Genomic DNA, 72,089 nt, shown 5'->3' with positions numbered 1-72,089 from the left:
GCTGCTTTACTACGAATAACTGCATCCATGTGGCACTGAGGCGACGGACCTGCGGCTCTGCTCTGTTCCCGAAGCCCACGTTGCTTTGATAGCGACCTTCAGCTCGTCTGTATTTTTGGGTCGAGTGTTTCAAATATTTCCATTTTATTTATTACGTATTTCCACAATTGTCTGAAACAGAAAAATGCTGAAACATTTTAGTTCACAAAATTATTCAGTTTTCACTTTCCTAAATGACTGATGGAAAATACTGAACTTTTTCACAATATTCTGAGTTTTTGAGATGCGGAGGGACGACCCGACCAGGGCTACCGCCGGTGCAGTGGCACAAAAACGTCTGCATCTGGAGGGAATCTTTCACATATTTACATCAGTCTGAGCCCGACGGTGACAAAGACAAACTCTTTGAGTGGACGGACACTGACGGTGAATACATCGCGGCCTGTTTCGTCTCTCAAAATACTGAACCGAATTCTGTTGTTCCCATCACTCGCTCAGACACAAAAACAGGGAAAACTGCGTCCACGTTGAAAAATACTGAAGTTTAAGTTCAGGAAAACAGCGCGACTTTGAGCTCACCTGGCAGACGTGACTCACGCAGGCGGAGTCTCTCTCGCCGACCGCTCCTGTCCATCACAGCTGTCCTGTCAATGAAGGAAAAAAAGGCCTTAAAAAATAATGCAACACGTCAGATTTAACCCTGTGAGACCTGAGCAAATTCAGTTGAATTCTGGAGCAGAACTTCATGAGAAACTTGCACAATATTACAAGAAAATTACTTGAAAATGAGCGCAAAATAAAGAAATGTTAAAAAAAACTGAATTTTAATAAAAACCCCCCCCCACTGATTTTCAGATCATTTTCCTTTTCCCCCCCCCCTCTTTTTTCTTTGGTTTGTGGGACATTTCTTGCCAAACAGACCGTCAGTTTCTCAGGTTTCAGAGGTTTAAATGTGTGACTGAAAACTGATGTTGATCCAGGTGTTGAAGGGTTAAAACAACCATAGAAACCAGGGCAATATTCATAATAAAAACATGTTTCAATGGAGACTAAACTCTTTGATTTCACTGTTTTCAGTTTTCACACGATTTCTAGTGTTTATCTGGTGTCAACTTTAAAGGTTTACAAAAACCGCCTGAATGTTTCTGCTTTCACATTCACTCTCTTCTGTTTTCAGCTCAAAATCAGTTTTGGAACGAGCCGAACGTCTCAGACTGATAATATTTATTAAGCCGAGTTTAATCTGAAGGTTAAGAGTCAAACTTCCTGCTGCAGGGACCTGAAATCTTCTGTTTTCACAGAGTTTTATTTGACAAAAACCAAATGAAACACAACTTTTTTTTTTTTTTTAAAAAAACGCAACAATATTTTATATTTTTTCATTGTCAACAAACCCCAGGTCCGTCTCTTAATACTGTCAGACTTCCTGTCTGTGGTTCCAAACTCAGTGGTTCCTATTAATGATGTAAACCTGTAAAAACACAAATCTTTACTTTGATAAGTGATTTCCTCACACAGCGGCTCACTATAGTTCTAAAAAATCCTAGAAAAATTCAAAAAGAATTCTAATTCTAAAAACGTCCTAAAATCCCAGAAATGTGCTAAAATCCTAGAAACATCCAAAATCCTAGAAAAGTCCTAAAATCCGACAAACTTTCTAAAATCCGACAAACTTTCTAAAGTCAGACAAACTTTCTAAAATCCTAGAAAATTCTATAAACGTCCTAAAATCCGAGGAAGGAGTGACTTTGTTTGGGGACTATTTTCAGTGGCGGATTAATCCACACCTGGGCCTTTTTAGTGGGGATTGTTGACAAGAATAAAAATATAAACTCATAAAAATCATTCGTCCTGCAGGACGATCACGGGTGTCTGTCACTGACGGGTTGATGGTTTGCGTCGTGCTCGGCGGCACTGCGGCAGAGCAGCCGTCAGAAACCAGCCGATCACTTTTCATCCTGCTGGTAGTTTTTCGTCTTTTTGGATACAAAAAAAAAATGTAGGTATTTATGTAAAAACTGGATTGAGAAAAGTATTCTATGCATCTGATGTGTATATAATGATAATAATATTAATAATAATTATAATGTGTGGACTGTTTGTTTCTCTCACTGCATCCGTTCATCTGTTGGTTTCTTCTTCCTGGACAGATTTACCTCATCATCTCCTTATGTAGCACTTCTTCTTCTTCTTCTTCTTCTTCTTCTTCTTCTTCTTCTTAGTCAGATCTATTTTTTCATCGTTTTAGGATCGAATGCACTAACTGTACGACTCTCCGAAAGGGACAAAATAAAAAAAAATGACAGAAGCTTTGTACTTCCTGTGTTCAGATTTGAAAAAATATAAATAAAAAGAGATGAAATCACATGTTTTGTTGACGTTGTTGGCTTCAGAAGTAAAACTGATTTGATGTTACAAAAATCTGAAGATTATTCATGTGGAGGTTTTGTTATGGAAAAAGAGAAAATTACAGTTAAACTTTAACTGAATTAAGATAATTTCAAATTTGGATCTTGATTTTTAGAAGACAATATCAGTGTTGAATATTACAATAATATTTTTGTTCATTTGTATTTTTAATTTCCATTTCTCTCTCTGCAGGATCTGAACGGGCACAACGTTTAGGGATCATTAATGGAAACATGATATGATCGGGCGTTTCTCAGATTTCAGGCTTTTTTAAGGATTTTCACATTTTTAGGATTATAGGACGTTTCTAGGATTTTAGGACATCAGTGTCTCAGCTGTGTCCTCTGTCGGGGGTGTGGGGGATCCTCCTCTGGCTCTTTTTTTGATCAACAAGCTCTATTTTGATGCTGTTTTATGTCTCTGACCTTACGGAGACGAAAAGGACAAAAACTATTCACAGAGTCCATCACTTTATTTTTTTATTAGAATTAGAAAATGGTTGGGGGGACCAGATTTGGCCCGCGGGCCGTAAGCTGAGTATCACCACAGTACAGTAAAGTGAGTCTCAGACTGATTATGATGATGGAGTAATCATAAAGCTGCTACCTGGTTGGTGGCGTTGCCATGGAGATGTTTCAGTATTCACAATGGGAGACTGAAGTGCAGTAACAGATGGCGGCAGGCATGTAGGTGCACGACTGACGGAAACAAATTATCACTTCTCTTTATCTGCTCAGCGCGGAGCGACTGTTTAAAAACCGACAGGTGAGTCCAGGTGAACCTCGACGGCTGCTGACGGTTATTAGATTCAATTATCAAACTGCAGAACGCCGCGGAAACAAAAGACTCGTGCTCATATTTATCTGCACGTCCTCTGACCTGATGTGAAGTCGGCTCTCCGGCTGACGGAGGTTCGGCTGCTGATCAGATGCAGAGAGAACGGAGAGAGCATCGACACAACAAGGTACACACACACACACACACACACACACACACACACACACACACACACACACACACACAGAGTAGACCTAAACCAGGGATACTCAACTGTCTTTGCTTGGGAGCCACTTTTGAAAAACGTCAGAACGCCAGGGGCCAGTCACAGCGGCCCCATACATGTTTCCAAGATTTTAGAACGCTTCTGGGATTTTCGGATGTTTTTAGGATTCGGGGCGTTTCTTCAATTTTAGGACGTGTCTAGGATTTTAAGACATTTCTTGGAATTTAGGCCATTTTAAGAATTGAAGGGCGTTTCTTGGATTTTGGGGCATTTTTAAATTTTTAGAACTTCTCTTGAATTTTTTTCTGGATTTAAGGACATTTTAAGGATTTTAGGACTTTCTAGGACTTTAGGGCATCTTTAAGATTTAAGGATGTTTTAAGGATTTTAGGACATTTCTAGGATTATAGAAGCAACATATTGAATATACTTTGAAGGCATTAGATGGCTTATCAATTAATAGTTTAAATTTTAAATGTTTGATTAGATTCTTAACAACTTGGGTTAGGGTTAGGGTTAGGGTTGTTTAATTTTCATCATCCATTGTTTCAGCTAAACAAAAAAAAAGGATTTAAAGGCAAAAAGACTACAAAAAAAAAACAAAAACCAAACATTGTGAGTTTCCACTTGAAGAACAGGAAAAGACGATGGCCCGACGAATCGGCCCTTTAAACCGACATCTCTCGGTGACTGACACGACAAACATTCAGTGAAAGTGTTGAAATCCTCAGCAGAAAGATTCAGGAAAACTCCAGACTAACGGAGCGCCGCCACCGAAAAAAAGCCTAAATGCTCAAACAAACACAAACACGAAGGCAATAAAACGGCACAGTTATGAGGTTAGATAAGAGTCGGTTTTCTTCAACAATCCTTGAATTCAAAGATCCGTCTGATTAAAAACTGAAGATTTCTACTGTGTTTGTGTTTCCGTAAAGTTTGTTTCCCTCTCGCTGACGCTTTAACCCTCCAATCAGCCGAGTGCTTCAATCAGCGTCAATCATCCATCAGCTCCGTGTGTTTTTATCCAAACGAGGCTAATTAAAAGCAGCCACTCGTCATCAAACCTCTAATCAACTTAATCACTGCACATAAAAACAAATTAACCCCCGAGCCGCCCTGCTGCTCGCCGGAGGGCCGAGAAGGTCTTACAGACTGTTAATGGTTTGAAATAAACGGTTAATGAGGTGAAACAGATGCAGCTGCACCAAAACTACGTGGTTAGGCTTATTTAAAACAGATCACGGCATGGCGTAAAATGAATGTTTGAGGTTTCTCATGTGAACTGACTGTGAATTAACTGTATTAACTACTCTTCCAGTACTGGAGAGGGACTTAATTACTTTTGTAATTTCTTTATTTTTTTATTTTTTATCTTAAAAAATATTTTTGTGTTTTTTTCTTTTTAAATTGCTGGTATTTTATAGAGAATATGTTCTTTTTACAAAAAATCACCAAAATGGCACCATTTATCAGCCAGAAACTTCAAAAATTAACATTGGCCTTTCAAATTTGAACACACGAATTCATGTGTTATACAGGTTTGTGAAGCGAAATTCCATGACTTTTCCAAAACTTTCAGGGTATATTTTGTTTTCCAAAACAAACTTGAAAAATTGCTAATTGCAAATTATATGACTTTTCCAAGTTTTTCCAGGACCTTAAAAACTGCATTAAGTTTAAATTTGATTTTATGGATTTTACATATTTCATTTATGTTCCTAAAATTTAAATCTTTTCCTTCTTCTTTTAAATCTGTTTCCTTCTGTAGACAAACAACTTGTTTACTGCGAGAACAAGAAATTTTCGCTTTTCTTGGTAAAAGTGCTTTGGACCAGATGTAAGATTTTCTCTTAAAAAGAACAAAAATAAGACGACATTGGCGAATCCAAGAAGACAACGTGGACAGATAAAATAATAATAAATCATGGATATGAAAAAAAACAGACAAAATCTGCTTGTAAAATGTTTTTTGCATGAGGACCAATATTTAAATAAAGTTAACTTTTGGTTCCCTGTTGCTCTCTGTTGACCAGTCTAACAGAAACACACACACACACACACACACACACACACACAGATTTCTGTGGCAGCAGATCACTAACGTTTCAACAGCTGTGTGTGTGTGTGTGTGTGTTTCTGTAGGTATTTACATGTGGTCCAGTATTTGCATGCTGGTGTGTGTGTGTGTGTGTGTGTGTGTGTGTGTGAGACAGTGCATAACATGAACTCGTCAAAGACAATGGAGGCAAAGTTTGGTGTGTGTGTGTGTGTGTTTGTGTGTGTGTGTGTTAAGGAAAAACAGAGAGGAGAGAAAAGTTGACATTGTCGAGGCTTGACGGAGGGGATTTCCAGTCATCCAGTGTTCCTCCACTCTCTTCACCTTTACACACACACACACACACACACACACACACACACACACACACTACCAAACTGTGTCTTTGTACGATGTAAAAATGAGCCCTCTGAGATCAACAACGAGCCTTCACTCGTGTTTACAGGTGTTCCCGCGACGACGTCTCACCTGTGAAGCTGCTCAGTAACACCTGCTTCTGTTCAGGTGTTTCCTCCAGGAGTTTTTTTTTTTAACAACATGTATCTGTAACTTTTTCACTGACATTTAGTTTTAATAAGGAGACGTCTTTTTCTCCTGCAAATCACTTTGACTCCCACCGCCAACGTTCGTGCACAAATTTGTGTGTCTGGATCCGAGTTAACATCCTGTCACACACCTGCGGTTAATGTAAATGTTCGCTTCACATGACGTTAAACGTAATGTTCAACCCTTTAAAAACAGACTTCCAGTGCAGTGGCGGGAGGTTAATTTTTTCATGATTCTGTTTAAATCTTAAATTTGTAACGCGTGATCAGTGTTTGTACTTCCGTGTATACGTATTGATCTAAAATAAAAACCGGAACAGCTGGAGTGTTCATTCTTTTTGACAGCTGAAGGCTAAGGCTAAGTTTTTTTTAACCCTTAGGGCCCTCTTTAATATTACATAAACATTATTATTTTCTACTTCCATTATTTTTTTAACCAGCATCACTCCTAATCATAAATCAAATCAAATTCATCAAGTTGTTGTTTGTTTTTAGCTGCTGACAGTCTGGGATATGTCAGTGTGTGAGTGTAGCTGCTGACAGTCTGGGATATGTCAGTGTGTGAGTGTAGCTGCTGACAGTCTGGGATATGTCAGTGTGTGAGTGTAGCTGCTGACAGTCTGGGATATGTCAGTGATCAGCAGCTACATTGACTGTGACAGGTCACCTAGTGGAAATAGCATGTATTTCCTCCAGATGCCAAATATGGTCAAAATGACCTCATCAGGTGGAAAATAGTCAAAATGACAAATTCAGAGTCAAAAGCCCAGAATGACACCCAGAAATAATACAAGTCCTGTTTTTCTGCTCTGATGGCTGTGGGATCTCAGAACAGTAGCTACTCTTCTGGGGTTTCCGTTATTTTCATTAACAATATTTCATGAGCTAGATTACATACATACAAGTAAACAGTAGTACAAGTAAGAAGTACAAGTAAATAAATGTTTGGGAAACACTGACACACTGTAAAAATACTTTGTCACAGGAAAAGTCCTGCATTAAAAATATCAGTAAAAGTTTGTCAGTATAATCTGTAAAATGTAGTTTAGGTATCAAAAGTCTAAAAATGTCCGCTGTGACTGTTACACTCAAACCTGGTCTGTCAAAAAATGAAGAATGAAAAGCCAACAAAACGCTTTAAAAGCAACAACAATTAATTAAAGAAAGGAAAATACCCAAAGTCCCAAAAGGTGCTAATATTTTTTTGTGTGAACATAATGTCGCACCAGTGGACCGTTTCCACTGCAGACTTCAAAGGGTTAAACAGCCATGTCGGTGTTGGACATGCAGTCATTAAAGAAGCGAGGGGTTCGTCTAACATCAACAGATAATGCTGCGATTCTTTTACTCTGAACGCCCGCTGAGTATCTGCACCTTCCTCCGTCTCCCCGCACGTGTAGCAGCAGCTGCCAGATGGTAACCGTGTCAGAGAGGAACGTCTGTAAAAATCGGTGATTCACGTCCATAGATCATCAGACGGTGTTTGTGTGGCACGGCTCCACCTCTGTAACTGCCGGGTAAACTCCTGCGTTCATTAACAGGCGGGTGATTGATGAGCTAATGTTCCTCCCTAATGTGCTGCACTTCACGTGAAGACTGCACGCCAAACGAACACTAACGCGACGAACGAAGGCCGTCCTGCAGCGGGTCACCGGCAGCGCTACGTGTGTCCTGAGCGTCGGGTCATTTGCATCAGACGCCTCATGTGACCTCAAAACTTTCTCTGAAAACTCGTTGCCAGAGGCCTGTCGGCTCAAACGTCCCAACTTGATTTGTAGCTCCAGTAAAAAAAAAGCACAGAGCCTCTGCTGTTGCCATGACAACAGAGCCGATGGGTTTGATTTACGGGCGGGTGATGACGGGTTAATGACGGGTTTCTGCGCTGAGCTGCATTAACAGACCGGAAGAGCTGGTTTGAGCTGCTCCCTGATCAGCCTCAGACCTGCTCAGGTGATGCAGAGCTGATCCTGAATCAACGCCCCGCAGGCCGAGCGCGCTGACACCTGGACGGGCCGCTGTGATTGGCCGGGAGGAGCTCGATGTTTTCTCTGAATCACTGAGAGAGCTCTAATTAAGAGTAATGAGAGCTTCTGGGAGGCTGATGAGATAATTACACTTAATCACGGAGAAAAAAACGTTTCAGTTTGACGTTAATGCGGTCGTCCACACGCTCACTGGTATTTACATAAAGGCTGCGTTTCCGTGTTGTTGAGTCGGCGGCTCTCTGAGGTGACCGAGAAAAACCCTATCAAACTTTAACGACCAACGAAAAAGAAAATCAGAAATAACAAAAAAGGCAAAGGTAAAAATCTGAACCTGATACAGTAAGACAAAACTTAAACCTAACCTTAAACACTCTTAAAATCAAATAAACCTCCAAAAATCCTACAAACATCCCAAAATTCAGAAACCTCTCAAGATTCTTCAATTATTCTAAAATCCTAGAAACGTCCTAAATTCCTAAAAATGTCCTAGAAGTGTCCTAAAATCCCGTATTAACGTCATGAAACGCAACTTTACACCTTACCTCCTGTGTAACGTTACGTCTGAAAACGCTGTCCAGGAGTTTGGGAAGAACCTGCACAGTTCTCGCTGCTCAGGACAAACTTCAGCTTTACAGAAAGGTGAATGTGAAATACTCCCGTCTGTCCGAGACCGTACAGTCTGCAGATTCTCTGTGCGTGCAGAGGACCAACATGTTCCCCTGAAGTGGTTTAAAAAATATTAACAGAAAGGACTACTTTAAAACAACATGAATCCGTATATTAATTTTTTACCGATCTAACTGCGCCGCAAGATGGCAGAACACACAAACTGGCTGTGGGATTCGTCTGTAGAGATCTCAAACAAAGCAAAGATCATACACGTACCCTGAACGCAGATAATGAAAATGAAATGTTAGAGTAAGTTACAGAAGGACCTGAAGTTGTTTGAGCTGATCACTGTCGGGATATTTAAGTCCATTTTTAAGGATCGGGACAATAGCACTCTTGGTCAAAATGATTGCTACTCAAATTGTCACTGAAATCATTTCAGAAAATTGTACATTATATTTTTGCAAAAAAGTTTAGAAAAAAAAGTCACATTAATAGGAAAAAAAATGTTTGATTAAGAATTGGGTGTAATTTTATTAGGAAAAGTCATAACATTTTTAGAATGTCATTTATTTTGAGAAAAAAGTCAGTAACTCGATATATAAATATATATATATAGTCCTATATCACTTTAGTTGTTGCAGTTGGTAAAGATGAAGCTCATTAATATAACCTATATCTATAAAAAATACATCCTAATTGTACTTTCTGTTAGTTTGTCGGTGAACGTTTAAATAAACTTTATTAGTGAATAAACAGTGTTAACTCCTCAGAGGAGCTAAAAAAGGTGTTAATATTCATACATTTTGATTACTGTGATCACAGAAAGACGATTTAATGATTCACGCACATAACGAGATCACAGGAATAATTATTTTTGAGATCTCGGGAGACGCATCATTTTCTGGTGATTATGACATAACAAGCTTTTGATTCTCGATCATTAGTTTCATTATTTCTAGTCAAACAATCAGTGGGAGGCGTTTTTTTAAGGTTATTTCCAGCTCAGGAAATAATCATGGAGGAAGGAGAAACGTGTTATGTCGAGATCACAAAATAATTGTTCTGCAATCACGAAAAAAAACACACAAAATCATGACACCTTTTACGGCTTCTGGAGGAAAGGTGAGAGTGAGATAAGTGAAGTGTCGCAGTGGGTTTAAACACACAATCTCACCTTAATATAAACATTGTGTCTTTACATCACACACACACACACACACAGAGGACAATGTGACCCAACCTGTCGCACAGGTGAGCCGCCGCCACAGCCAGAAAACACACAAAAACACCAATTATCATCCGAATGTTTGGAATACAAACAGCCGCCCATCACGCCGCTCAGACAAGACGTCAGTTTCCAGCCGGCAACGGCGACCATCAAATGTCCCGACTCATCCGCCACCAACCAGCACCTGCTCACGAAACTGCTGAGACGCTCACTTTCAGACAGACGTGCAGGACGTACTCACAGCTTTACCTCAGTAAAAGCAGAAATACTGCAGAGCAAGAATACTACATAAAAGGAAAAGTACAAAGTATTTGTGTCGAAATATACTAAAAGATACAAAGTGTGGAGGCTGTTAAGTGAACCACAATCAACTCCCAGACATTTTGCACTCTGTGGCCACAAGTGAGCATCACGATACTGTCAGCCTGCTCTTACTCCAGACTTGTCAAATACCGCCACGTTTTAGTGGACGCCGCCATCAGACTCCAAGCCACGCTTTGCGGCCAACACGTTCTCATCCCAACTCGTCACATGGTGCCGCTCTGTCAGTGACCTTCTGTGTCTGCTTATAACTTTTAGGTTTCCTTCTGCATCAGCTGTTTACGCTCCGGGACGCCGTTACCGTGATGTCAACAAATGCACGTGGTGGCGTGAAGCCGCATGTTTACACTACAGCACATGGCGACCAACGCTGACCTCCACGATGGTTAGGATTAGGCAAAAGAGGCACATGTGGGAAGCGTACTCCGACTCCCTGACAAAACACCGGTTCTGTCCGGCCGCGTTCTCAGGTGATGCGCATTGCATGTGGACGCGCTCGGTGCCCTCAGCCAGCATATCGTAACAAGCTACGGTTTCTGTCCGAGCGCGTTCTGGTTGGCCGCAGACAGCGGGTTTTGTTGTCACACTTGTACGGCGAGCGCACTGACAGACAGTAGCGCCTGTTTTTGACGAGATAGGACGAGAACGTGTTGTAACGTTCCTATATTTCATTTGTACCATAGAGCGGCCGGGGATGAGGCGTTTCTGTAGAACGATCAGGAAACTAACGTCACCCTCAGTCAGGCCAAAGGCTGTCAGAGACAAACAAGAAAGTCGTTTTTTTTTTTTTATGTTACTTTGCGGCCACCACTGGCAATAAAAACCGAATGCCTACATGTAAAAAATTACATCCCGTACGTTAAAGTACAGCACTTGAGTATATGGGTTACTCTCCACCACCACTTTAAAACCTTTAAGCTCTCATCGTGTCTGAACGCGTCAGCCGAATGATTTCTAGTTGAACTGATGAACTGTATGCTATTAACATGCATTCATAATGAGATTTAATCGTGATAATTGCACTAAATAACAGACTCTCACAGTGCCGATGGTAAATTAATGAGCAGAGCAACACTGACAGAAAGAGCTCAGACCAACAGCAGCCTGCAGGAGCTCGAGCGATGCTGCAGGACACAAAGCGTCTCCGTCACAGCTCATTTACTGCGGTGAAACTGTGGACCAGATTAATTCAGTTAGCTGCAAGTCAACGACAACATTAACGTCTCTCACAACACAGATCACTTATCAGCAGAAGGCAGGTGTCCATCAACCCTCAAATAAGGCAAATTAAAATTGCAAATATAAAATACACCTATTGGAAACACGATGCATTTTTTAAAAAATCCCCAAAATCCCAGACAAGTTTTTACGCTCTGCTACAGTTTTTTTCCTGCTACACGCTGGATTTAAGAACAAAATGTGATAAAGAATTAAAAAAGGTAAAAGTTGCACAAAGTTAGAAACGTTAGAAAAAGTTAGAAATGTGTTAGAACGATCAGTGATTAATTAAGAATGTTGTTGATTTAGATTCATTTTTTCAAAATGAGATTTTTTTTTTTCAGTTTTCGGTAATTCTTTATGTAAAAATGTGTTAAAACTACGAGCATTAAATGATCCACAGAGGAGTCTTTCATGTGGAGCGGGAGGAATTCCTGACGTGTCTCACAGGAAGCCACAAGTTCCCGTTTAGCCGCAGATTCCTGGAATCACTCTGAAACCCTCATCTGCTTTATTTCCCATCAGCCCCTGTGTGGCGGCGCCGGTGTTTGGTGCGGTAACAGGCGGCTCGACCCGAGGCGGTGACTGACTGACAGCTGATGGGCCGCTGCTTTGTCGTCTTTGTTTACAGCATCGACAGTTTTGCGTGTTTGATGGAGGATTAGAGCTCATTAAGAGAGCGTGGCTGGTCGCCAGGAGCTCCGCACGAAACCACACAGACATCACAGCGCTCGCGCACTCGCTCGCTCTCTGCAGGCCCGTGCATCGATCCATCAGACTCACTCAGACTTGATCAGATTTTCGCTTGTTCATCGAGAGTTTTACTAACGCTGAAGCCACAGTCCAGGATCTGTAACAGGGACACTTAACTTGCTTTAGGGCCGCTTGTGCAAAATGACTATTTACTGTTTGCACTGAAAACACAGAAAATCTGTTGTCAGTAAATATATTGCTGATACCATCGGTATCAATATTTTTTGTGACTTGTAAGAAACGTTAATTTGCAACATTTCCTCATGATGTTGGTGGAAAACATATTTCACTCAGCATTACAGCTACCTCAAAAACATGATTGCTGAGGGGAAGGGGTTTCGATCAAGGCGGTCAGCGTATGAAGTGGCTGCCGCTCGTGTACACGTGCACGATTTTTGCTCGGACACGCTGAGTTCACTCAGTATTTCACTTTGCAGAAATACTCATTTACGTGGCTGCGTTTACATGCACCGCCTTTTCTCAACCTGACTGAGGATTTGGGCTCGACGGTTTACACGGGATGATCCGGTGAAAAAGCACGTATTTTCTCCAAATGCCAAACATGGTAAATATGACGTCATCGAGTGAGAAAAAGTTCAGTTTGAATGAACAGTCTGAATGTGACTGTTAAGTTTCACTGATTACACTCAAATACACAATCTGGACAAAATGTATGTTTATCAGAAACTGAAGAATGAAAAGTGCAAATAATAGTCCCTAAGGGTTAAATATTTATGGTGCATAGTCTAGTGGGCAGACTGTTTTTACTCCTGTCAAATCAGTTGTATATTAGCGTAATTTCTAGGAGACCGGGGGGCACGATGACCTCATACAGACTGTTTGTATTGTTCGGAGTGGGAGTAAATCAGTAAGTATTCATTATGTGTTTCAGGTGTGTCTGTAGTTAAACTAACAGAGATCATCAGAAAAAGAGTGTTAAATATCCGTCTGTACACAGAGATCAGTGAGGCTGACTCACTTCAACACGCAGCCGGAGAGAAAAATAAAAGAGAGTGAAAGCTGCCTGCAGCTCCTGAGGGCGGCGAGGAAACGACATGATTTGACAGCTTTCTTACTGGCTCTGCTTCCTGGCGAAGCCCTGTGGCGATGCGAGGGTGACGTGGTGGTAAAAAGCTGCCGATCGGACATTAATTCAGCTCTGATACAAGTCGGCACAGGTGATCCCACGCAGGTACGCAGCTGCAGGCGGAGCTGCTCAGGGTCTCCTGCTGAGACTCTCTCATCTCTGGGTCTTTAATAAACGGAGGGGGCGGCGAGCGGCTGGATTCCCAGAAATGGAAAGATATTAAGTTTTAGATAAAAAAAACAAGTGCCGTCTTCACCTGATACAATCCCAGCCGGGTGGAGCCCAAAAACTACTTCCATCATCAACATCTTCCACAAGGAACAATAAAATGACCAGCGAGGCCCTCACAGGAAGTCAGATTCAATGATCTGTAAAACCGTGTTTCTGAGCTGAAGTGTTGTGTTTTTGCTGCATCAGAGGGTTACGGTATGATTATTTTTCCAGATTCTATTTCAGCGTCGACTATCGGCGTGTCGGCTGAGAAGTTCGTTCAATACTAAAGATAAAAAATGCTTGCTCTTGTTGCTCTGCTTCCACCATCCCCTCCACCTCCTGATGACAAACTTTACAAACACTGGGCAGGTTTCCATTAACCCTGAAACCGCGCACATTTCGATTGCAAAAATTCCCATTTACTGCAAAAACGTTTTTTTTTACGCTGGCATGAGGTGGTGCTTCAGGTGTGACGGTCCGGTTGGTCGCCATGAGCTGTTGTGTAAACATAACGTGCTGCTTCATCCCGCCGTGTGTATTTGTTCACATCACGGTAACGGCGTCCTGGAGAGTAAACAGCTGACGCAGAAGGAAACCTAAAACGTCATCAGCAGATGCGGAAGGTCGCTGACAGAGCGGCACCGCGAGACGAGTCGGGATGAGAACGTGTCGCATTTCTCAATATTCTGATGCAGCAGTTTTTTAAAAGTCTTTAGTGTCACTGTGAAAAGTGAATATCGTCTCATCTAAGGACGTTCAGATGGTCTTCTTGTGTCGTGTTGTCTCTGACACACTGCTGATGTCGTGCATCATGATTCCTCTTCTTCTCTTCTCTTCGTTGGCAGTGTTTGCCTTCTGCGACACCTCCTATTGCTGCCTAATTGCAATTCATCAGACACTGTTTTAGTCATTTATTAGAGTTAAATGTAAGCTCTGCAGATCAGCTGTGTGACTGTCGCCATCAAACTTGCTAATTGTTGCAATATTCAATTTTCTTTTTTCTTGAGTGTGATTATCACCCAGCTGGCATCAGAGGAATCCGACATTATTTACGTGTTCGTTTAAAAAAATCTCAATAATCACCTTGAAAACCTGCAGGATCCTTTTTTTCTCCCGCCCCAATCTGACACTTTGTTTCCGCGATCAAAATAGAATAAAAAATGTAATGAGAGACTGAGACTGCCTCCTGCTGAACCTAGCAACAGAGAAGAAGAAGAAGAAAAATGTGAGGAAGAAGAGGGGAAGAAGCAGAGGAGCCTCCTCCTGGTGTTAAAACGGCTTGAGGGCCTGCAGCAACACAACAGCGCCCGCCCGCCTGCTGCAGCTCGCCAGCTGGAGGTCCTGTTGTTTTGCTCTCTGTTTCTGCTCAGGTTTATGGAAATGAGCCGGCGTCCCCCCCCCTAACATTAATTAGCACAGTGCTACCTTGCTCAATATTTGGTAACAGAGCCACCGTCGGCGGATGCAGAAATTTGCAGGATTCAGCTTTTAATTAGGTGCAGGGGAACACAGGTGTGCTAACGAACAAAAAAGAGCTAATTTGAATAAAAATCAGCTTTTGACGAGGGGGTGGTGGAGGGGGGGTTAACTGGCAGCAGGGAAGTGAACGGTGACAACGTTTGTAGCTTCCGCTGCCATAATTTGTTCTCTGATTGAACCTTTTACTCCAGTTTGCCAAACTTTCATCAGCGAGCGACGAGAGAAAGGATTTATTTATCCTTCGTATTGAACAAATTTCTCAGTCGACACGGCAACAGTCGAGGCTGAAGTGTGCCGTGAAAAGGAGAATATGGAAAAAAACTGAAGAGACGAAGCTGTTCAACATCAACTAACAACAAAACGGGTTGTTAGACATTACTGCATTTCCAGCGTTTTGGGCTTTTTGTGCCACCAGATGTTTTTAAGAGACTCGTCAGCAGAGTTTATGAGGTTATCACTTTGGTTTTCTGTCTAAACCAACACGTTCTCATCCCAGCTTGTCACATGGTGCCGCTCTGTGACCTTCTGCGTCTAGTTATGAGATTTTCGGTGTCCTTATGCGTCAGCTGTTCACGCTCCGGGATGCCGAACTCGTCACATGGTGATGTTCGGTCAGGCGACCTTCCACGTCAACCTCTGATGTTTTAGGTATTCTTCCCGCATCAAGCCATGACGTGCCGGGTACTGGTACAGAAATGCACGTGGTTGGATGTCTCACCCCGTTACCGTCATGTCAACAAAAGCACGTGGTGGGATTCAGCGGCACGGTCCTTACTTTCACACCGGACTGTCATGATGGTTAGGGTTAGGCAAGAAGAGCGCATGGTAAGGTTTAAAAAACACACATAGATACACATACACAAAGCGAACTCCACAAACGCAACACAAACGCACATACAAACACACACATCCAGACAAGACGTGGACTCTAGACTCCCGTGTGAAAGTTGGTTGTTTGGTGAGCATTTACCTCTTCGCCCGCCTGCCCTATAAGCGCACTCTGGCTTTTTAATATTACGTGGTTACGCAACCCGTTCTCAGTCGTACCTCGGCAGACAGGGATACCTTACACGTTATACACGGAAGACAAGGACGGTCACTGCCCGACCGTCAACGTGTGACGACTTCAGAGTAAAACTGGTTGGCACATTTGAGCTCCTTATATTACATCATAACCAGCAGCGTTATCACGTGGCATTATTACTTTCCAGATCCAGAGCTGGGACACAGACAAGGTAAACCTTTCCAGCCAGCGCTACACATCGACTCTAATTCTGTGGTAAAAACTGGTGTGTATAACTACTTTTACTGCAGTGAAGGATCTGAATACTTCATTGCTGCTAAAAACTAATCTCAAACAGGTGAACTCGAGGTTTCCCGTTTGCAAAAAATGGTTTCTGCAGAACAAACCGAATCAAAGATATGTGCAACAGCTTTTTACTATCAGCTCAATAATATTCATAATGAGTCATAAAAGCTGCGATCCTCCATCATCGGTGAGAGCAGCCAAACATCTGCCGCTGTCGGTGTCTGACTCTCTGACACTGAGACTAAAGAGTCTAATCGCTGATGTTATGACTCAGTAAAGGTGTAACTGTTGTGATCGGCAGATCAGCATCTGAAAACCATCAATCAAGTCCTTCCATAGCCGAGCTGTCAGCACGAATCCTAATGTCGCTTTCTGCCGCTCGTTACAGAAATAAACTTCAGGAAGCTGATCGGCAGCTGTATACTTTTATTAAACTCACTTATGAGAGTTTAACAGGAGTTGGCTTCGTTAGAGAAGATTCATCACGAGAAGAGTCACGTTGGATCAAATGTGACCAGTTTTAAGGAGATTTCTTAATCTTATTAAACTTTGGGTTTAACATCCCGCCAAATAAAAGATGCTGAGAAGAGAGCTGATAAAATAAGCTTGATAAGATTGTTGTGAGAACTGAACTAATAAATCCCGTCAGTGCAGACTGAGAGCTCGAGTTCTTGATCGTAAAATTGTATCACTTGTATTTATTCAAATTTCTGCAAAAGCGCTCAAAAAGCAGATAACACACATGACTGACGGATGTGATGAATTTTTGTACATGATGAGTTCATATCACAATCTGGCTGTTAGTACATTTCAGTTTTATGCTCTTGACAATTTATGCTTCACCTGCACCGTTTATATCTGACGTTTTTGTAACCAGTTTCAATTCTGATTTATTCAGCATTTTTTTATCCAAAGACGTCACATGTTACTACCTCCCAGTGACCCTTCCTGGGTCCCAAACTTTTTGATGAAAACATGCCTTCCAAACTCGCAGGCCCACTGGTTTGTTTTCCTAAAGAAAAGTTTTGGCTTTTTTTATTTATTAATGGAGATTTTTTTCTCGAAATTTTTTTTTTTTTTTAAAGCCCCACCCGCTTTTTTGGACATTTTCTTGGTCATTTTTAATGAATTTGGCAATTTCTTGTTCTTTAAATTTTTTTTTGTTTTGTTTTGTTTTTTTTAGTCTTTCAAAAGTTTTGGGTTATTTTTAAAGAAAACTTGCCTTCCAAACCTGCGGGCCTGCCGAAATTAATAATCACCAGAATGACCATTTATCACTGCCAAAACCATAAAAATAGAAATTATTTTCAGATGGCCAAGGAAAATTATTTGTAGCTTTGGGGAATCAAAGCAGAACATTCATGCACATAATACCAAAAACAGGGCAATGAAATAGTTACTGTCTCGAAAAAACCCAAAACAACCTCTCACTCTACAACAGAAAATCGAGCACAAGCTCTGTGCAGCAAATTCACTGTACTTCAAAATGAAGTGCATTTTTCAGTTAGTCCGAATGGACCTGCATGTCTCCGTCCCCGGGTGTCCCAGCCTCAGCGAGGACGTCAGTTAGTGATCCGGGCTCATTTGTTTAAGAGGCAGCCGCAGGTTAAGAGGAGGCCTCGTTATCGGCTCCGTCTTTTCAAACAGTGCGAGCGGGGCCCCTCCTCCGTGCTGCTTGTTTAGCTGCAGCCATGCATGCTTAAAGCCCGGGGACGAGGACGCCACATCCTGCAAATTAGCAGGCTGATTTCCCTCGCGGGGTTTGGACAGAGAGGACCCCGCGGCTCATCGCCAGCCCCTAAACGCCGCCGAGGCTGAGCGAACATGGCCGCCTCCGATTCAAAACGCTCCAGCCGCTGTTTTTACAGGAGCGGATTACCCAAATGTCCACTGCACGGTCTGTTTGTCCCCCGCCAGCAGAGAGAGGACTCACTGACTCAGGTTTAGGACCTGAAGCCTAAAAATGTTCACACAGAGTCGTGTTTGTAGGGAGACGACAGACTCACAAGAATAAACCAGAGATACGAACTTTCGTCTGTCCGGGGGCCACTTTTACAAACTGACCGGAGGCCAGGGGCCAATCACAGCAGCTCCAGCTGTTCTTAGGATCTTAGGACATGCTTAGGGTTTCAGGACAATTTCAGGGTTTCAGGACAATTTCAGGGTTTCAGGAAAATTTTAGGATTTAAGGACATTTTTAGGATTTTAGGACATTTCCTGTGGTGGAACTGACAAACCTGACACCTACAACTAAACACTTTTCTGTAAGAGGTCAAAGGTCACCTTGTTCTTTTATGAGTTGAGATGACGTGAGAGAACGAACCACTAATGGAGGCATTAACAGTGTTTAACATGAAGACCGACAGAGGAAGACCTCCTCCTCCTCCTCCCCCTCCTCCTCCTCTCTGTATGTAAATGTGAGGAGCTGATTGGAACACGCGTGGTAATAATGGCACACGTGTTTTACATGAAGCTCAATGAGCCAGTAAACTGCTTTGTGTTTCTGTTTCTGTGTGCGGAGACAAACACAGAGGATCATTTCAAATAATCGCTCTGTGTTTTCTCCCCTCGCTGCCAGAACAAATGCTTTCACACGCACATTATCAGATACTTAAACGTGCCGAAGCTCAAACAAGATTCTTCTTCTCTGTTTTTTTTTGTCAGCCATATAATAATGAGCACATCCTGCTTCTGACAGTCAAGCTGCTCTCCTGCTGCTCTCCTCCGGCTGCTCCTGAAGGATCATTTCTCACATATATTCTCTTAAAAATGCCATCGGTGCTCCTTCGCAAAATAAAAACTTGAGCTCTGTGGAGGGACTTATGTTTTTTATGGCTTTAGTGGATGGACATACAACTTTAATTTGCTGTATTTTGTTTTGGTTTTTTTTTCATTTTTTGCAGACTTTTAAAGAAAAAATTATGATAATTTATTTTTTAAACATTTTTTTTTCAGGATTTTTAAAGAAAGAAACTTTGGCAACTTTTTTTCTGGTTTTTTTTTTCATTTAAAATGGTTTGCATTTTTTGGAGAAAAAAAGTTTCTTAGTTGTTTTGTTTTTTTCTCTTTAAATATTTTTGCCGATTTTTAAAGAAAAGTACCGGTGACATATTTTTTCTTTAAAAAATCTGGTTATTTTTAAGGACAACACGCCTTCCAAACCTCAGGCCTGCTGACATGTTATGTTAAAAAAAATGCCAAAAATGCCACCATTTATCACAGCCAGAAACTTTTCAAATTTCTGATGGTTCTTGAGCACATCGTGTGTTATCATACAGGCTTGCAAAACATGATTCCATGATTTTACGACACATTCATAATATATGTAAATTTGCGGAACTTTTCCAGGCCTGAATGTTGCTGTTTGCAAATGCTATGACTTTTCTGGGTCTAATTCTCCAGCCTGTCATTTGATTCATGTTTGATATCAATTGTGAATAAGTGCGTGTTTCCGAGGAGCGGGAGCTAAAATCTTCCTCCTAAACACCCTTTGATAGTGCAGCAGTGAAGCTGAGATCAGTGTTCGGATCACACGTTATAATAATAGTTCACATTTGGTGAGAATAGCACAGAGAGCCTCTGAAGGAAACACAAAACTGACTGGGCTGTTAGTACAGAAACCTCTTGCCAGCAGAAGACAGTCGGTGTGAGTTTAAAGCGTTGGTTTAAAAGTTGTAATCATAAGCATATGCACCGCAATCTGTTCTGTTATTTACTGGTGCGCTAATCACCGAGCACACCAACATTTCTCTCTCTGCCTGCACGAGCAGCTCTGGAAGGATTTCACAAGTAATACTTCATAGGCTAATCTCACTCCATGACTCTAATTAACGCATCATTAAAAGCATAATTCAGATAATTATAATTTCTCACTTTTTAAATGAGGAGACGGGGAAGGAGAGGAAGGGTGTCTGAGGAGCCAATTTAGTGAGTGAAACAGATTCTGAGGCGAGCGGGTGGGTGGAGAGAGAGGCAGGAAACAAACGGCAGCCACACAAAACGCCGCAGCCGCTAAAGTGTGTGAGAAGTCACATCACAACAAGTCTCCCGCGATCTGGATCTCTGCCCAAACACACCAACGCGCTCCGTCCTGCAGAGGGACGCTCACACGGAGGCGCTCTGCAGACCATATTTAGTTCAGTCTGATGGATTCACAGGTTTGATTCCTGCTGATGTGAAGGAGGTCGGGAGGGCGGACGCTCTGCATCAGCGTTGCCAGATTGGAAATGTTAAACTATAGAACCAGTGGCTTAAAACGATTGTATAATAAGAAAAATGACCGTACGCCGGTCACAATCACGAGAACCAACTCGTAAAATTCATAACTCTAGTATTTAAACGCCTGGGGACTGTTTACGAAAACAAACGACGTTCGTGCGTGCTCGACGAACGTGACCCGTCACGTTTATGTCATCATGGCCTGAACCACAGCGACTGGCTGTAAGGAGATCATGTGACAAAGAGGAGTTCAAATGAGACGTGTAAACTAAACGAAGTTTAGTAATTAAATGTGACAGAGCTCAAATTATCGCACATTAAGGCAATTTTAGAATTGCTGATCAAACGTCGTACAGAGGGCAGAATTACTGTTGTTTGTTTGTTGTTATTGTTGTTTGTGATCTGCGTAAGCCATATTGGTGTTTGTTGTTGGGTATTTGGCACGTTGGCCTTTGCTGTCTTTGCTGTTTATGTTGTGCGTATGACACTTTAGTTTGCTGTTGTTGCTGTTTGCTTCTTGCGTCAGCCATATTGCTGTTATTGCTGAGTAAGCCTTATTGGCGAGCCATATTTGTTGTTCCTGTTTGCTAAATGCGTATGGCATGTTGTTTGTAATTGTTGTTTGTGTTTTATGTCAGCCATATTGTTGTTATTGTTGTTTGTATTATGTGAGACATTTATGTGTTTAATTTGGCGTTTTTTTGTTGGGGTTGTTTGCGTCTTTTTGTAAACCATATTGACGATTGTCATTGTTTGCGTTATGATTATGGCATTTTGATGTTTATTGTTATTGTTGTTTGTGTAAAATGTAAGTCATAATAGTGTTTGTTGCTGTTTGCGTTATGTGTCAGCATGCAGGCGTTTGTTTGTATTGTTGTTGGTTTTTGCGTGAGCCTTATTGGCGAGCAGCATTTGTTGTTCCTGTTGTTTGCCTAACGCGTATGGCGTGTTGATGTTTGTTGTTATTTTTGTTTGTGTTATGTGTCGGCCATACTGGCTGTTGTGTGTTACTCGTGGTGTGGTTCTTTAGAAATCGAGTGGCAGCGTAATTGTTTTTAGCCTAGAACGGCAAAAGTGAATGTGCAACATGTGCCGAAAGAAAGCAGCTCGTCAAATCGGTTTCTGCGTTCATAAAGGCGTTTTTTTTCCAGCAACAATTACAGAGAAACATCAGCAGCTTTTCTGACCTCTGACCTCTGAGCCCACTGCAGTGATGTGGAGGTGCACATAGAGTGTTGAAGCAGTGAGTCCTAAAATTCGGAAGTCTGTTGGCCTTTTAGCACTTCCGGTTTCCTCGTCTCAAAGTCTCAAAAATGGGTTTTTAGTAAAATTCCATAAATACGGTCTGTAGTTTCATAGGCTTAAGATATATGGACGTTTTTTTCCCTGCAACATAAAATACGTCCGTACAAACAAAATGTTTGAACTTTAAAAGTTTTACGCATCTTAAAAAAGGCGTTTGCTAACAAGTGGCTAAATGGGACAACAGTGTTAATCGTTAGACGTGTTCACAGCGACACCGAAACTCAGTAAACTCACTCGCCGCCTTCACAGCTTTACAACAGTCACGCACCAACTTGTAGAAATTATCTGTTTATAATGTTTTTCTATTGTGTTTTAATCTGTTTTTACAGTAAAGTTGAACGATTCGGGCTGGTGACGTTTACGTCGTGTGACCACGATGTAGTTGGTTTATAGTCTTACAACAGTTTTTTCACTTCTGGTGATTTAATTTAGGCTTCGAAACACACAAAAGTGGAGTTCATCTGTGAAGATTATCACACTGAACAAAGCCTGCAAGTATCATAAACTTGTGTTCGTCAGAGATTATTTTTGGCGATAATCAAAAATCCCATTCAAAAAGTGAACCAGTGCGATGCTAACTTCCTGGTTGGCCACTCTGTAAGGGTGTGTCAGCACTCTGTGACGTCACACACACCAGCAGCGTACGGAGATCCCCGAATACTACGAGACCAACAGCAACGATGCAGCGATCAGTTTGTCACAGTGAGTTTGTTAAAGACGTCTTACTCTGAAATAATGTTCTTTCTACTTCCTGTGTGTAGGAGTTTCCTGGAATCTGTCCAAGTCAATTATCTCACCTTTACACACTCACTCTCACACACACACACACACACACACACACACACACACTTCAGCTCTCATCAGAGGTGTAAACCAGGTAAGCGTCTCTCTCCTCCATATTTCACGCTGTTTGTAAACTTGAATCTGTGAGCTGCACTTTAAAAAAGGAATCCACTAAAAACATGAACCGGATATCAAGTCAAACACTCACCGACTGCAGGCAGCGACCGACCGACCGACCGACGGACGGACGGACGGAGACTCTGAGGGTCCTGACCTGAAAGTCAGAGGAGGAAAATATTAATGACTTTTATGCAACACTTACTGTAGTTTTTACTTCACCACATTTATCTGACGGCTTTAGTTACTTTACAGATTCAGAATATTGATACAAAAAATGATCAGTAATAAAGAGCAGCTCTTCCTCCCCCGTATGGTAACACGGTGAAACGACTGGTTATTATGATCTCAAACAGCATGAGACAGAGAGCTGAGGAGGAGACAGAAACGCTGCAGGTGAACCGATTCTCCTCTCAATGACTCTGAAATATGAACTCACGGACATGAAACACGTGTTGATCTGATTCAGTCTGACTTACACTTCCTGAAGAGCTAAACAGCGTCCGAACAGTCAAATGTTCAGCGGGTGAAAGTGACTCTCCAGACTGCGACTTCCTCTGATGTCCGTCAGAGGCGAAACATCCATAAACCTGCAGAGAATCGCAGAAACAAAGACGCTTTCAACTGCTGTATCAGCTGTATTATCATCAAGTTATTTAACCTCCCACTTAACCCTTTAGGGCCTGCTTTAACATCACACACACACTTGTATCGCCTTGTGCACAATGTGCGCTTTTCAAAATCAAGCTTGGACAGATATATACAATCATATTATTTTCTACTTCTACTATTTCTTAACCAACATCAGTCCTAATCATAAATATCATTATTCATACATTTTCAGAATTTTAACCCTTTAAAAGCCAGGTTTTTGTCATGATGCCACTGTGTTTTTAGGTTTTTGGTTTAAGATAAGATAAGATAATCCTTTATCACAAGAGGGGAAATTCAAGTGTTGCAGCAGTACAGGAGTAAAAGTTGCATGCATGAAAGGTCAAATAGAATAAATAAAAGATCAATGTACTGTACAAACAGACTGTACAAAAATACAAATCGAATAGAAAATAGAGGTACAGTGCAGTAGATATGTGCGTGAAAGGCGTCTGACCGCAGCACAAGAAAACTGATGCTATTCCAGGATTTTAAGGGTTAAAGATGATACAGTTTGAAGAACCAACACAACTTCAACTCATATCGATTTCTCTCTGGTTGTGAAAAAGGCTGCGGGTTTAAACGGTCTGCCTCCACTCATAACACAGGCGATAAAATATGTACACAGATCCCAAAAAACTGAACCTGAAGGCGCAGACGGAGACAATGTTTGAGACCAGCAGCCGTCCTCATTATCCGCTCCGGATTGTTTGTGTCTTCTCACCTGTCGCAGAGACGGAGGTGTCATCTCCGCCGCCTCAGGTGTAGAGATGATGTCACCTCCTCGTCTCGACCCTCGGCACTGCCACCACCATCATCATCATCTTCATCGCTGTCATTCTCTCTCTCTCTCTCTCACACACACACACACACATACACACACACACACACGGCGCTCTACCTGCAGAGGAAAAGAGAATTTCACACTCCGGCTGAGAAAAGGTGTTTTTCTCTCATTGTTTAGTTTAATTGGAGAATTTGTCGTCAGAAGATTTGATCTTTTTCTCTTAAAGGTGAAGAAGAGTCTCATGATGGACGCTCTCTGTCCTCACCTGGAGACAAAACTAAAGGAAGTTACAGTTAATGACAGGGAGACGTAAGAAGGCAGATCATGTAAAAATCCAGCTACACACGACTGTGTGATGAGTGAGAGGACTCTGTTCGTCTGAATCGTCCCTGATGCTTTTAGGTTGTAGAAAGTTTCCTTTAAAATTGTTAGCTGAGAGAGACAAAGATCCCTCTGAGCATCAGCTGAGGGAGAAGAGAAGAAATCAGAAGTTATTGGTGAATCGACCTGGAGGCTTAGCATCAAAATGTCTTCAGATTTAAACGAGTTTAAAGTTAATTTAATTTTTAAAAAGTTTCTGTTCTGCCCAGAAGAAAATGTTGAGACTGTAAGTTTCTGAAAACCACTAAAACGTTACATTTGTATTTTTCACACAGATCTAATCAGTAGATTACTCAAGAAAAGTTAGAGAAAACTTCAGTGATATTTTCAAAATGTTGATAAAACTCAACATGGAGCTGACTGTGTTTCCTCTGAGTGATGTCACGTGACGTCTCCTCTGGTGATAACATCCCAGTAACCATGGCGATGGATGTTCAAAACATCAGCAGCTTTATTTCTATTGCAGCCACCAAACTAGCCGTCATTATTTCCAATCCAAGGCCGCGTAGGCGTGTTATGGAGCCATGATGGAAAGGCGAGCCCCTTATACGTGGGAGCGGCCACGTATGAGGGATTTCTGGGAGATGTAGTCCAGGATTTCACAGAGGAATTGTGGGTTAAAAACTTTCTCAGAGTGATGCAATAACAGCTCTTGCAGCTCCTGCTGCATCATGAGGGAGCCAGTTCCTGTGACCTCACAGCGTCATGTGACCTCACAGCGTCATGTGACCTCACAGACCTAGAAAAGATTAAAAATTGTTGTTTGGACAAATATGGCTTTTAACAATCGGACTTTTTCCCCTCGAAAATGACGTGTTTCCATATTTTACTCACAATTTCAATTTGTGTGTGTTTATGGAAAGCTGCCCAATGTATGAAAAACTTCAGATTTGATTCTACGACGTGAAAATCCAATTAACAAACAAACAAACTCCACAACAGCTAAAAGAAAGCCTTTTTGGTGCGTGTTCTGTCAGGTTTCATGTTGGACTTTTAAAATGTAGAGCAGGAGACAGAGAGGCAGCAGAAGCTGCTGCAGTGAATGTAAATCGCTCTGCAAACCGTTTCCTTCCAGACATTTCTGCCTCTGATTTCCGTCGCGCTCCAGTAGCTGAAGTGTTTCTGGCTGCTGGCGGCTGAAGGCCTGGAGCTGCAGATGGCCGGCTCGTGCCCAGTCCGAAATTTTTTCCACACAAGATGGCTGGACCGGCTCCCGCTCGCAGAGGGCCGGCTGCAAACACAATGACGAACGTCCGCTCACTTCTTCTTCTTCTTTTTCTGCACGGCAGCACAAAGCGTACGGGCCTGGAGTCGACGTGTCACCCTCCACCTGCTGATGGAGATTCATCTGCCACCGAGTGTCTCCTAAAAATACGGGACACGAACAGAAATAACTGAGTATTTAAAGTCGACTGAATCAGTGAATCGGCTGCCTCCGCCGTCGTCATCTCTGCCTTCAGATGATAAAAAATCAGCAGAAAAAAGGAATCAGGAGGATAAACTTTCACTTCTTTTTACATTTTAAACGAAGCAGTTTCCTGTTTTCTCCTCGACTTTGTTTCTTCCAATTATCTTTTTAAAAGCACAATTATCCGTCATTATCTGGTGCTGCTCATGGTGTCATCAGTGTAGGTGTCTTTTCTGTTTGTCCAGTGATTTTTCCATTTTTTGGACCGGCACGTTTCCATTGTTCTGCAGCGTTTGGAGGGATAATTTGTGCCTCCCCTCCTCTCGTGGTGGGTGTCTGAGGCCTGACCCAAACAGACGACGGCAGCGAGCGCCCAGCTTCCTCCCAGATGATGTGCGCGGACGTGGGAAGCGGCCGAGGCCGAAGGATGCCGGCGGCGGTGGGAGTTTGGCCCGGTTCGTCCTGACGTTGCTGCGTGGGCGTCGGTCTGGATTTGGGCTTCCGGACGCAGTGGACGGCGGAGGTTTGGGGACGGATCACAGATGAACAGAGGTCAGTGCGGGCTGGAGGACGCGTCTGTGTGGGCGCTCAGTCCAACCAGAGAAGACCAGTTTGGCTGAAGTGATTTCAGAGTCGCGGTCGGTCGGTTCAGTGAACTTCAGCTTCTCTGCGTTGCTGTTTTCTCAGCATTTATATCATCAGAAACACAAATCTCCAAATCTTCTTTTTAATTACTAAAAAACAAAAAGATACTTTAAGACAGGGATACTCAGCTGGCTTTGCTTGGGGACGTTTGTAAAATGACAGCAGGCCAGGGGACGGTCTCAGCAGCCCCATACAGGGTTCTAGGATTTTAGCACATGCTCGGATTTTTGGACGTTTTTGAGATTTAAGGACATTTCTCAGATTTTAGGACTTGTGTAAGATTATGGGACAATTCTCAGGTTTTGGGACATATTTAGGATTTCAGGACATTTCTAGATTTTTGTGACATTTCTGGGACTTAAGGATGTTTCTAAGAGTTTGGGGTGTATTTAGGATTTTAATCATCTCTCATGGATTTTAGGACAATTTTCAGATTTCAGGACATTTTTTGGATTTTAGACATTTTTCAAATTTTAGGATATTTCTAGAATTCTTTCTTTTCTTGGATTTTAGGACATCAGTGTCTCATCTAGGACCTCTGTAGGGGGTGTGGGGGATCCTCCTCTGGCTCTTTTTGATCAACAAGCTCTATTTTGATGCTGTTTTATGTCTCTGACACCTTATGGAGACTAAAAAGAACAAAAATAATTCCCAGTGTAAATCACTTTATTTTTATTGTGAATCAGAAAATGGTTGGGGGGCCACAAGGGGCCCTGTCAAGGGCCAGATTTGGCCTGCAGTCTGTAACTTGACTATAACTCTTCTAAGGTTTTTTAAATTGTGTGTTAATTAAAGTAATAAGCAGATCAGATCCAGGTTCAGGAAACATCTCTGGATTACTGACACTAAAGAAACAAAGCAGACAAAAAGTCATTTGAGTGAGAAGTGAAGTGAATGATGGTGTGATGCTGCAGAGCAGCGTGGAGCTCTGGCACGGACAGAAGTTGGTCAACAGCCCAGTTGGCCCTCATCTTCAAACCTTCTCCATTAGTCCTTCAGGAGGAACTGGGAACATATGGAGGAGCTGAGATGAACCGCACCGAGGGGAATACTCCACCAACACCAGGACATTATCTGCACCAGGTGCAGGGGCGGGAGTACAGGACTGTCTGGCTGAGTTCTCTTCATGTTGTGCAAAAAATAAGAAGCCGATCGCGCTTGGGGCCATGATGACATGAACAGGTCACGTTTGTCGAGCACGCTCCGCTTTTTGTTTTTGTAAACACTCGTCCGCTGGCTGTGTAAGCTGAGAAAAAGCTTCTCTCTAAAGACTCCTGCAGACTGAGAGATTTTTGCAGTCTTAAAAGTTTGGCGCAGTTTCGCTGTGCGACATGGATCTGAGTAAACCTGGGTACAAATCAAGTGCGATGTGTGCAGACTGTGCTGTGACATGACTTACTACGAACTACGTCCATCGATGTCAACACACATGAACAAAACGTTGTCGCCGTGCGTCATTCATTCATGTTAGCAGGAGTTAGTGGGTTTTTTGTGCATTGGGAATGACGCTAAGAAGTCGCTTGGATACTTGTTTACTAAAGTTATAAATTTGACCTATTCATTTTCGGGACTGTGACTGGCGTTTGACGATAATTTTGAACCTGTGGTACGATAGTTTAACAATTCCAATCTGGCAGCACTGCCGCTGAAGTTGGGGTTCATGGATTCGTGCGAAGATCGAACTCTGACTTTGAGTGTCGTTTGATCTTTTTCGAGCAGGACGTTGGAATATCTCAACTTCCGAGTTGCAGCATAATAGCATGATGACATCATCACACTTTACCAAATCCACCCCCCCGTGTTGAACCCCAGATGGTGGCCAATGGTGGCGGGTTATACAAAAGTGCAGAAGTACAGTCTGTACTTTGAGCAATAACCCAAAAAGCCAGAAAAACAAAGCAAGATGACGTTAAATGTGTAATTTGGGGGTGTTTAGACACAACAAAACTTGCTAACAACCTCATCTTACTTCGTGGTGCAGCACTCTGGAGGTTTGATTTGTGCTGCGGAGCTCTTCTAAATGAGAGGGTTTTTTAAAAACATCCTCATTTAAAGCCCGATACTAACTAAGAATGTCTTTTGGTGTTGATTAAATCTTAAAAGCTGCATTTTTCAGCTTCAGAGCTTGATGCCACTTTGCATAAATTAGTGTCTGTTTGCATTAAGAGCTTCTCTCCCCGCCGGCTCTGTGCGATCACATGACTAACACCTCTCGGCAGCCTGCATCTGATCTGCAGTCAGATCACGAACCTCTCCTGCTCTTTTGTTGTGTTTCTGGTTAACCAGTCGCCGCAGCGCTTGTCGTGAACATCTCCGATAAACAAAGACTTGAGACGGCGCGGAACAGTTTACAGTTACTGACACCAGACGTCTGTCGCTCACTCGCTGCAATTATCGATTTCCCACAGATTTACCGCCATCAGAGCGAGCAAACCGCAGCGGAGACACCCGAGGAGATAAAGACTTTAGATCTTTATCTCGCAGTTTGTCAGATGATTCACGGCGAGGAGCTGCAGGGACACGAAGCAGACAGACAGACAGCAGGAAACTCTCAGCGCCGTGAAACAGAAAAAGCTTCATTTACAGTGTGAGATCCTGCCGGAGTAAACAGCATTTGGTTTCTGGCAGGTGTTAATTTTCACCCATGAGAAGAAACCTGCAGGCAAGCAAACAAATGTGCACATAGTATGTCAAATTCCTGATTATGAATCACAGTTATCTACTTTTTTAGGTTATGAACTCAGAAGTTTTTTTCAGGGATGCATTAAATGAATGAAATAACCGTGCGGCTTCTGAGCGTCCACGCAGAGCTCCACCAGCGCACAGGAAGTCTTCAGGTGTGTGAACGACATGTTGAGCCGCGAAACATGAAACAGCCTGCAGGCGTGGTGCTCCGTGAAACTGTAACATCCTTCCCTGTAAATCTGTCCTGCCGTCCTGCCGTCTGTCCGCTCGCTCCAGCGTCTGCGGATGAATAAAACAACAAATTAGAAACACACAGAAAACATAAAATGACAGAATGACAGAGACACTGCAGGTGTTTTTAAAAGCTGCTGCAAGTTTGAGTTTTACAACAGATGTGAAAAAAATATTTCTTTAAAATTTGAACCCGCAAAACATCGTAAATGGTCTGTCTGTATGCATAACTATATATTCACATACAGGCTACAGTATAGTCTTTACAAGCAGAAAAAAGGAGGAATTTTACAGAGAAAATGTGTTTTTCTCTCATTGTTTAGTTTGATTGTAGAATTTGTCATCAGAAGATTTTAATTGTTTTTCTTAACCCTTTAAAACCTGAGCGAATTAGGTTTCTTTAAAAAAACGTTGGAAGGCAATCACTAACTTCAGAAATGACTCAAAATTAGCAAGAGATTTGTAAAAAAGTAAGAAAGAAAGAATGACTTGCCTTTCTTGACTTGGGACTTGACTCACTTGTCTCTCTTGCCTTTGGACTTGAATTTCTTTTTTTGGGACTTGATTTTCTCGACTTGGGACTTGATTTTCTCGACTTGGGACTTGATTTTCTCGACTTGGGACTTGCTAAGTTCAAGTTTCATAACAGACATGAAAAAAAAAACAAATTCAGGTTTGAACCTGAAAAACATCAAACAAAATATAAGAATGTCTGTATTCATGCAAACCTCTAAAACACACAGCAATACAACAATCATCAGCTGCCACTGCTGTGATTAACACTAACACACACACACACACACACACACACACACACACACACAGCGCTCTAACTGCAGAAAAAATTTTTGGAGGAATTTCACTCTTCGGCTGAGAAAAGGTGTTTTTGTCTCATTGATTAGTTTCATTGGGGATTTGTCGTCAGATTATATGAATTGTTCCTCTTAACCCTTTGAAACCTGAGCAAATTGTTTTTGTGTGTTTTTTGAAAACACACACGTTAATGAGTAACTTAATAAAGCAAGACATTTTAAAAAAGGAGATGAAAATTAGCACACACAAAAAACAGGTTTAATAAGCAAGAATTAAAAAAATATTTTAAAAAAGTGCTAATATACTTTATTACTAATAAACTGTATTTTCAGTTCAAACACACAAAGATTTTTGTCTTTTCTAGTTATTAATAAAGCTTAAAGTAACATTAAGTATGAAGTGAGTTCAGAGGTTCGAGTATCTGCTGAGAGGCGGTGAAATGAGAGACTGTTGGCTGAACTGAGTTGAAGCGTTGAGTCTCTGCTGGAGCAGGACTCCGTCTTGACTCCTTTGTTTTGGGTCTTGGACTCGGGCCTCTGAAACGCCTTTGAGAGCCAGACGAGCGGAGCGAGAGAGCACTAGAGAGAGGAGGAACCGAGGAGAGAGAGAGAGGCAGAGAAGCAAAATGAGCGTTTAGCCGCTGGTGTGAATTGCCTGTCGCACCAGACAGATTTCCTGATCCCATAATGGCTCGAGCTCGTGTTTCCTGGTGCAAATTCTCGGCGGCGCTTGTGTCGGCTGCACATGCTCCGGAGGCCTAATGAGGCAGCATTAGCCAGGGGAGACGCGGTAATTAGAGCCAACGTCAGCGCCGAGGACAGATGGCACGCTAAGACAAGCCTCTCGACTTCACCTCCGCCGTGTGTGTGTGCGTGTGTGTGTGTGTGTTCTGACAGAAGAGAGAGGGAAGGCGAAATGTGTCAGAAGAGAGAAAAGAAAGACGGAGAGAATTAAAAATGTGTGGGAAGAAGAGAGCCGAAGAACAAAACAGAAAGACGACGGAGATGTTTCCTAAGAGAGTGAATACAGAAGATGAGGCAAAATATAAATACACACATATATGTACGCACACATTTATGTACACATACATGAAACATTCACTTTGAAACATGGACTGACATCAGCAGATTTTACAACCATTCAAACTTTTAAAGCAAACTGGTTTGATTTTTTTCAAAAATACTGGAAAAAAAGCAATCAGCAGCTTGGTGTGATATTGTAAAAGGTGGCGAGAACATGACCTGAAAATTATCTATAAATAGAGAGAGAGAGAGAGAGAATTATTTTAAAAATATCAGATAACAGAGGAAAAATATCAAGAAAAGTGTATAACACACACACACACACACACACACGTATATTAAACACATGGGAGAGAGAAAAAGCAGAATAACAAGAATTGATAAATTCAAAAAGAAAAGCAGCAAGAAATGAGGAGGAAAAGTCATTAAAATGAAAAACAGAAGAAAATGTTGAAAGAAAGAAGAGGGAAAAATAAAGAAAGGTAAGCAAAAGAAAGGAAAAGAAAGCACGACTGCTGGAGGTGAAAGAGAGTTTGACGAGGTGAACAAAGACAAAAAAGTGAAACGCTGGAGGAGTAAATGTTGGAATTGATCAGAGAAAAGAAGAAGGGATGTGAGAGGACTGAGAGAACTGATTCAGCATGAGAAATGAAAGACTGAAAGACTGAAGAAAAACTAGAAGACTACATCAAGAAATGAAGCAGAGAAAACGTGTCGTTAATGACAACAAAAGCGGGAGCTCTGGAGAGAGACGGAGGGTGAGAGTGTGGAGGAAGAACGATAAAAATAGAACGAGAGGTGAGGAAGAGGAGAGAGCACAGAGAAGGAGGAGGAAGACCGAACTGAGCAAAAAACTGAGGACAGAAACAATGGCAAAGAAAAAGATCAACTGAGAGTCAGAAATGAGAAGAAAATGTTGATAAATGAAAAAGAGAGAAAGTGAACAAAAAGAAAAACACCAGAGACGGAGATCTCCTCTCCGGGAGGAGAAACCTGAATCCGGCCCGTGCGGACCCAGACTCCCCGTCCAATCAGAAAACTTTCTGTTGCTGCTGATACACAGCTTAATAATAAAACTAAAAACTAATTTATATAGCACCTTTAAAAACTGACATTGATATCATACGCCACCGGAAGGCTCCTGCCGTGACAGCGCGATACGCGGACGGGCCTGTCGCATCCACACGATACGCGTCTGGACAATGTTAGGTTGACATTAATGGCGTAATTTAAGGAGCGCAAAGGGCGGCAAACCAGCCAACCAGTCAGGACCTAGACAGGCCACAGTCCTTTGGTTCAAACTTCGTACCGCCTAAATGTAGAACAATGTTCGATGGTCGCTTGGACGTAGACGGTGGTCTTTTTTGGCTGCCCATCATTGCACTGCACATGCAGCAGGGCTAAAATGAACTGATCCACCCAGATTTTGTATTTCAGTCACTGATCACCGATCGGAGTTGAAGCTGGTAAATATCCGTGAATATGGTCATTTGTTCCGGGAGCGAATGCCGAATTTGCCACCAAACACAAAAGCCAGACGTTAGTAGCTCTTTCCGTGCAGTGGAAAAGTGGCTGAAAGCATGTTGGGAGCCAGTGAAAATCCACCTGTTGTGTCGTTTGGGTGTGAGAGAGCGGTGTCCTAAAAGTTGTGGAGTAAAAGTACTGCAAGTAAACAAATCTCTAATTAAACTTAAGCCTTTAAGTGCCATACATACATATCATCTTACTCCCACTGAATAATGTTGAGTGTGTGTTTCCTCTACGCGAGCTCATCCTCAGGTGTTGTTGACATGTATAATTGGCCGGGAGTCGACCGGCAGAGCCGTTCAGATTCCTCGTTAACAGTGACGATGATCACAGCGTGCAGAGTGTCACGGCTCTACCTGCCCCCCCCCCCCCAAACACTGCAGTTTTGACTCTACATAATTACCATTGTCACTATCTTCCTCTCGTGCACGTGCTGTTGATGGTAATTTATTGTTCATGTAATCAAATATTGCCATGCGCTCTGCATTTGCCCAGCGGCACATTTAGTGTTAATGAGGCTGCAGGAGAAAAGAGAGGGAGAGAGAGAAATGTGGAAAGTTGTTGACAGCCAATCAACTTCTCACTTTCAAAGCGAGCGAGCGAGCGAACGAGCGGTGCAAATAGTACGACGGGAAACACTGGTGGCAACCGGCTGCATATCTGCAGCCAAGCTCAGCCTGTTTGCTATCATTAGCAAGTCTTTTTTTTGGAGGGAGGGATATTAATATGATTTGTCATCTCAACTTATGAACATATGAATCACTGTTTACTGATGAACACGCAGCTCTGTGTGCAGAAACAACTGACATCTTCATGTTGGATCAGAGCAGTTTAACAGTGCAAAGCACCACATTAGCATTTCCACAACAGAAATAAACACTGGCATGTTATTTTATCTGCATTTGTGTCAATGACTTCATGTCACCTGCACAGCAGTGACAGAGGGGCAGCTGTTGGAACGATGTCGATGTCACTTTCAGAAAATTTTTAAAAAGTTACTGTGCGTTCACACCGAGCGCTTTGCAGCTTGTTTCCATTCAAAGTCAATAACATGGACAGACGCGAATTCAGGCCGGGCAGCGTGATAGACATGATGTGATGGATGCGAAGAAACAAATTTCGTGTGGAGCTATGTCGCGATAGTTGAGATTCTCCTGACGTTACGGAGACACGGAGCTTCACTCGTCACCGGGACTGTACGGAGACGGATTAAAGTAAGGACGTGAATAAAGACCGGTGAGCGAAGTCATTTGCTTCAGTTGTTTGGGAGATGAGTGCGACGCATTTTCCTCGTGAACCTCCGGCGGAGTTTTGTGCAATATGTGTCAGGTGTGCAGAGTGTCGAAACACCAGGTGAGCCCTGCGGGAATCGAACCAGTAGTGTTAATGCCTTGCTGCTCTCTCTGGAGAGAAGCTGCCACCTCAGCTGCTGACTGCAGCAGTGTGACCAGTGTTGCCAACTTTGCGACTTTGTCGTTATATCTAGCAACTTTTCAGACCCCGTTGGCGACTTAATTAGTCAAAAGCGACCAGCGACAAATCTAACGACTTTTCCCGGTTATTAGGGTAATGACTGTGTTGACAAAGCTCTGCAAAAAGCATCGAACATTTCCTGTTCTACAGCTCACGTTAGACCTGAGCCCTGAGACCTGCAGCGGACTCTGAGGCCACTCTGAGACCTGCAGTGGACTCTGAGACCTGAGACCGCTCTGAGACCTGCAGCGGACTCTGAGGCCGCTCTGAGACCTGCAGTGGACTCTGAGACCTGAGTCCGCTCTGAGACCTGCAGCGGACTCTGAGGCCGCTCTGAGACCTGCAGTGGACTCTGAGACCTGAGACCGCTCTGAGACCTGCAGCGGACTCTGAGGCCGCTCTGAGACCTGCAGTGGACTCTGAGACCTGAGACCGCTCTGAGACCTGCAGCGGACTCTGAGGCCGCTCTGAGAGCTGCTGGCCCTGCAGACGAACCACGCGTGTGCAGCTTATGACCAATCACAGATGATGATTTTGTACGGTTACAGCAGACACGTTATGTTTTTGTTTCAATATTCACTCTTTTTTAGTTTCACACCCCAAAATCCCTCACACAGTCCTCTCTGTCTCAGTCTCACTCGGTCAGTGTCTTGTCCCTGTCCTCCTCTGTCCAAACAGAAGCTACTAGACCACGTTTTGTTTTGCTCTGGATTCAGTAGGTCAATAAAAAAAGAAAAGAAAAGCTAACATTATAGATATATGACAATAAAACAAGCTTTAAATGCATAAATAGTTCGTTTGTAAACTACCTGCTCAGCCGTTTCTGTGATTTTGCCTCCGTCAGATTTTCATATTATGCAAATTATTTGATTACGTCATCTAGCTACTTTAACCCTAACCCTACCAAAAGCTACTTCTGTTACAGAGGAGTTGGCAACAGTGAGTGTGACACGTGTCAACGGTCACGCACAAAAACACTTATGCACACGCACACACACACACACAGATGAAACATGCAAAAACCACAACAAATTAATGTACACATATATACATCCTGAAAGACACACACACACACACACACACACACACATCTATCACCCCCGCCCACACACACCTCCAGTTTACACCTGCAGCAGCACACACACTCAGAAATAAAGTGGAAATAATTTAAACTCATTAAAATAAAGGCATCTACAGCACAAGTGAGTCATCCAACAGTAAACCATGTTTGGATCATGACATCATGAAACTGATCAATCATCAGGATTAATATCACCTTCACTGAGCCGTAACTCAGCAGGGTGTGTGTGATGACAGAGCACTGAGGATGGAAATACCTGTGTGTGTGTGTGTGTGTGTGTGTGTGTGTGTGTGAAGGTGTAGAGTTACGTTCTTTTCACTCAGTGTGTTTACATAATGTTCAAAAAATGTATTTCTTGTGTCAGTCTGACTAAATCTGGACTTTTAAAATCCATGTAAACATGCTGGTCTGACTGAAATCAGACTAAATCGAACTAAGTCGGACGAACACACCCAGATGATGAGAAAAATATACATACTCTCTCCAATAGGTGCTCTGTCACAGTCGATGTTGCTGCTGATCATTGACATATCCCAGACTGTGATCATTTAAAATCTTGATTTTGAAAAGCACATTATAGGTGATATGAGTGTGTGTAATATTGAAGCAGGCCCTAAAGTGCTCATATTTTGACGTACGGGCCATTGGGTATGTGACGGGTTGGGAGTGTGAATGGTTTGCGGCGTTGTGTCTCGGTGTGATTGGTGCCAAAGTGACACAACACGGAAAAACTAAAGCACAAATACCTTGAAGTTGTATTATTAAAATGTATTTTCTCTCCTGGTGTTCACACAGTCGTCAAGTTTGTGTTCGATGATGAGATTTGGGGCTAAATGGAGTCGATGTTCGGGAGGGTGGAGATGGGCGGAGTTCACACACACACACACACACACACACACACAAACACACACACGATGGAAGGCCCTGAGCAACAATCTGTGGTGACAACATGCTACCTTCATTATCGACTCTCCTCCCCCTCCTCCCCCTCGCTCTCCCCCACACCTTCCTCTCCGCAGCCTGCTGAACAGCTGAGGTGTCAAAGCTAAACAAGGCGAGGACGGCGAGCGGGAGGGGGGAGGTGCTGATGGAGGCGGGGGGATTGTGGGTAACCGGACAGGGTTCGGTTCCCAACAGCATCACCAGACCAGTTGGGAACGGACAGAAAAATGTCCGCAGACTATTGTTCATTGACATGATTAAATCATTGATCAGTCTGGTTTTCAATTCAATCAATTTTCAATCAAAATCAAAGGTTCTGAATGGGTTTAAATCAATTTACTACTCTTTGTATTTCCATTTTCAACTGGTTGTAACCCTTTGAAATCTACGATAATGGTGTGTGAAAAAAGTGTAATAAATCCCGAATCAAGAAATGGCAGAAAAGAGAGAAAGCAGGTGTGGCTGAAAGGACTGACTTGGTATTTCATGTTTGTGTCGTGAAGAGAACGAGACGTGATTGCCTGACTTTGTGTGAATAAATGTTAGAAACACACTGCAGTGTGGTCCCCCATCACGGCTGATTCAATACCTTTGTTTACACAACGGATCGATTTCTTCACTTTCCTGCACTTTAGGACATTTCTGGGATTTCACAACTTTTCAAGGATTTCTGGATATTCTAGGACTTTAGGACATTTCTAAGACTTATAGACATTTGTTGGACTTCAGGACATTTCTTTGGTTATAGGACATCAGTGTCTCAGCTGGGTCCTCTGTCGGGGGTGTGGGGGATCCTCCTCTGGCTCTATTTTGATCAACAAGCTCTATTTTGATGCTGTTTTATGTCTCTGACACCTTATGGACACTAAAAGGACAAAAACTGTTCACAGAGACAATCACTTTATTGTTATTGTGAATTAGGAAATGTTTAAGGGGGCCAACAGGGGCCCTCTCAGGGGCCAGATTTGGCTTGTAGGCCATAACTTGAGTATCACTCTTTCAAAGCGTTTTTAAACTGTGTAATAATTAAAGTAATAAGTATAAAAATAAAGCAGCTGAGTCACAGTGAGTCTGGACCTTTGTGGTCCTGGAGTTCAGATCCGGGTTCAGGAAACATCTCCGGATTACTGACACTAAAGTCATTTGAATTGTCAATATCACGTTTTTACTAACATTCGGACGAAACATTGACATTTGTGAAACATTACTGAACGTCCACTTCGGCACTTCAACACGTCAGAATCGTTTATCCCCCCACCCCTAATGAGCGCGGGCAACAGGATGCCGAATAAGTTCCCCTCACCGCCGGCGGTGACATAAATAACAAGCTTTCTTTTTTTGGAGAGCTACATGCAAAGTGTATCAAAGAAGGAGCTGATGGGTAAACTTACCTGTGTCGACTCCTGGAGGGACGGAGAAGGATCTTTTGACATGTTTTGACCTTTGGGAAAATACTTCAAGTGTCACAGATCTTCACTTCCTGCTGCTGAGTGTGTGTGTGTGTGTGTGTGTGTGTGTGCGTGTGCGTGTGCGTGTGCGTGCGTGTGTGTGTGTGTGTGTGACAGGCCGGTGTGTTTGGAGTCAGTGGTGGACGACAGATCGGCCCTGAGGCGCTGCAGGTGTTTGAGATGAGACAGAGGAGGGAGTTAAAGAGAAGAAAAGAGAGACTTGTGGAGAAAGAAAGAAAAACACAGTTTATTTTCAGTTTTTATTATTTGCTAAAGCTATGACGGAAGAGTTTAATGACCTGAGGAGGAAGTTAAATTCTATACACTCACACACACACATTACCCGTGTTGGATTTTTTTTTTCAAAATAATTATGTGAAAACTCAACTGTCTTCAGGCAAAACACTGAATAAAAAAAGACTTACCTGGTGTAGAGAAAGCTGTGAGGCTGTGAGCTGTATCAGAACATAATGTAGAGAGATGATATTAACAGAAAATATAAGTTAACTATAACAAGAAGGAAACACGGAGAGTGCAGACATCGGCCAAGTCAAAAGGTATCAGTCGCACTGTCAAAGCGACTGTATTTGTCAGAATAACAACGGCTGAATTTTCTTACTCGTGTGTAGGCTGGTTTCCATGACAATTTTTTTAGAAAAATTAAGCGATATTTTCAAAATGTGGATAAAACACAACATGGAGCTGAACCATGGCGATGGATGTTCAAAACATTAGCAGCTTTATTTCTATTACAGCCACCGCACTAGCCGTCATTATTTCCAATCCAAGGCCACGTAGGCGTGTTATGGAGCCCTGATGGAAAGGTGAGCCCCTTATACGTCATGTGACCTCACAGCGTCATGTGACCTCACAGCATCATGTGACCTCACAGCATCATGTGACCTCACAGCATCATGTGACCTACAAAAGACTAAAACTGCAGGTACAATCACAGGAACACATTTTTGACCTAATCCCAACCATTGTGACAGCTGTTGTGTAAACATAAGGACCATGCTGCTTCAGCCCACCGTGTGCATTTGTTGACATCACGGTAACAGCATCCCAGAGCGTAAACAGCTGACGCAGAAGGTCACTGACAGAACGACACCATGTGACGAGTTGGAGTGAAAATGTGTTGAACGTTATCTTATAAACATACAGCTGTCTACGTTCAAATCCAGCAGTAACAGATAAACATGGTGATCGATAACAGGTATTTTAGTTTGTGTCTCCTGATGAACGTCAGTCCGATATTCTCTCTCCGTTAGCTGTTTTTGGTCGGTTCTACATTAAACATTAAACTTCTGTTGCAATTTTGCCTTTCAATCACACAAAGGAAAACGTAAACTTTTCAAAGCGGGCTCCAGAGTGTAATCTTGTGAAAACGCCGCCCCTGTCGGCTGTGTAAACTGGCGCCGTGCGGGTCCTGTGAGAACGGTGACACATTGCTCATGCAGTCATGGTCTTCTTCTGTGGTGCGTCTTTACAAAGTTTCACCATCGACCACTGGCCTGACATGCATACTACAGTGTTTCCGGTTGGTTTTACGGGTCCGTGTACACGAGGATCATTTTCAGTGTTATCATATGACGTGGATGTTTTAAAAGACTTTTCTGTTTTTATTTGGGCCGTTGTCGTCTAAACGTGGCCTTGGGCTCTGTGTCTGATTCTCCTTTAACAGCACACACAGTCCTCTTATCCATTGCTAATATAAAAATATGATTACAGCAGGTTTAACTTTTCACGGTGACACCTGATGCAGTGAAGCACCAGTTCAAAACCAGCAACTGTTGGAATATCACACACCTACAGGTCTGCGTAATCCAGAACTGCAGTACTGGACCAGGACTGGACCTCTGCTGGTGATCATTACCCACACAAACACAGGACTCAGAGTGCGCTGACCTTCAGGGATCAGAACCGACTGCCTCGTCCCTCTTCATCTCCACTAAACGCGGATCATTTGAAGGAAAAGCATATGTAGCTGCATCTGCTTGCTGTGACTCCAGCAGAACCCGCGGACGCTCGGCGAAGTCGGCTCGAGCCACAGAGGACCGGTTTTAAACCGAGCCGCCATCTGTCTTTCTCCTTCTCTGAGTTTTTCTTGGCACCCGAGGGCGCAGTCCAGGGGGAGGAGAGGAGTCACCCTCTGCTCGACACGCCGAGACAAAAGAGTCTCTGAAGAGACGGAAACGACAAGTGCTCATCCAACCAGCCCCACTGAGATCAGACTGGACCACATGGTTCCCGCAGCTCTGGACTGGACTGATCTGATGAAAAGACAAGTAAAACCTGCTGCGTTACAACTCAAAACCACACATTCTCTGAGATGACCATCGATACTCCATCCCGGTTCTTTTATGTCGCAGATTTTTAAAGAAAATCTTTAAAATTTGGGGGGATTCTTTTTTTTCTTTAAAACATGTTAGCAATTTTCAAGCAATCTTTGAAAACTTTTGGCGATTCTTAGACAAAAAGTTTTGTCAATTTTCTTGACAATTTTTGGGTGATTTTTAAAGATTGGCGATTTCTTTTTTTTTGTTTTTTTCTTTCAAATTTTTGGGTGGTTTTTAAAGAAACAAAATCCAGTGGGTTACCTTCTTTGAAGACTTGATCTTCACATTCACATCTGAAGTTATGTGAAAATGTTCTATATGTTTTATTGTAAATTGGTTGAACTGACTATGTTTTTTCCAGTTTTTTTATATTTGTTTGTCGGTATCAGGTTTTAAAAACTGCAGTCAGTCCCTGATCCCGGTCTCTGCTCTCACCTTTCCTCCCCCCTCATCACCCATCACCCCCTGCTCTCTGACACCACAGAGAGAGACAAGGGGGGTCCTGGACCGAAGGATTTGGCAGAGTTTAGTCTCTAAGAGTCCAGCGGAAATGGGAGGACAGGTTCATCAAAGCCTCCCCTTCTGAACAGGAGATGCCACAATGAAGCTGAAAGAGGTGGGAGGAGCTCTAGAGGGCCGGCAACCGTCGGCCCTCGTCCCACTGCCGCCACCGCCGCCGCTGTTACAGACGTGACATGAAACTCTCATCAGGGCTTTCTCTGCAGGTCGGCGGTGGTTGGTAGGCTTCTGGAACAAATCCACTCAGAGACCAGTAAGGAATGTGATTTCCACCGCGTGCATCTCCTCCCGTCACTCGGTACTGATAACCTCCCTAATGACCCACGTTGCCGCCCGGAGGAATGTTCGCTCACCTTCGCAGGAGGAAGTGATCGACACAAGCCTTTCCTGCTAATTGAGGAGAAAATAATATGGTGCGCGCCCCCCGGCTGCGGCCCAACAAATGAGAGAGGTGTTTCGAGAACGAGAGGTGGACGGGGCCCGACAGCGGGGGACCCATTGTGTCGGCGCAACACGAAGTGGATCAGCCACCAGGAGGGGGGAGGAGGGACGGGGGCTCTCTGAAGGAACAAAGTGGGATTATCAGGTTCCCAGCGGCATGGGGCTATTCCTCCATAACGTCATTAGACGGCATTAAAGCGGCGGGCTTTTCTGTTCCCTCACAGGACTGAAACCCCGAGCCGTCCTGCAGGAGATTAGCCCAACACAAGGTCTAATTGACAAACCGGGACCGCAGTTTGTCAATGAAGTGATGTTATCCCCGTCGTCTCTTTGAGTGCAGAACAAGAGAGGCACAAAAAGGATTAGTAACGCTGATAGCTGCAAGAACAAGAGTTTAACTTCCTCTGCAGAGCAGACTGCCAGTTCGAATGAAGATATCTGGAGAATTAATTGTGGCTCTGCAGAAGTTTCTGTTTGGACAATATTCTACCAATCACCTCTCTCACTGTGCGATCAGAGCCCGAAACCTTCACAGCCGAGTTATTATTTTAACTTCTCTGTCAATAGTATCACGACCCTGCGTCCTCCAAATCACATCTGAATAAAACTAATGTGCTTCAGCAGGAAGGTTTTAGAGAGCAAAATGCTTCTAAACAAAGAAACTTACATTGATCATATCCAGAAAATATTTCATGACAACATCATTTATCTTATCAACAAAATCCATTTTTCGATTCAACACCCGCCAAAGTATAATTCATGTCTTTTGAGACGTGTAGGGACATATTAACTTTATTAACATTAAACTGAAACCACAGTCTTTCCCAAAGCCCCAAACAACTGCAAACATCTGGATTTGTATCTATTGGGAACGGTTAAAATCAGCATTTATTCAAGAAACGAATCACACCTGGTTGGATGCCCTGATTTTATCCTCGATATAAAATACTGCCCGTCTCTGTCCCAGCAGTGCCCCAATATTATTTCAAATTAGAGAAGTAGAGACTGAATAAGTAAGATATATTAATAACTAGAAACCACCATAGCATTTTCAAACCCAGAGAGGCTCTAATCAAGTATATTAACTATTTTAAGTGGGTTTTTACACGTTTATAAATGCGCATGTACAAGATAATTTTGAAAAAAAGGGTAAGGCTTTTAAAATAATCTTTTGCCATTTTATGAAATTGACGTCTTTGCTTTCGTTTCCTAAATTAGATGAGAAGATTGACTCCATGCTCTGGAAGAATATGTCTCTTTCTACTTCGGTTTTGTTTTTCAGACAAAACAATCTAAAAATGTTGATCAGTAAACACAGACGAGCCGCTGGCTTGATTTTGTTCACTGGGACAAAACCAATCTAACCGTTTCCCCGTTTCCAGTTTTTATGGTAAGCTAGACTTCATATTTAGTCGAGTTTTACATGAAGTGCTGTTGTTACCAAAGTTCTTTTGTTGCATAAATCTAACCACATGCAGGATTCACCTCGACCACCGCCACCTCCGTACGAATACCGTTAAAAAAAAAAAACTTACTGTACTTTCATCAGGGTAAACAAATTTCTGAGTAATAGAGAGAAGGCTGACTGTGTAGGTCACAAAATGAGCATATAAAGTTTCATTAGCATTCACAAGCGTCTTTAAATGTAACCCCATACAACGGTTCGTACGTTACCGAATTAGGGCCCCTACAGGTTGGAATAAAAATTATCACCTGGCAATCTCATATTAAATACTGTTAAATTAAATTATTAAATACTATTGTTAATCTTAGTTTTTTCTTTAAGTTAAGTCACGTAGGTTGGGTTTAGGAAAATAAAGTGACGTAGGTTAGGTTAGGTTTAGGAAAAGAATCATTGTTGGCCAACACCGTGTTCGACAGTTGGGTTTAGGCAAAAGAAGCACGTGGTAAGGTGTCGGAAAAAAGTCTCAATCCCACGGTAACGAACGCCTCCCGCACAAAAGATGTTCGTTTGTGGGACCGTTCCACCTGTTGCTGGCATTCAGCGTTTTATGTGCATGCGACTGGTCTGGCCTCTTTTTTTAAGTAAGACGCCCGTGCACGCTCATGTGGATGTGCCCGATGCCATCCGGCCCTCTGCCAGCATATAATAACAAGTCCACCAGTTCTGTACCTTAAAAGTTACGCAGGTTCGGTTTAGGAGAGTAAAGCTACGTAGGTTGAGTTCAGGAAAGTAAAGTTACGTAGTTTAAGTTTAGAAAAAAAAGTTAAGGAAGTTAGGTTTAGGAATGTAAAGTTACATGGGTTAGGTCAAGAAAAAGAATCATTTTTGGCCAAAAATTACATACTTTACACAATATAATGACGTACCTTAAAGTCACTCACTCAAACGCGTCACCACACCAGACCGGTAAAGAGACTTGGCGTTAAATTGGGACATGCTTGCACCTGAAGTTTTACTGTTTTCACATGTTACACTTACACACAAAAACACACTGTACCTACAGTATGGCAGTAATAGTATGACGCAGTACGGCTAAATTCCTGTGACTCTTAAATGTCTCTGTTTACATCCCGGTAATTACAATAATTAATTTTTTCTCAACACACTGTGCAATCAGCCAACAGGACGCCGCGGAGGCCACGACTCAGCAACTCGGCTGATTTGTTCCCGCGTCCACTCCAAAGCTCATTTCAGCCCTCGGACTAATGTCCCACTCGAGCCCCCGTAGTCAGTAATTAAAGGGTGATTAAGAGGCTGGAGCTTGATGAATGGGAGCCTAAATAGTCTAAATACCCCATGCTGCTCTGCTGCTGGATGCTGCGTGGAGGACTTAATTGATTCGGGCTAATCAGCGGTCAGAATTAAAACAGTCACAGTTGTTTGGGAGAGACGGGAGAAAGAGAGCGGGTGTGTTATTGTGGAGCGAAGGAGAAGCAGCTCAGCAGAAGGCGTCTTGTATTCTCCTGCAAGGGAGGAGGAGGAGAACAGAAGGTTGAAAAAGGAGGAGGAGGGAAGATGTGTGTTATTGTGGAGCGAAGGAGAAGCAGCTCAGCAGAAGGCGTCTTGTATTCTCCTGCATAAATTACAGAAACACACACACTTTAACACACACTTTAACTCACACACACTGGCGGATATTAAAGGAACAGTTTGTCAGACAATTAGGTGATATGGAGACTCATTAGCGTCTAAAGTGACGGCCAACTACACGTCTGACTTTGGCACCGTGAGGACTGCAGCCTCAAACATCCAACTCGCTGTTAAAGGGACATTCTGTCATTTTATTTTTTAACAGTTTTATTTTTGTAGATTTGGACAATTTATTTTCACATGAGGTTTGGTTCGGTTTCAAGGTAGTGTCAAAAAGGAATTAAATCAGAGTTTATGGGTAAGAATTTGCATTTACCTGGAGAAATACCAATGTTAAAATTCACATAAAGTAACAAAACTAGACTTTCCCGTTGCTGCTGGTAAAAGCTCATTTTAATTAACTACTGCGAAGGTTACGAACTTGTGATCAATAAAGAATCTTAATACAATAAAACATTTATTTGTTTAGTCATATCGAGTAAATTTACAAGTGAAAGCCTGGTCAAGTCTTTTGACGTGAAAATATTTGACACTTTACCCCTGAGCCTAAAGATTTAAGTTTATCTTATTTAAAAAGAGTACCACCAACGAATTAATTTACTGAATCAACTAAAATAAGATGAAATAAGACTTTATTTCTCCTACACTGGGGAAATTGACATGATGCATCAAGCTCAAGGGTCAGAAACAGAAAAAGAAGTAAAAAAAATCCAAAAAAGTAAGTGATTTATCTAAAAATACACATTTGCACACTGACTCTGAAACTTTCGTCCGTCACTAAAGTTTTCGGAGCGGGTTAGATTTTCTGCCTTTTTTGCATCACGGAAGCTAACATCACTTTAGTTCCCTCGTCAAAAAGCCTTTGTGATTTCTCTGTTGGATTTTGGATCATTGCAGAAAATAAGCTCTGTGGTAAACAAAAGTTTATGATATTACCACATTTTGATAAGCAGGATCATCTTCATAAATGAACACCACTTTCAGGAGTTTTGAAGCCTAAATGTGATGTGGAAAGTAGTGGAAGTTAAAAGCTGCAGCTTGGCCTGCTGCATCAGGAGGGAGCCAGTTCGTACCGACAAGCACAAAACCATAGCATCATGTGACCTAAAAAAGACAAAAAAAGGCTTTTCATGGCAGTTTGGACAAATACGGCTCTAACGAATCCCCTGAAATACCATCTCGTGTCAGCGTAAAAACTTTTTGGCCAATGGAAACTGCCTACAGACAGAGGGAGACAGTGTGGAGACAGAGGAGGACAGCTCAGTCCCTTCATGCAGCTGCGGTGCCAAATGCAAACCACAGGGACACCTTGGAGACAGGCGGGTGGACACTTCAGTCGAGAGACACAGGGGAGCAAATGTGTTTACATTCTGCAAATTTTCACAAAAAAAAACAATAAAATGCATCAGACTCGAGGTTTCTATTCATAATGTTAAATTTTTTTGTTTTTTTCAGATGACAAATGGCCTTTATTCACAATTCCTTAATTCATTTTTCATCTCCTGTCACCAGTACGGGTGCCAATTTAGGAAATGCTCCTCAGGTTTTGTAGGAAAAACGAATTATGCTGTCGTCCGGGTCGAAGGACTTGATGATTGAGCATATTTTACTCTTTTTGTCCGCAGTGTTCATGAACTCAGTTCTTAAGTGGATCGAAAAAGGTAAAAAATTTATTCCACGAAAGGTCCAACCCAAAAAAAAGTGTCCTTTAAATTCAGAGTTTCAGTCTTGAAGAAGCCAAACTATCACCTGTCTCGTGACCTCTGACCTCCGTCCTGCTGCAGCGTGTTAACAGCCTGAAGTCTCAAACACAAGCGGCGTTCAGCAGCATATGTCCCGCTAAAAAACACGAGCCGTCCTGCAAATAACTCAACAACATCGCTGTGAAAACACGACGCGTGCGGCGTGGAAAACAATGGCCGCCTTGTGTGTCGAGGCGAGTTTGGCTCGACTGCGCCGTGAAATATGTCACGGCAACATGTTCGGCCGCTGAGTGGAAGTGAAGGCGACGCCTCCGGTTCTCACAGTACGAGACTAAACTGCAAATGAATCACAAGTGATACACAAAATATAAAAAAAACCACGCTGCCTGTAACTCACAAACACAATACGAGGTACTCACACACACACACATACACACATACACACACACACACACACACACACACACACACACACACACACACACATACACACACACACACACACGCACACACGCAGATATGCTAAAACACACATGCTGTCACACTCGCTGTCATATTTAAGCCCAATTACAATCAACAACTTGTTTTTTTTTCTGTCTGCTGCAGCTTCACATCTCAGCGACAGTTTCGGGACATCACACGTGTCACACTTGACATACGCTCGCACACACATTCACCAGTTTCTAAATCTCTAAATTTTATCAGGACTTTGTGTTTATTTTTGTTTCTGTGAAGCGTTAACTGCATGTGTGGATTCATGTGTTTCTAATCGCTGGATCGACTTTTCTCTGGGTGACATGTTCCTTCATTACCTCGTCCTTTATTTTCCACCATCCTGCTGACACAAACGCTCAGTTTTTAATATACAGGAAATAAAATTCAGATTATCAAACATGTTAAAGTGTAGATTGTGTGCAGTGTTGGAGAGGACATTAAAAGTTGAATCAAATTCTCAGTAACTTTTGAATACTGCTGGTGTTTTTAAAAAGTTTGATAGCGATGAGCCAACACGTTCTGCGTTCCTGCGTTTACATGCTACGCTCTCAGTATCCTCCTGCGTCTGCTGGAACCGTGATGTCAACACCAGCACGTGGTGGGACGACGCTGCCGTGGTTATGTTTAGGCAACAACAGCACATGTCCACCAACACCGGGACGTCAGTAATCGCACATGCTGGCAGGGATGGTTGGGATTCGGGGAAGGTGGAGGAAGAAAACAGCTGATGCCATCCGGTACCGTGTCACCTGTTCTTAAATTGCCGCTCTGTCCGTGACCTTCTGTGTCTTTACGAAGTTTTAGGAATCCTTCTGCGCCAGCTGTTTACACTCAGGGATGCCGTTACCGTGATGTCGACAAATGCACATTTGTCATATGCACGTGTCGCCCGGCCGCGTTTTTAACTGACACCGCCCGTGCATGTTGCATGTGGACGCGCCCCGTGTCATCCAGCTGTTTGCCGGCATACAATAACATGGTCATCTGTTCTGTCAGGCCGCGTTCTCATCTGACGCTGTCCAGCCGCAGGCCATCGGGACGTAGAAGGTGGCTTTTGGCGTCGCACTCGTACGTCGAAAGCACCGACAGAGCAGACGAATTTGACGAGTTCAAAGTGAGAATGGGCTGATCATGCTGCCGTGGCAGGTAACGTCCGGCCGTCCGCTAGCGTACAATAACACAATAACGCAAATAGTTCTGTGCAGCTGCATTCAGATGACGCTGTCCAGTGGTGCGGACACGAAAGGTGACTTCTGGTGTCGGGATCTTATGTCAAATCTCTGCAAAAGCAGCGATATTCGAGGACTCAGTAGCTCTTTCTATCCACAGCTGCTGTGTTTCCTCTGTTGAGGTCTCAGTGATTTCCACAGATCTGGGTTCGGCTTGTGGTTCAGAGCCGATTCTCTGAGAGTTCAAGCGGGTGTTAACAGCACAGATAAACAGTCTCACAGTCGCAGCTGATTGTTGCCTGGAGACACATCAGTGGGGATCCCTCCGTCTCTTCTCGTTATTTTCTATGAGAATGTTGTGTTGTCGTTCAGGGTGACAGTAAACAGGCTGCCGTCCGGTCTGCTGAACATAAACGTCCACTCTTTAAAGCTGTGACTGTTGTTTATTGTTTTCATGTGGCTGTCAAAATAATATGAATCAATAATTATATTTTGGTGACATGTATATTTTACTTTCCCAGCCTGCACGAGCTCACGAGACACCGTGAATTCAAACAAGCCAGGACCGCAAATCGAGATGTGGAGAAACAGCTAAAGCAGGAACGCTCAATCCGCTTTGTGTGACATTTGTAGGATTTGAGGACATTTCTAGGACTTTAGGACATTAGGGTCTTAGCGAGGCCCTCTGTCGGAGGGGATCCTCCACTGGCACTTTTTTGATCAACAAGCTCTATTTTGATGCTGTTTTATGCACTCTGGTACATTATGTGAGGAAAATCAGATTTTACAGTGGATATTAGGTAAATATTTCAGTTTTTAGTGGCACCCCGAAGCCGAAACACAGCTGTTAGCCTGTTGAAACACTGTGGGTGCTCCTCCATAACTGACCAGAGCGGAAACAAAAACCTGCTCCTACAATAATGTGATTTTATTTTAAATTTGGCAGTGGAAAACAAACAGACAGAAAAGACGCACAATGAACATGTCGCAGCATTTCTGCCTGTTAGATGAGACCCAACATGTCTGAGATGATTAACTGAGCGTTTACTGTAAAATCATTCGGCTGTGTGACGGTTGGCGTGGCGTATCACATGACTTAATTATTACTTGACATTGTGTGTGTGTCCCTGATGACATCACTGTGGTTTGGTTAATGACGGAGGCGAAGCTGCAGGTACAGATGGCCGAGAGGAGACAGTTACCACACACACACACACACACACACACACACACACACACACACACACACGATGACCCTGTGGGAGTGTATTAGTTGTGTTTGAGGTGTGCTGGGCGTCAGTTAACCGTCAGCTGGGGGGAATCAGCTGCATCATCATCACTTTATCTAAAGTTTCAACCTGAAGTCTCTCTGATCAAACAAACACACAAACACACTGCTGCCGCTCATAAAGTACAGAACAAAAGCCAGATGAAAATATAGTCAGTTACACACACACACACACACACACACACACACACTGTACTTACACACAGACAGTTATGTGGTAATTATGTCTGCAAAGACGTAAACATCTAAACTGGCCTGTTAAAGGTTACTGTAGGTTGCACTGTTTCGCAGAGACATTAAAACAGTAAGTGATGTATTTGACAATATATTAATGTTAGTGCAACTAACATTAAAAAATCTTCTGAGGAGCTGAGCAAACTTCAAATTTATATTGAAGACTGCAGCTGGACTCAAGTTTTTATGCTACTCTTAAACAAATAGTTATGTCCACGACACTGCATATTTGAGCACTGCATGATGGTAACCTCGGCAAACCTGTGCTGCGGCGCCGCTGCAGAGCTGCCTTCTGCTGTGAGCACTGTATATATATTATATCTACTATATATATATCTATATATCTATTATATCTACAACTACAAAACACATACTCCACTCATTTATGAAAATGTGCAGCAACAACACGGCCCTGCAAATGTTTCAGAGGAAAATTCCTCGTGTCAACAGCGTATTTGACAAGTTCAGAGTGAGAATTTGGAACTGTGCATCCTCACTGTGTTTTTATTCCTAAACCTAACCACAGTAACTTCACCTTAATTACACAACTTAATACTGAAGATGTGACCTTGCTACATTCAGAATAACAAAAAAACACACTGGTGAAACACGTTTAGTTCCCTGAGTTAGGGCAATAAATAAAGAATGGTTTGGTTTAGAGAACAATGTCATGGTTTGGCTTTAAATAATTATGGTTGTTGCTAAGATAATGTCACCTCATGCGACATATGATACGATACAAAACGATACAATATAATATACTTTATTGTTCCTATGGGAAAATTTGTCTTGGACTCAGATGCTGCGCCCATAAATGCCATCACAGTCATAATAAAACAAACCACGTATGAACAGAACAGAACCAGCTGGACCAAATTACACCAATAAATTGTGCATCCAAATATTGGACACACGTTGCACATAACACATATTGCACCACTTCGCTGTAAGAACATCATGGAAACAATTTCACACAGTATCACAAAATGCTGCCCCGGTGCGTATCATACCGCCATGAAGGGTGCCTCCGTGCATCAGTATCTGAGGCTAAGGTACGCTGACAAAGAAGCCGCATTTGACGAGTTGGGTGTGAGAACCGGCTGAGGTAATAAAATATAACAGGCTACGGGACTCTGTGTCCACAGAACAGCCTTTTGAGACAATAATATGTCTGCAGGTTTTGTTTCTGGGTTCCTCTGCTGCCCCCAGGAGGCCAGAATACCCATTAAAGCAGTTCAACTTCTTAAAAACAGAAATTAGGAGTCAAGTGCTCTCACTTTATAAACACGTCTTTACTCTCAGACTTTGTGTAAACTTTCTGTTTTCCTTCTGCACACATTCACAGGGTTTATTATACACACAGACTAATCAGCACACACTTAGACTCAGACACACACACACACGCACACACTTCAGCTCAGCATGGGTCCGTGTGTGTGTGTGTGTGTGTGTGTGTGTGAAGCTCATGTTAATTGTGACCCGTGGGCTCTGTGTGAAGTCTCGGTATAATTATCTGTGTAATTGTCGTGTATTTTGTAAAGTGCCAGATCATTTAATTCAGGATTAGCTCTTCTCACCTCCAACGGCCGAGGGCGGTGCTCTGCCTTCACCCCCACCACCCAACACCACTTATAACACACACGCACACACACACACACACACACACAGTCACTCTCACTTTCTCTGCTGCTCTGTCGTTCTTTTTGTTCTCTCTCTGACACGTCTGGAGTTAAGGAGGGTATCGAGTCGCTCGCCCATCTGTGATGCAGACTGCACGAAGCTGGCTGCGACACACACACAGTAAAAATACACAGACGGCTAAAAAATACACACTAATTTACATAAATACATATTTTTACCCACCAGAGAGTAGATGCACGTACATATCGACAGATGCACAAATGTTCTGCTCATTATACGTCTGACGAGTTCAATAAAAGAGCCTCATCAGACAGTATTAAGGGCGGATTTAGGAGGATATACTGTCAGAAATAATAGTTTTCTTTAGTGACGATCACCTGGAAATAAGAACGGTTGTGTTTTTGTTACCTAAGAATGAGCCGTTTACGAGTTCTCGTTTACGACGTTGCACCGCCATGTTTCTACAGTAGTCCAGAATGGACAAACCAAACACTGAGGACATTCACGTTTTCATGTTGGCCAGAGTAGTTAGCAGCTCCTCTGAGACGAGCGTCAACATCTTCACTGAGTGTGTAACCTGGTTTAAACCAGCTGGTCTGTTTGTTTCGTAGAGGGGGGGCACCTCTGTGGATAATAGCTCCCGCTAAAAACCTCCTGAACAACAAACACTGACGGAATTCTAACCAGGAGCAGATTTATCTGGATGCCATCCGCCTGATCGCTGCCTGTCGGTTAAAATAATTTTATTTTTTGGAGATGGACTTGTGTTGTTTGTCTTGGTCTCTGGCGAGGGGAATATAACTTTAACTTTTGTTTGCTGCCTTGAAAGACCTGTTTTCTTTTTTCTTTTTAAATTGGCCAATTTTAATTATTTACATTTTTTTTAAAAATTTGTATTAAAAAATAAAAGACTATTTTTGGCAATTTTCTTTCTTGCTTTCTTTTTTTTAAAGATTTTTTTTCTTTAAAAAATGTGGGTAATTTTTTAAAGGAAATATGCATTGAAGGCCAGTGATGGAATGGGGAATAAATACATTCTGAACTAGTATACATACAGAGGTAAATATTGTACATTTTATTTATCACATTTATCTGACAGATTAAGTTACTTTTCAAATTAGTTCATTTAAAATATAGTAATAGGATGGGGCATTAGATTATACATAGATTATTGTAAATTGTTAACTCTAATTGTGATAAATTAATTAAAAAAACACCATTAACCAGGTTTTATGCTGCTGCAACATGTTGATTACAACAATAAAGTCTTATTTATCTAATTTGATTTCTGTTTTTTTTCAAGGGATAATCAGCCGTAAGAAGCTCCTTAGATACACCTCATCAGGCGATCGTAATTTAACTTAAAAACGTGACTGTCATTAAAGTGTCTTTTGTCACTGAAAGAAAATAAAGATGCTGCACCCCGAATTTCCCACAGAACTACAACAACACACAGACGAGTGCTGCGTGTTCACCTGGAAATATAATCATTTCATCAGAGGACGAAATTGTGGGTTAGCTTAGCATGCAATTAAAATTCTTCAGCGGCGTGACGGACGGGCGCATAATGAAGAGTCACACCCTGGTTCATTGTAATCCACTTTCACACACAGACTGCTGGGCCGAGTCCAGAACAAACCAGGTGTGTGCTGTCAGTGTTTACGTACCCAAAGATACACGATTGGCATTTGGCATGTGACTTCCTCCGCTAAATCACTGACACACAGAGGAAAGTGACAGAGAGAGCGCATTTTACGTGACGGACAAAGAGGACACTTGCTGAGTCATGCACGCCGGCTATTGTGACTGGCTACAAATTATTTTGCCATTAGCTTTCCAGCTACAGCAGGTCTGGTGAAAGTAGTGACTTTTTTATGGAAGAGAAAGCCTAAAATGGGGGAAAAAAACTATGGTATGAGCTCTGTTATGCAGTCAATAACATAAAAAGTCTCTTGAATAAACTGTGTCAACCTATTTTCTGAACTACAGCTAATCTAGCTCGCTAACTGGCAGTCAAAATGTTTGCTTAAAATGTTCTTTAACCAGCCATTTAAACGCTCCCACTTTCACGTCATGAACTGAAAAATAAAGATGAAGATATTGCTGACTGAATATATTTTTATTAAACTACTGGTCAGCAGACGCAGCATGTAAAGTAGCCTAGCCTAATGTAGCTTAGTTAAAATACAAACGAGTGTATTTTGAGCAAGTTTTTGGAGTTTTGTGGACTTTTCTGTTTTTTCGTCGATGTTTCGAATTGTTTGGCCAAAATGAGGCAAATGTAGCTGCCGTTTGCAAGTCAGCATCGTACACGAAGAAGAACACAAAGATGAAATAACGTCATGGATTAATTAACCGAGCTGCTGACGAAGGACCGGAGGGCAGGAGGCCGAGCTGCGCTGAGCGAGACCAGGTCACTGTGCAGTTTCACACAAAGGGGGACCTAATTACAATACTCGCGTACATGTACCCGTACATCCCATCACGTATTCTAATCCTACTGTCATTTAAATAAACCGAAGTATTGGTTTAAAGTGTGTTTTTTTCTTTCGGTCTTTAAATATATACATTCAAGGTCTTCCAGGGAGGCATAGTCTATTTACATTGTTTATAACAAAAAAACGTTTGTCAGTCAGTTTGATCGAAGCATTGAAAACATTTGAATTGTTGAAGATTTAAGTAACTTTATATCAACTTTTAAAATTAAAAACTTTTAAGATCCTAGACGGAGGTCTTACTGCGCATGTACTTACGGAGGTCTGTGTGTCTGCGCGCTATAATCAGAATATTTGCATTGTTTTACTTACAGATTTACTTACTTTACGGCTGAAAATAACAACAGATGCAAACAAGTTTGCCGATTTCATACCTCTGCAATAGACATAGAGCTGAAAATGACCGAACTGCCGCAGAGAGCGACATCACATCATGTATACATCCACAAATATCTATCTATAGCGCCTGTTATAGCTAATCATGTCTCCGTCACGTCAGGTCTACGGTGCGGGTGTGCTGAGTGGTTTTGTAATCGCTGCTTCATTTACAAGATTTATATCCGACTGAATCACTGGCTCGAGTGTTTTCTTTGACTTCTCCACATTGTGTCGCGTCCAAAAACGTCACAATTCATCTTGTCAGCCAGTCAGGCCGTCAGTGTCACTAAGGTATGTTGATAGATGGCATCAGTGACTATTTGTGTCAGATGAGTTTTAATGGATGTATGAAAGGGTAATTTATGGCCACTTGTCACGACTAGTTTACACTTACAAATGCCAAAGCTTCCCTCCCTCCTCTTGAAAAAGAAAATGCCTTCTGCTACAATCATCGACTCATCTGGCTGCTAAAATACCTGTTATTATCCTCGACAGGTATGAAGACCTACGGCCCAGTCTCCCTCCGCACACACGTGTTACCTAATTCCTGCGCTTCCATCTTTCAAAGGAGAAAAACATACCTCCGCGCTCTCCTCGCTCCAAGTGTACTGTCTGTCCATCTGTCTGTGAATTTACTACCAGGCCTCGTCTGTCTGCTGAAATATATCATTATTTTCACATTTCCTTCCTAAGGGTGCCTGCGCTACACTCTGAAGAGAAAAGGTTCATGCAGGTGTGTCTGCCAACGTACATGGTGCAGCAAAAACTGATGCACATGACAAGCAGCCGCGTCAATGGCCGATCACTCAAAGATGAGTCGCGCTTCTTTTTTCCCCCGATGGTACAAAGAGTTGCATCGCTCATCAGTGTCAATCAAGTGGGAGGCGGGCTTAACACACCACGTACTTTGCGTGTTGTTGCCGGGGGCGGTGGCAGAAACAACAAGTTAATGGTGAACACAGACAAGAAACTAATTCCGGCTGTATTTACGGACAAAGAGCTCTCCGGCGTTCGGTCTCCGCGTTAGTTTGACGGTTACCGCAGAGTGAATCACTGACTTTGTTTGGTCTCCGTACGCACACAGCCCGCTCCACACTCCTTTTTCCTTATGTGCTTCTGACAGACAGTCATCTCGCCATGGTATCTTATCGACATTTTGAAAATATTGCGCAAATCCATAACAGAAACCAGTCTAGAGATGGCGGCTCAATAAAATGGACTATTAAAAGACCACCTGAAGGTTCCTGAAACTCTGACTTTTCAGGGTGTTTGGGAGCGGGGGGGGCTGGAAAGAGGAGAAGGGTCGGCTCTTATCTGATCCAGACCACTTTAGGAAGACACCTGTGGTATCCACGACGATATATTACCACCTAAGTAGCCGTAAACCCCCCTCAGGTTTACTGTTGGAGGTGGGCAGAGCCGTCAGACAGCTGCAGGCAGGAAGTGAAGTCGACAGGCGGGAACGCCTTTTATTTATGGAGCGGTGAAACCAGATTTAACGAGGAGGAGCATCAGACAGCGAAGGCGGTCAGGTTCAAAATCAAGAAAGACGAGCGAGCGGAAGAAAAGACGAGAGGAAGTAAAAACAACTGCACAAAGACACTCAGTCTAATTAAGTTAGGCTAACGATGCCTCCTCCTGCTGACTCATCAGTGAACTTTTAAAGTGTCTCTCACCGGCTCTTTGCTTCGGTCAACGGCCGACTGCAAACATTATGTCCTCTGGCTGCTGGACTTCAGCGATTCTAACATTCTGCTGCCTTCTTCTTATGTCAAAGTAAAACTTATTCTGTCAACAACCCATATTTTTCACCAAAAACTGTTGTGGTGCGGATTCTAGGGTCTTTTTAGGCCATTTTTCAGATTTTAGGACATTTCTAGGATTTTGGAAAGTTTCTTGTGTCTCAAGATGTTTCTAAGATTTAAGGATGTTTCCATGATTTTAGTTCGTTATGTAGGATTTTTGCACGTTTTTCGGATTTTAGGACTTCTCTATGCTTTTCGGGCATTTCTCGGATTTTAGCTTGTTTCTAGGATTTTAGGGGGCAGGTTTGGCCTGCGGACCGCAACTTGTTTATCACAGCAGTGTTTAGTTCATTGTCAGTACGAATGGTTTCCGTCTGAGCTCGAATCCGAGCCGGTCCATCGTCCGCTCTGGTCTGACGCTGATCTGAGATCTGTCCTGTCAGTGTGTCTTTGATCTGCTGATCTTACCTGCTGGACGAGCTCAGAGGATGTTTATTCCTCACATTAAGTGTTGACAGGTGTCATGAGGGGTGTGTGTGAGTGTGTGTGTGTGTGTTGGTGATAGACACTGCCTTTGTCTCCAAGTGTGTGTGTTGCTGAGGGACACTCATGCATTTTTACATCAGTGTGTGTGTGTGTGAGTGTGTGTTGATGTTTCTCTCACATGATTGCCCAAACATGTATATCTGTGTGTGTGTGTGTGTGTGTGTGTGTGTGTGTGTGGGGCCCCTGGGCTCTTCCTGTAGCAGCGTATGTTTCCACCCCCCCAGGCTCGGGGACTTTATGGGCTTTAACTGAGGCCATAACAGCTCCCCAGTGAAGACAATTAGCTGCTAAACGCCTCCCTGCTCACCGCTGTTTGTTTACCCGCCCGCCATGTTGGCTTTTTGTCCTCGTACGTGTTTAACCGTGTAGCCGACAGGAACGTCCGGAGAGCCGAAAGGAACAACAAAAAGAAAAACAGGATTGTTGACGACAGCGTGTTCATCCATCTGCAGCGGACTGCTTTTCACTGAATGCATCTGCATCACATGAACTCCACTGATGTTCCCTAAAGGGGCTTTTCCTGTTTCCATATTTCACCAAATATATATTTGATGAAACAGAAGAAGGAAGTAGAGAGTACACAGACACACTGGACACTGCTCAGTGAGGTCTTCATCAACTGTCTGTCTTTTCCTTATATTAAAATAACTCAAGTATGTTTTATATACACATTTACAATACAATGCAATGTCAACAGTGTGTCGTAAATCCAACGCTCTCATACCTAAATGACAGAGTAGGTCCATCACCACTGACCTCCAAAACGACCCGTATGACCCGCCCGAAAATGACATGTTACAACCATCCTAACGGTCGAAATTCAGCTCCAAAACTACCTGCTTAAGTTCAGAAAAACATCATGGTTTGGCTTAAAATAAGTACTTTTGTCACTGATGTCACACAACACACGTCACATACTTCATATATATAGACACACTCGACTGTATTGCCATTAAGTCAGTCTGCCTTCATGACATGAACACTGGTCTCCTGAGTGAAAGTCCTGTGTTTGTTTGACCCGTCAGCCACCTCTTCCACCCACTCGATACGACTTCTTTGTTATGTGCGCAACATTACGCAGACTTTATCACTTTTTATACGACGTCTCTTCAACTTCTGCTGTTTGTAGAATTATTAGTACAACCACTTACAATAAACATGGGTGCAGGCCGTAATAAGCCGTTTGCACAGTCCCACTTAATCTATGTGTTTTTGTAGGTTTTTATTCTGTGGGAGCAAGTTGCTAAATACTGCGTATTTTATAGTATTTATATCGTGAAACTGGGACAGGACATAGGTTGGCCGGTCTGTAGGTAGTGGACATATTTGATAAATAGTAGCAAAACAGCACAGAAACAACATCTTTACGTGTCCTGCAGGTAAATTTAGGAAAACAAAGTTATTATTCAAATACAGTAAAATCAGCCAGAGCTGTGTAACCTCGAGGTCTAACAGACGCTGTTTTGTTTTATCAATGTTTGCCTGCTAGCAGTTTTCTACTCTTAATTTGTAGGTGCATTGCTGTGTTGAACGTGTGTTGTTTTGAGCACAAATGAGAATAATTGAAACAAAATGAAGAACCTCTCGTACAAACTTTACACAAAAACTGTACGAACGGTCAAAAACTCCAAAGTTGATGCATCAATCATAAAAATACACAAAATTGGAAATCAAAGTTTTGTCAACAAATTTGAATAATTTTTAATTTTCTTTTTCTTGTAAAAAAGGTCACAAACTTAATGCAAAATCCCAACTGTTCTATTAAAATGTATATGGAGGAGTATATGGGGTGGTTTGAAATATTCAGTCTGCAGGACAAAGAGGACAAAAGAAAGTGCTGCAGACAGAAACTCTCAGATTCTTTCACTGCTTCTGATTCAGGACTTTGACTCGCGGACGCTCAGACGTCTGTGGACTTGTCTGTGATGAAACCAGCAACATATTGAAATGTACAATTTTAGTGCCGAAACGTAGAGGCCATTTGCACAGAGAGCCGGGTGACGCCCGAGGTCGTGATGAGACATATTGTCCATCAGTGTCCCCTTAAACCCCGCTGAGTCTCTGACCGCTGCGCGCTTCACATGAATATCTGAGGTGTTATTCTATAATTGAGGGGTGTTTTTTTATTTGGCAGTCGGTCCTCAGGAGGAGACGAAACCTGTCTGTCTTTACACACTGAGCATCGCAGCACAGAGAGATGGAAAAACTCAAAGAAAAGTGTCAGCAGAGAAATGGAGTCAAAGTCAAAAGCCATCAATGTGAATAATAGGAGCTATCTCCAATTTTCATGATTTTGGATGATTAGAAAAAGGGGGAATAAGAGAGAAGACTCGGAGAAAGAAAGTAAAGGAAAATGGAGAAAGCAGTGTGGTAAAGTAAAAGTAAACACAAATTGCCTGAAATAAAACCTCACGTAAGCGCAAAAACTTTTTTGCGATAAATGGTATAGACAACAAATGAGGTAAATTTGTTTTTGTTTTTAAGTTGTTTTGTTAAATAACCAAATCCAACGTCCTCCCAAAGTCTCGTGCCAGCGGCATATCGATGCATAATAATGAAGTTTAGTCGTGAGGTACGGAGAAAAAAAACCTCAATGTCCGCTGAACGTCAAAATGTTACCGTCCACAAAACAGTAAATTCTGACGATATCTAAAATATCGTCAGCATGTCTGTCTGACACGAAATGACCGTCCGCTGCCGGCCGGGAGAAGGCGCGTCCATTTAATGATATAATGACTTTTTAAAGGTTGGAGTCGCAGTCAGGTCAGTTTTCATGCATCACGATTAAATAAAGGGTTAATAGACTGCACTTGTATAGTGCTTTACTAGTCTTTGACCAATCAAAGTGCTCTCACACACACATTCACACACGGGGGGCCGAGGCTACCGTACAAGGGGCCACCTGCCACACAGTAACCTTTCACACGCACGCACTCCGATGACGCGGCATCGGGAGCATTTTGGGGTTCAGTATCTCGCCCAAGGATACTGCGACATGTTGCCTGGAGGAGCCGGGGATCGAAACCGCCGACCTTCTGATCAGAGGACGACCCGCTCGACCTCTGAGCCACAGACGCCCTGAGCATAGTTTAAAGTGACAGTGAAAAGTTTGGTGTAATAAAAAAAAAGGGAGATGTAAAGAAAGATACAGTCATGGTGGCTTTGATTCCATTCAGACATGAAAGTTTAGTTTTGTTTTTGATGATGCGAAATTAACTGCAGATTGTTTATTTTAATTATTATAATAATAATAATAATAATAATAATTATTATTATTATTATGATTCTGCAAATCTCTGGCTATAAATCGAATGTTTACATCGCCTGGTTTCATCAGCAGCATCTGTTTTCCTTAAACACCAAAGACTGACGGTTATTATCATTACTGTTACGGAGCCGAATGTGGCCGGACCACATTCCCGCTCATGAAGACATTACGGTCGGCCTCGAGTCTTTGACTGGTCGTCTGTCAGCCGCTCTCATGTGAGACGCGTCAGAGCCGCCCTGAAGTCGACCGTCAGAAGTTTGCTTCCTGTCACTTCATCCTGTCACGTCGTGTTTCCTCTCAGACACTGACGGACTGTTTGTCTCGCTGACACTAACGAACGGTTCGTGATTCCTCACCGAGAACAGGTGATGACAGCGCTGAACCCTCTCAAGTCTTTTGGAGGCAATTTGCTGTCAGCGAGCAGAGCGGGATAATAATCTCCATTTTTAAAAAAAAGTAACGAGCTGCGAGTCTGCTGCAGCCAAGGTAGAAATACTTAGAGCGCGGATACTTTCTGTGGTCAGGGGCCACTTTTGCAAAATGACGGAGGCCAGGGGCCAATCGCAGCAGCCCCATACATGTTTCTATGATTTTAGGACATTTCAAGGACATAAGGATATTTCAAAGATTTTAGGAAATTTCTGAAAATTTAGGATATTTCAAGGACATTTGGACGTTTATAGGATTTTAGGATAGTTCAAGGATATTAGGACATTTCTAGGATTTTAGGACACCTCTAAGATTTGTAGAATTTCAGGATATTTCTCAGATTTTAGAGCATTTCTAGAATTTTAAGGTGTTTCTAGGATTTCAGGACATTTCTTGGTTTTTAGGACATTTTAAGGATTTAAGGACGTTTCTGTGATTTCAGGACATTTCTAGGACATTAGGCTCTATTTTGATGCTGTTTTATTCACTCTGACACCTTATGGAGCCTAAAAGCACAAAAACAATTGACAGAGTCAATCACTTTATTTTTATTGTACATTAGAAAAGGTTGGGGGCCACCAGGCAACCTGTCAGGGGCCAGAGGTGGTCAGTGGGCCGTAGGTTGAGTATCACTGTACTAAAATCTGCAGGAAATGGAAATACTCAAAGGAAGGTACCAACAAATCTGTACTTAACTGCAGTACTTGTTCTGTTGTAAAGAGAGTGAGATTCACAGTAACATCGGTCATTAATGTGAGCGTCCGCACTTCCGTTATCTCGACACTCCTCTTTTCAAACGCTGGTGTCCACCAGGAGACTCCGAAACCTGAAACCCTCCAGGAGCCAGTCCCTCATAGACCTCCTGATGCTGTAATTAGCACCCATCATCAGCCCCTGGGGCACGACTGCTGGTTTAAGACTGAAGACGAACTGGTATTTTTTCGGAGGCGTTGGATGACAAAAGCAGTAAATATTATTCCACCTGAAACGTGCGGCTCCACTTTGAGAGCTGCAGGTTTAAAGAGCGTTTCTTTGTACCCGAGAGACTCTGGACCCGGTTTTACTGTCGGAGGGCCGCTCACTTTCATTCTCCATACAAACACTCGGAACTGTCAACAAAGACGGACTTTCACCCAGGAGTTGATACCGAAACGTGTTGCACAAGAAAATAAACCTAAATATTTTACCAACCAACACAAGTTTATTTTGAAACTGCATGCATCAATTATGACTTTTTGTAAAGTTATTTTCTCAAATAAAATGAGTTGTGGAGAAATGACATGCTTTTTTTTTTTTTTTTAAACTTTTCTCCAACATACTAATGAATATTTACAGGTTTAGTCTTGAACTATAGCACATTTTTGCTGTAAAATAACTTTTTTTCCTTTTGTAAAATTCCACTTTTGTTCCTAAAATTTTCATTTTTCTCATTAAGAGAACTTTTCCGCACAAAAACTGTGGGGAAAGTTGTGTTGTTCTAGTCACTCTGATGCCAGCAGAGACGATTATAGCAAGTAGAAATAAGTACCCGCACAAGAATATAAAAATATAAAATATGAATAGAAATACAGTAATAGTAAACACTTAACATGAGTATGTCAATTTTAAAAATATTATTATTAAATTAAAATTAGCACTAATATATGAACATTTAAATTATAATATGGATAATGTGCTGTGTGTAAATTGTGCAAAAAAAAACTGTGCCTCATGCTAACATGCAATGCATCAAACTAGTATTTAAGTTTAAGATGGAAAAATATTCACATATTAATGAATTAATTAATAAAATTACTTTTTCTTACAAAAATTACAATTTAATCCCAAAATATCAAACTTTTAGTTACTATATTCCCCAAATATTACAAGGCTACTTTCTAAATACAATATTTAACTTGTAATTATAATATTTTGACTTAATTTAAAAGAAAATTCTGTTCTCTATATTCACTAATGAATGAATAATAATAATAATAATAATAAAATAAACCTTTGTGGCTGCACGTCTTTGTGCTCCTACCGGACACGTTTTTTATTGAAACAGTTAAATGTCGTTTGTGTCTCGGCTCTGTTCAGGATCCTTTTTATGCTGAATGAATTTTATTGAAAACGCGTTATTGGTCACACCCTCTCAGACGGCCGTTTGACAGATTCGACGACTCTCCTCCATCCGTCATAAATCAGAGCTGAGACTGAAGCGGGGACTCCCTGAGTCTCCTGCAGGACCCCGGGGGGGTCTCCCGCCTCAGTTTGCGAGGCAAACTGTCAGTCAGTGTGAGCGATCGCCGCGGGGCCGCAGTCATCTCCTAAACGGTAATTTATGGTCTGTTATGGAGGACAAATTGCTGCAGGAGATGCACCATCAACCAAAGTGCATTTCGCAGCAGCGACGTGTTTTCACCTGCAGCAGCTATGCAGAAAATGTCTCCCAAAATGTCTCAGAAAATGTCTCTGCATCGGGACGCCGGCGGGACACAGACAACACAGACACAGTCTTAATTTGGGCGTGGAGGGGGGAGACACAGGCATTATGGGGGGGGCAGACACAAATACACGGGATTTAAGGGGGGGGGGCAAGGAGAGACGAGCGTTACAGGAGGACGGAGGGGGGAGAGACTGACTCGGGGGAGAGAAAGACGGAGACACCTTTAACACCTGGATCGACAGCACTTTTCTTGTGCTGCCTTCAAAAGCTGCTCACAGTATTTAACCCTTTAAACTCCGAGAAAAGTGGTTTGATTTCTTTCCAAAACAAACACAACAAAAAGGTCAATGAGCAATTTGTTAAAAAATGTCTCACAAATTAGTAGATTTAGAAAATTATTTTCAAAAAAGCTAGAATTTTTTTCTCCAGAGAACTATGTTTAAATTATCACAATTCTACATTTAAAATTATTTTTATAGAATTCTTTCATTTCTAAGCTTTTTTTTTAGGTATTTATTTTCTTTATTTGACTTTTCATTTTTCTCTTTAAGCTTTTATAAAAAATTTATTTTTAACAAATTCCTTGCTCATTTCGGGGCCATTTCTTCTAATGTCGCTCATCGCCTGTTTCCCACGTTTTTTAAAAGAAATCTAGCCAATTTGCCCTGGTTTCAAAGGGTTAAATGAGAATGGGGGGGGCATAATGCCATAATGTACCATAATTTCACCTCGATACGCTGACGTGACGATAAGCTCTTAGTTTAGTTTACTCGTCTCATTTGAACTCATTTCCTGTTTACACGTCACGTCCTTACAGCCGATCACGTTTGGTGTCGGCCGCGCAACGACGGGAACGAGCATGCGCGGCTGTCGTTTGTTTTTGTAAAGACTCGACCGCTGTCACACTCACGCTGTCACACCGATGCACTGTCACACTCATGCTGTCACACTCACGCTGTCACACTCACGCTGTCACACCGATGCACTGTCACACTCACGCTGTCACACTCACGCTGTCACACTCACGCTGTCACACTCACGCTGTCACACCGACGCACTGTCACACTCATGCTGTCACACTCACGCTGTCACACTCACGCTGTCACACTCACGCTGTCACACCGACGCACTGTCACACTCACGCTGTCACACTCACGCTGTCACACTCACGCTGTCACACCGACGCACTGTCACACTCACGCTGTCACACCGACGCACTGTCACACTCACGCTGTCACACTCGACGCTGGTCACACTCACGCTGTCACACTCACGCTGTCACACTCACGCTGTCACACTCACGCTGTCACACCGACGCACTGTCACACTCACGCTGTCACACTCACGCTGTCACACTCACGCTGTCACACCGACGCACTGTCACACTCACGCTGTCACACACGCACTGTCACACTCACGCTGTCACACCGACGCACTGTCACACCGACGCACTGTCACACTCACGCTGTCACACCACGCTGTCACACCGACGCACTGTCACACTCACGCTGTCACACGCTGTCACACCGACGCACTGTCACACTCACGCACTGTCACACACCGACGCACTGTCACACACCACGCACTGTCACACTCACGCTGTCACACTCACGCTGTCACACTCACGCTGTCACACGACGCACTGCACGCTGTCACACTCACGCTGTCACACTCACGCTGTCACACCGACGCACTGTCACACTCACGCTGTCACACTCACGCTGTCACACTCACGCTGTCACACTCACGCTGTCACACCGATGCAGTACAATTCGCTCAGTGTGGAACATTTTCTAAAATTTTCGTCCCTCAGACTTGACTTTAAAAGTGTGTTCAGAGCTCAGCAGCTGATATTTAATACTGATTTATCAGCAGGTGAAACACAGGAAGGAACAACTGTAAGACTACACGTCACATGACCTCCTCGGGAAAGTCACCTCTTTCCATAAAGAAAACATGGAACACACGACCACCCGAAATAAATTTACACGAGATATTACGATTTTTAACAAAAGTGTTAAAGAGGAAAAATCAGAGATGTGAGCGTTTTGAACTATTTGATGTCTTAAAGTTGAGTGTCGTGGGTGCGTGTTACGCTGATATTTTGTCTTTTTTAAATTTTGTTTTGTGTTTCTATGTAATCTTGTAACTGTAATTATTACTTTTTCTTCTTTTTACTGTTTTACTGAACTGTTTTTGTATGTGACCTTGATATTTGTCTTTTTTGAAGTGAATATTTACCTTTTTAATCTTCTTTTTACCATAATTGTTACTGTTTGCACATTATTGCAACGAACCTTGATGGCTTCTTCTGTGTGTTTCTCTTTTTCTTTACGAAAAGTCCAACGAGAATTAACTTCGATGTGAAACATCAGTTCCAACAGCGCTCGATGCTTGTTTGTCACCGAGCTGATATAAATTCATTTGCATTGTCCCATTAAAAAAAACTATAAATATATTTAAAAAATAGGATTTATCATTTTATTTAATCCTCGACAGCTGCGGAGACAATAATTTCATCCAGCAGAAGATATCGGGATGAAAATATTTGTTTGCACAATGTGGTGTAAATAAAGTTGGGATAAATCTTGAACAAACATTTATTGTTGTTAACCGAATCCTCAAAACTCAAAAATTAAATCAAAATGAGAAAAAAATGAACCTGTTGAATTTTGGAAACTTTCAGTGAATAAAGTCTGACTGCAAATTACAGGAAATACAAACTGATCAATATTTGGGCTTATTTCAGTTTTTATTTGTGTTAAAGTGGATCTCAGTTATTTCTCTCAAGTTATTGAGATTAAGATATTTAATCATTTCTTTTATTTTATAGATATTTTCTGCCTCTTACAAACTCAATAAACTAGTTTACATACAAACTCCAAAATATGCCCATGTGTGACGTTTTGCTGAACATCAAAATCATTTCTTCATCTGAACTCGTGGTTAAATCGAGTTTTGTTGGTGACTGGGACGAGATTTGATTTTTTCGTTGTGAGTCATTCTGGAAAAGTTTTGAAATGTTGTGTGTGTGAAGCTTGTATATAAGTTTGGTTTCAACACTGGGGGACACACATGAGAAGTTTGGAGGTCTCCTGACAGAATATTTTGGGTAACGTGAGCCTTTTCTGACACAATTTTAAATTTAAATATCTTTGACTTTGTCAAAATAAAAGTCCTGTGTGACATTAATGTTTTAATTGAAGTGAATTTATGTTTAAATGTCTTAATTTTGTTTCAAAAATTCTTAATTTTGTCAAAATAACTGTCCCTGTGCTTCTTTCTTTTTATCAAAGAGACAAATGTCTGTCCCTGCGTCCCTCCTGAAAGCTCAGAGTTGATATTTCACGTTTTTGATTTTGCTTTTGTGATCTGACGGATCCAGAGTTTGTCGTTTCTGCCGTCACTGTTTCCTTGTTTTTCTGCTCATTGGGACTCGAGCATGTGAGCGTGTTTCCTGTGAGCTGATGGACGTCCTGTTTGTGTTGGACAGTGTCCTCCAGTGGACAAACTCTGAATCACACCGTGAGACACCAAAAAAATCCAGGTCCTTTACTTCAGCTAAAAGTGTCAAAAATGTTAACGCTGTGTAATTTACATTAAATGGCCTTATTTTTTTTATTCACTTTCACACACATTTTAATATTTGAAAAACTACAAATTTAATTAAAACTGTGATGAAATCATGGAGAGGTAATTTGACGCCCCCCTGCAGAAACTCTGAGGACCCCCTAGGGTCCCGGACCACCACCTGTTGAGACCAGGTTTATAGATTAAATAGAGATTTGAATGCAGCAGATTTATTTGTCGTAGAGTCATTTTTAGTGTAAATTGTGTTTTGTTACTTACAACATAAATGCTAAATGAGGAATGGATTTGTTTTTATCTGATCAGTTCAGTCTGAGGGAGAAAAATAATTTAAAAAATGATTATTTTTTTTTACAAACGCTGAAAATGATGAAGATGCAGGTAAATGACAAGGAAACATAAAAAATGAGCCATACTTTAAACTTATTTTTTCTTACAAAATTAACAAAAATGCTAACATGAGGATGATAATGGTGAGACACTACTGAGAATAAATATGAAATTAATTAAATTAATTAAAACTATGTCTAAACTCAAACACAAAGCTGCAGGAGTTTTACTGAAATAGAAAATATAAAAACCTCCACTAACCTGAACTGTCACATCCTCTATCATTTAAATTTGTGTTCTGTTCTTTATATTTGTTCTTCTGTTTCATGAAAGCATATTTCAGTATTCTTATGTTTTCTTTGTGCATTTCACGTAAAGCATCTTTGAGGACTTAAAAAAGTGCTATATCAGTCCCATCAGTTATTATTATTAATATTCTGAAGTTCTGTGAGTCTGAGCAGGTTGATAAAGTCACCAGCAGAGTTGGTCTGTTTGTGTCTGTAATATGAGAAAGTGACTTTTCAGTGACTTTATTAAACTTCACCTGATTTTATTTCTATAATGTTCTAATATTCTTCTGTTAGCTCGTGTGTTTATATCGACCTCATCAAATCTCCTCCGGTGTTTGAATCTTATATACTTCTGCTATACAGTTCTTCCTATATATATATATATATGTGTGTGTGTGTGTGTGTGTGTGTGTGTGTGTGTGTGTCGTCCTGTGAAATGTCTGTCGTGTTTGCTTCAGAAGCTTCCAGCAGCAGCAGCGAAGCAGCCAATCAGAGTGTGACAGACGAGTGAGAGTCCGACCATCTGTAGGTGGACTGATGCCGACACACACACACACACACACACACACACACACACACACACACAGATAATAAAAATGTAGAAGTAATTGATTACATTTGATGTTGTTACTGTAACTGTATTTCCTCACATACGTTGACTGAGGTGTCCACATACTTTTGGCCACAGACTGTACTTTTTGTAAACAGACAGTTCTGCATCATCAAAAACTGTACTAATGTAATTTTGAGGTACTTTACATGAGTATTTCCATTTTCTGCTACTTACTGTACTGCATTAGATTTGTCTGATATCTGTAAAATAAATGAACTTAATCTCAGTAAGTTGAAAGAACTAAGATCCACTTTAACACAAATACAGTTAAAATAAATACTGATCTGTTTGTAGCTGTCCTGTAATATATATATACTATATTTTATATATATATATAAAAATACATACATACTAAAAGCTGTGTTTTGAGCAGAGATTGACGGCGGGTATTTAAAGAAAAAAACCTGATCTTTTCCAAACTAAAGTGTTTCATCTCTTTAACCCCTCGCTCTCTTCTCTGAAGCTCTGTGGAGGATTTTACTTCTCTTTGCATTTCTGTTGTTGGAGTTGATTTTACTTTATTGCTGATGTATTAACCATGCAAAGCACTTTGTAACTTTATTTTCAAAAGTCCTGCATAAATAAAGTTAATTATTATTGTTAAAGCGACTGAATAAAGTGAAAAAGGCTGAAGCAGTCGAACAGTTAATCCGGTCTGCAGATTAAAACACGGCTGCAGCTCTCACAGCTGTGATCTTCAGACGGAGATACGAGAACCTCTAGAGTCACTCTGGAGTACTGCAGGGAGTACTTCAGGTATTTTTTAAATGTTCGTTTAAATGTTACATTCCTGAAATAATTATACGATAATAAGTTCATTTTTTCTTCTTTTTTTAAATGTAAAAGTAAGTTTGATAAACGACATCTTTTAAATATTCCTGTTTTCAGTAAAATCCTGAACTTTCACAAACTGTCTTCTGCTGCATCCAGAAAGATTCGACGGCATAAGCAGTTGGTTTGGGCCCCCGGGGGCCCCTAAAAATAATTATTATTTTAACACGCAAGAGACAACTAAAGCAATACAAAAGTAAATTACAAAACAAAGGACAGAAAACGGAGTAAAGTGAGCGCGCTGTGGGCTCCTGATGTGGATAAAGTCTGTATTTAACGCAGCAGATGAGAGTTTGGCTCCGTGTTTTATTTTCTGTGCCGTTAACACCATCACACGCTCTCATCTCTCTGCTTTGTCTTTTATTTTTTGCTAATAGCTCCATAATTGAAGCATAATCCCCCCACATTCATTAAGAAAGGCAGAAAATTAAGTGTTGGCGGCACATCTGCTGCCGGGCCCTCGCCGTCGGTAAACACGCCTCCCGCCGTTATTACTATACAATTTACATTATCTGATATTACCGCCTTATAATCGCAGAGCGGGAATTAAAAAATTAGCACGGAGCTGCTGTGCTGCAGCTGCGGTCTATTTGTGGCAGCGGAGAGGTGTTTCTGTTTTTTCACCTCCAGCTCAAGGTGAAAATTGCACCCTGGGGGATCAGCTTTGGGGAGGGGGGGGGGGGGGGGGGGGGGGCACATTCACCCCATCGTCTCTTTGTCTCCGTCTTTGGATCGTCCCCAGAAATCCGCCCTGACAGCTGGCTTTTGTCTCTGGTCCTGATCGAGTGTCCAGGTTCGCTCAGGGAGGCGACAGCAAACAGGAAACACGAACTGATCATTTAAGGGCGAGAAAAGACGGAATCCGTCCGGCTGACGACATCTGCACGACCGCACGTCTGTTTCCACTCAGCTCTGCAGAGGACGAACCCTTCAGAGCTCAGCCCGCTCTCACCCCCAGCCCGGCAAACAGCGCCCCTCGAGCGCTGATTTCGCCGTCAGAGACTGACGCGAAAAGGCTTGTTTCCCGCCGAATGGCTTCAGTTTGGAGCGCGCTCAGACAGCACTTTTCAGCAGCATGAAACAGTAAGGACGTAAATAAATCCGTTTTTTACAGTCTTCTGTATCTTCAGCCTTTGGCCGCGTCTTCATATTTAACTCAGATTCATTCATTTACTGCGAAACACGTCAGACATCATCGCCGTGTGCAGATATGAACGGAAATTATCATTACATTTAATTCATGACGCGTAGTTCTTTCTGGATGAGTGTTTATACAAATATTGTTAGTTATTTTAAGTTAAGTTATTTTATTCTTTAACACCTTGTATTTATGTATTTCTTGTTTTTTATCGGATTCATTTTTACTGACTGGTAACAGAGAGTTTTGTATTTGGACAAAATATTACCTCAATGAGATTTTTTGATTATCATCAGTAACGTGGATTTAATGACTTAATGAACGCGAGTATTAAAACAACAGGAACAATCTGATGAGTTTAGAAAATACATCACTTTACTGCAGTGTTGTCTCATATCACGGTGACCGTATGCATCGCGTATATCGCCCAGCCCGACAACAAAGAGACGCAAAATGACCAAAGGACACAAAAAATGACCACAAACAGACTAAACTACCACAAAAGACACAAAACATCTACAGAGACTCAAAATAACTACAAGAATGGGAAAAGCAACCACAAAGAGACACAAGATGACTCCAAAGAGACACAAGATGACTCCAAAGAGACACAAGATGACTCCAAAGAGACACAAGATGACTTAAAGTGGAAAAATGTCCACAAAGAGACGTATTAATCAGACGTCAGTCTAACGGTCTCATGAACTGTCCGTCAAACACAATGTGGGAGACAACTTCTGTGCACGTTCTCTCACACACACACACACACACACACACACACACACACACACACACACACACACACACACACACACACACACACACACACACACACACACACACACACACACACACACACACACACACACGTCCTGATGTGTGGAAGGAAAAAAAAACATCCCCCAGATCTGTTTTTTAGACTCGTATTTATATAAATACTGAATATTATACAAATACATGGTACCGTTGTCTCTGGAAAATAAAGTCAGTGTGACATCATGAGCCTGTAAACCTCAGAGCGCCGTCTGGAGGCCGAACGCCACGAGACAACAGCAGAGAACCAGAGAGCGCCGGCAGCCGTCTGAACGTCAGACCAGGACCTCTGATGTTTTCAGAGGCATTTCCATCCAGACAACAAAACTCTGAAGCCTTCCAGACAGCAGCGCATAAAGTATGATCCTCATCATTCACGCTCCAGGTGGCCTCCTGGATTCAGGATGTTTTATTTTATTGCATTTTTTTCAGAATTTGGAGAAGTGGGACACATGGAGCTGATCCTTCAGAGGGATTCCTGTCCTGACCACAACTAAAGTCTGCTGTCAGTAAACTGACTGAAAAAAGAGTTCTAAGTTTAACTGTCATCTTTTAACCTCCAGCAGCCGTCTCGTGATGACTCCGCTTTGAGATCAGTTCATTCATAAAAAACAAAAAAAAATAAAAGAAAAAAAAAATGTGTTGAAAAACATTTTAAAAAATAAAAATTCCATTGACAGATTTATCCAAAAACAAATAAAATCCCACCTGGTTTCTCTCTGCGTTTGACGCCATTCAGTCAGGTACAGCTGTCACCATCATCATCATCATCATCACCATCACCACATCATCATCATCATCATCATCATCATCATCATCATCATCATCATCATCATCATCATCATCATCATCATCATCATCATCATCATCATCATCACCATCACCATCATCATCATCATCATCATCATCATCATCATCATCATCATCATCATCATCATCATCATCATCATCATCATCATCATCATCATCATCATCATCATCATCACCATCACCACCATCATCATCATCATCATCATCATCATCATCATCATCATCATCATCATCATCATCATCATCATCATCATCATCATCATCATCATCATCATCATCATCATCATCATCATCATCATCATCATCATCATCATCATCATCATCATCATCATCATCATCATCATCATCATCATCATCATCATCATCATCATCATCATCATCATCATCATCATCACCATCATCATCATCATCATCCATCATCATCATCATCATCATCATCATCATCATCATCATCATCATCATCATCATCATCATCACCATCATCATCATCATCATCATCATCATCATCATCATCATCATCATCATCATCACCATCATCATCACCATCATCATCATCATCATCATCATCATCATCATCACCATCATCATTATCATCACCATCATCATCATCATCACCATCATCATCATCATCACCATCATCATCATCATCACCATCATCATCATCATCATCATCCTTATCATCACCATCATCATCATCATCATCATCATCATCATCATCATCACCATCATCATCATCATTACCATCACCTTCATCATCATCATCATCATCATCATCATCATCATCATCATCATCATCATCATCATCTTCATTACCATCACCTTCATCATCATCATCATCACATTATCATCACCATCATCATCATCACATCATCATCATCATCACCATCATCATCATCATCATTCCATCACATCATCATCATCACCATCATCATCATCATCACCATCATCATCGCCATCACACCATCATTATCACCATCTTCATCACCATCACCTTCATCATCATTATCACCATCATCATCATCATCATCATCATCATCATCATCATCATCATCATCATCATCATCATCATCATCACCATCATCATCATCTTCATCATGCTTGTTTCTTACATCATCTCTCTCACAGTAGGAAATGATCAGCAGGTAAAAGTGTCTTTTTTTAATCTCTCTTCTGTATTTCAGGATTGATACATTAACTTGCAGAGGAAAATATTTAGAAATAGGAAAAACTTAGGAAAAACTTCTCGGCTGAGAAGGAACCAAAGAACCCAGCTGGGGATCAGATTAAATTCATTGGTTGATTAAATTATTCATGTTTTCTATGTCTGACATTTTTGGCTGTTTTTGATTGTTTATTGCACTTTTTGAGGCGTCTGAGTGCAGCACAAGAGAAAAGAAAATGATCAGTCAATTAATAAAAAAATAACCCAAAATTTCTCCATTTTCAGCTTCAGTGATTTGCCTTAAACGGACAGTTCACCCCAAAATGTAAACTACATATTTACCTCCTCCCTCCACGGGCAGCTGCAGAGCCCGCATGAGCTGCGGAGTCCGCGTGAGCTGCGGAGTCTGCGTGAGCTGCAAAGTCTGCGTGAGCTGCAAAGTCTGCGTGAGCTGCAAAGTCTGCGTGAGCTGCAAAGTCTGCGTGAGCTGCGGAGTCTGCGTGAGCTGCAAAGTCTGCGTGAGCTGCAAAGTCTGCGTGAGCTGCGGAGTCTGCGTGAGCTGCAAAGTCTGCGTGAGCTGCAAAGTCTGCGTGAGCTGCGGAGTCTGCG

Source organism: Plectropomus leopardus, chromosome 9 (genome assembly GCF_008729295.1).
Source record: "Plectropomus leopardus isolate mb chromosome 9, YSFRI_Pleo_2.0, whole genome shotgun sequence".
NCBI classification, from domain to species: Eukaryota; Metazoa; Chordata; class Actinopteri; order Perciformes; family Serranidae; genus Plectropomus; species Plectropomus leopardus.
Note: the sequence above shows the minus strand (reverse complement) of the source record.